Here is a 72089-nt window from a genome sequence, read left to right as displayed (position 1 = left end):
TTTTAAATGGTTGAAAACTGTTCCTAAGATGTTTTTCTGAAGGGAGGAGGGTCGGGTTTGGGTCCCCTGCGACCTTTTTCCAGAAAGAGAAGAACTGGGAAGAACGGTAGCCACAGTTAAGGTCTGGGGCAGAATCGCTGACTTCAGACAACTTTCTGAAAATTGTGGGCCCCAAAGGATCGGTCGGCCGGTGGTCCAGTCGAGGTATGGTTGGTGTCTCTGCAGTCAAGGCAAGCTTAGGATTACCGGACTCTCAAATATAGGTAAAATTAGAGATGTGCAATCGTTTATCACGAATTAGGCAATTGCAATGAAATTGCCTAATTCGTCGTGGTTCGGGGGCCCCGAAACCCAAAAAGGATTTTCACCGAACTTCGGGGAAAATTCGTTTTTCAGGTTTGTATGGGGAGAGGGGCACATTTTATTTTTTTAATTAAAAACCACCCCAAACATTAAAATTAACTATAATACAACCACCCTCCCCCATCCCGATCCCTCCAGAAGACTTACTAACATCCCTGGGGGTCCAGCGGAGTCCCGGGTTCCATTTGTCCCTCCATGCCCAGTGTGCCACTGCCAGCCATGCTCAAAATGGTGCCGAATAGCCTCTGAACTACTATGTCACAGGGGCTACCGGAGCCATTGGTCAGCCCCTGTCACAGGGCCATCCGCCATCTTGTGCTCATACCATGTGACAGGGGCTGACCAATGGCGCCGGTAGCCCATGTGACATAGTATGGGCAAAGGCTATCGGCGCCATTTTGATTCCTGGCATCTGACGGCACGAGTGCAGGAGATCGCTCCCGGACCCCCGCTGGACCCCCAGGGACTTTTGGCCAGCTTGGGGGGGGCCCTTGTGACCCCCCCCCCAAATGCTTGCCAATAATCCCTGGGGTCCAGCGGGGGTCCGGGAGCGATTTCGTTGTCGGCTGCCAGGAATCAAAATGGTGCCGATAGCCTTTGCCCATACTATGTCACAGGGGCTACCGGCGCCATTGGTCAGACCCTGTCACATAGTATGAGCACAAGATGGCACCGATGGCCATGTGACAGGGGCTGACCAATGGCGCCAGTAGCCCTTGTGACATAGTAGTTCAGAGGCTATTCGGCACCATTTTGAGCACGGCTTGCAGTGGCACACCGGGCACGGAGGAACAAATGGAACCTGGGACCCCGCTGGACCCCCAGGGATGTTAGTAAGTCTTGGGGAGGGATCGGGATGGTGGGGGGGGGGGTTGTATGTAATGTATTAAAATGAATTTAAATGCTTGGGGTGGGGTTTTTTTTAGTTTCCTTTTCCCGCTTCGTTTTTTGGGCCGGTTTCGGGTTTCCTCATTTCGTTTTTCAAAAAACTAAACGAGAAAACCCGAATTTTACCACGAAGTATCCGAGTCAAAAAACGACCCGGTGGAAAAAAACGAAGCACATCTCTAGGTAAAATGTAAAAGGAAATGCGCTCCTTGTGATCCGATCCAATCTTCATGGTAAGCGGTGTCGTGATCTGAGTCACCAAACCTGGATGAGGGTCTCCATGAACCGAGGATAGTGTTACTGGAGAAGTCAACGGACCTGTAGGAATTAAGTACTGATCAACGAGATCCTGTTGGATAATGTTTGCACCAGCACCGGAGTCCACCAGCACTTGAGTGGAAAAAGTGGTGGCGGAGAGTTCCAAAGAGACAGGTAGTTGGAATAAGGACGTTGTCGGTGTAGTAAGGCCGAGAGTTGCTTTCACAGGAATTCCCTGAGGTGAAGTTCGTTCTTTCCTCTTGGGGCACAGGGACAAGAAGTGTGTGGAGTTCCCACAATACAGACACAGGCCGCCCTGAAGACAACGGGATCTCTCAGCGGCCATGAGATGGCCATAGACAATTTGCATCGGCTCCTCTGTGGCTAAGTTGGTTTCATCAGTCGAGAAGAGTAATTCCTTGGCATGACTCCGTTGGGAGGAACCCTTCTCTCTAGCCCATTCTTGAAGCCGACAATCAATCCTCCCAGTGAAGTCGATAAGCCCTTCCAGGGAGGTAGGCAGCTCACAGGCTGCTAGTTCATCTTTTATTCGTGGCGCAAGCCCTTGCCAAAAGATGGCGTGCAAACTGGCCCCTTGCCAGTTTAACTCGGATGCCAGGATTTGGAATTCTATGGCATAATCATTCAGGGAACAGTACCCTTGACGGAGGTGGAGAAGGTCAGCACCCATAGTAGGAAGTCTCCCTGGTTCCTCGAAGACTTGTTTAATGGCGAGTAGGAACTGTGGAACATTTGCCAATAGAGGACTGGTGCGCTCCCACAGGGGGGAGGCCCATGCCAGGGCCTTGCCATCCAATAGGGAAAGAATGAACTTTGTCTTGATGTGATCATCAGGAAAATTCCCGGCTGAAGGGTGAAGTGCATTTGGCATTGGTTGAGAAAACCCCAACATTATTTAGGGTTTCCCGAGTAGCAAGGCAGTGCTGGTAAAGGAATGACCGGCCGGACAGGGCCAAGGAGCCGGGAGTACAGGATCCGCTGATGTAGGTAAAGGAACGTTAAGCAGGTAGAAAAAGTCTTGTGAGGTAGCAAGTCGGTTCATGTCCGTTACCTCCTGTTCTAGAGTTGACTGGAGCTTCTGGATGGTCCTGGGATAAGACTCCAGTTGACTTTGAAGATGCTCCACGGAAAAGGCCAAGGCCAAAATTTTGGACGCCAAACCAAAAATGGCCTGTAACGGGGCAGACTCCGCTGAGTCCATGGCCTTAGCAATCTCTTGCCCCAGGAGGTGGACCCTTGGCCTAGTGCAGGATTGGTGAAGGACAACCAATCCAAGGCAGGGAAAAGTTGCTAAGGCGACTCCTGAGTGTCAGGAGCCGCCTTATATACTTCTCTAGGGCTGATGTCATCCAAAGGGGCTGACAGTCCTGGCACGCCCCTGCCCCGTTAAGAGGGGGGTAGGGGGTGCGCACGTGCACACACGCCTAAGTCTTTGCACTATGGTAGTCTTCGGTGGCATCTTCGCCGCGAAACACAGGCTCACAGGAGAAGGCATGGCCGGAAGCACCTAGAGGCTTGCCTGAACGCCTCCCCCGTCCTGCCCTGGAGCAAGGTCAGCTCCGGAATGACGCGGGAGGGCAGGTAAGATGGGCCAGTCACGAGTCCTGTGACCGGCCGTCGCAACAGCTTTGTAAGCTGCAACCCACTTGAAATGGAATTGTGCCATAATGGTCATTGTGACCATGATTTAAAAAACATAGGGTTAGATTTTAAAAAGGTGCGCACGCTACCTGGTGCGCACATGTACACCGATTTTATAACTTGCGTGCGCAGGTGCACGCAAGTTATAAAATCTGGGGTCGGTGCACACAAGGGGGTAGATTTTTTAAAAAAGCGCGTTCGCGTACTTTTGTTTGCGCACCAGGCGCAAACAAAAGTACGCTGGATTTTATAAGATACGCGCGGATCTTCTAAAATCCTGGATCGGCGCGCGCAAGGCTGCTGATTTTGGGCAGCCGGCGTGCGCTGAGTCGCTCAGCCTGTCACCGTTCCCTCCGAGGCCGCTCCGAAATCGGAGCGGCCTCGGAGGGAACTTTCTTTCGCCCTCCCCTCACCTTCCCCTCCCTTCCCCTACCTAACCCACCCCCCCGGCCCTATCTAACTCCCCCCCTACCTTTATCCACGGATTTACGCCTCCCAGAGGGAGGCGTAAATCCACGCGTGCCAGCGGGCTGCTGGAGTGCCGAGACTTGACCCGGGGGCGGTTCCGGAGGGTGTGGCCATGCCCCCGAAACGTCCCGGTCCGAAACCTCGCCCCAGCCCCGCCCCCGAAATGCCACATCATCCGGTCCCACCCCCGACACGCCCCCTTTGAAAAACCCCGGGACCTACGCGCGTCCTGGGGCTCTGCCGCGCCGGCGGCCTATGGAAAATAGGTGCACCGGCGTGCAAGGCCCTGCTCGCGTAAATCCGGGCGGATTTACGTGAGCAGGGCTTTTAAAATCCGCCCCAAGGGGTGCACAATTGTGCACCTTGCGTGCCCCGAGCCGCACTGCCTTTTCCCCGTTCCTTCCCAGGCCGCTCCTAAATTGGAGTGGCCTGGAAGGGAATTTCCCTTCCCTCTAACCTGACCTTCCCACCCTTTTCTCTAATCTTTCCTCCCCATAGCCCTACTCTAATCTCCCCCCAAATTTTTATTTTACCTTTGCACCTGCCGGCATGCGATCCTCCAACACAGTGGCAATGGCCGCTCTGTCAGAGGCCTCTGGCCCCACCCCCACCCTGCCCCTGGACCGGACCGCCCCTGCCTTGCCCCCAGATTGCCCCTTTTGTAAAGCCCTGGGACTTACATGCATCCCGGTAATTTATGCGTGTCACCGGGCCTTTTTAAAATAGGCCCGGCGTGCGTAACCTTTTTAAAATCTGGCCTATACTGTTTAAACAAGCTTATGAACCCCTCATTAATTTATTTTAATCTAATTTTATTGTTTTTTTGTTTTATTGTATAATATTTTCTGAGATTGTTTTATTGTGCGAAACATATATTATGAATGCTCCTCTTAGTATCTGCACTGAATGACCTATGGAAGCATCAGAATAGAAGCTGTTTTAAATAAATATTTAAATTTAGATAACGTACAATATTCTTGGGCCCCAAATGATGAATAATACAGTACAATAACTTGGCCAGCAATGCAAATTGTGTAAGTTTCACACAATTTAGTTAGACTTCCATATTGGTGTAAAAAAAAAGAATTTACAAGCAAGTCTAGCAAACTTGATTTACTAAGGTTTTTCTTCCATTCTGTTTCTATGGGAAAAATACTTTGTAAATGAGGCCCTTAATAAGAAGCATGCAAATTGTCATTTCCTGATGAAAAGATTTATTTATTTAAAGGCAGATTTTAAATGCCCGGCGCTCGGAAATCCCAGCCCTAGCGTGCTTGGCTGCACCTCACGGGCGCCAGGCAAATCTTCCAAGAGGCCCAGCCTCGCATATAAAGGCCGGAACACACTCAAGTGCTGGAGCTTTTGGAAGGGGAGGGCTGGAGGGCGTGTTTTGGGCAGGGAGGGGCAGGCCGAGACAGCACCATTGTTCACTGTCCTGGAGCCTCGCATGCTGGCTGGCTGCCAGAGTGCGCAACTTACTTCAGCTCGGGAGATGAAGTAAGTTGTGCCCAAAAGGTACAAAAAAAAAATTTAATTTATGGGTTGTGGAGGAGAGGGGAAGAAGAAGGGAGATTAGGGTAGGGGATATGAATGTTCCCTACCAGTCCACTCCTTAATTGGAGCAGGAGACCGCCAGTGTACTCAACCGGAAAGCGTTGACACCCGGTAGGGTGGGTGTCCTAAGTGAATGAAAACATGGCTTACCCTTGAATCATTCGAATTCCATGCGTGACGGCAGCCAAGGGTGGGATGCTGAGTCCACCTGTCTACACTAAGGAAAACAAAATTATCAGGTAAGTAATTTCTCCATTTCCTAGCATGTAGCAGATGGACTCAGGACCAATGGGATGTATAAAAGCTACTCCCGAACCAGGTGGGAGGCTGCCCGTGACCCACTTAGTACTGCCCTTGCAAATGCCGTGTCCTCCTGAGCCTGAACATCTAAGCGGTAGAATCTGGAAAAGGTGTGGATGGAGGACCATGTCACTGCCCTGAAGATCTCGGCGGGTGACAGCATTCTGGTTTCTGCCCAGGATACTGCCTGGGCTCTGGTAGAATGGGCCTTGACCTGAAGAGGCGGTGGCTTGCCTGCTTCTACGTAGGCCGCCTTGATGACTTTCTTGATCCAGCGGGCTATTGTTGCCCGCGAGGCCGCTTCCCCTTGTCTCTTCCCCCTGTGAAGGATGAAAAGATGGTCCGTTTTTCGTACGGGTTCTGACATTTTCAGGTAACTGGATAGGAGTCTGCCAATGTTGAAGTGGCGTAGACTCTGAGCTTCTTCCAAATTCTTCAAGTCATCCGGCAATGGTAGCGAGATAGTTTGGTTAACATGGAAGTGTGACACCACTTTGGGAAGGAACGAAGGGACCGTGAGTAGCTGGATGGATCCCGGGGTGAGCCGGAGGAACGGTTCACGGCAGGACAGTGCTTGTAGTTCTGAGATGCGGCGGGCTGAACAAACCGCCAGCAGAAATGCTGTCTTTAATGTTAACAGGTGGAGGGACAGACCTTGGAGGGGCCTGAAGGAGGTTCCTGCTAGGAAATCCAGGACCAGGTTGAGATTCCAAAGAGGTACCGGCCACTTTAGTGGTGGGCATATGTGTTTGACTCCTTTCAGGAAACGTGACACGTCCGGGTGAGAGGCTATGCTGTCGCCCTCGCTCTTGGAGCCGTATCATGACAATGCGACCACCTGTATCTTGATGGAATTGAGGTACAGCCCCTTCTCTAGCCCGTTCTGTAAGAATTCCAGGATCACGGGAACTTTAATTGAGCATGGTTTGATGTCATGTTCTTCGCACCAGGCTTCAAATGCTCTCCAAATCCTTATGTACGTTACGGATGTGGAGAAATTGCATGCTCGGAGTAGGGTGTCGATTACAGCCCCCGAGTATCCGCTCTTTCTCAGGTGAGCCCTCTCAATGGCCAGGCCGTAAGAGAGAATTGAGCTGGATCCTCATGAAGGATCGGTCCTTGTTGAAGCAGGCCTCTGTGTGGAGGCAGTGGTAGGGGCTTCCCTGCCAGTAGTCTTCTCATGTCTGCGTACCACGGTCTTCTTGGCTTGTCCAGGGCGACTAGAAGTACTAGTCCCCTGTGTAGCTGTATCTTGTGAATGATTGCGCCCAGTAGGAGCCACGGCGGGAAGACGTATAATAGGGTCCCCTGTGGCCAGATCTGTACCAGGGTATCGATCCCCTGGGACTGATGATCCCGCCTGCGGCTGAAGTACCTGGGTACTTGGGCGTTGGACTGGTTTGCCAGAAGGTCCATGTCCGGTGTCCCCCACCGGTTCACTATCAGTTGGAACGCTGCGGACGACAGCTTCCATTCTCCTGGGTCTAGACTTTCCCTGCTGAGGTAGTCCGCCGCAATGTTGTCTTTCCCGGCGATGTGGATGGCCGAGATCTCCTGGAGTTTACTTCGGCCCACACCATTAGGGGGTCTATTTCCAGAGACACCTGCTGGCTTCTGGTTCCCCGCTGCTGGTTGATGTAGGCTACCTTTGTTGCGTTGTCTGACATTACTCTGACCGCTTTGTCTCAAAGTCTGTGAGCAAATCATAGACAGGCTAGTCTGACTGCCTGCGCTTCTAGGCAGTTGATGTTCCATCCCGACTCTTCTGCGTTCCACTGCCTTTGGGTGGTTAACTCCTTGCAGTGTGCTTCCCAACCTCGTAGGCTGGCATCTGTGGTGAGCAGGGTCCAGGTTGTGGAAGATAGCCTTGTTCCCCGGCTCAGGTGGCTGACCTGCAGCCCCCACCTTAGCTGGGTCCGGACTCTGCTCGGGAGAGATAGATGTACGGCGTAGTTCTGAGACAGTGGATTCCATCGTGATAGAAGTGAGTGCTGCAGGGGTCTCATATGAGTTCGCGCCCATGGCACAACTTGCATGGAATTACATGCAAGTCCTCAGTCTGATGGCATCCACACTGGATGCCATCAGACTGAGGACTTGCATGTAATTCCATGCTGTGGGACAAGGGTCGCTCAGCAGGATTTGTAACCGGTCCCACAGTTTTGATTTCCTTGTGGGAGTCAGGCTGACCATGTCTTCTTTGGAGTCGAATCAGACTCCTAGGTATTCTAGAGACTGCAAGGGTTGTAGTCAACTTTTGTTTGTGTTTACCACCCAACCTAGGCTCTCCAGTAGAGTTTTGACTCTGTTGGTTGCTTGGCGGCTTTCCTCTGGGGATTTTGCCCTGATCAGCCAGTCATCTAGATAAGGATGTACAAGGACTCCTTCCTTCCTCAGTGTTGCCGCCACCACCACTATGATGTTGGTGAATGTTCAGGGAGCTGTGGCTAACCCGAAGGGTAGTGCCCGGAACTGGTAGTGACAGTCCAGGATTTTGAAGCGTAGGTAACGCTGGTGTTCCTGATGAATTAGGATGTGTAGGTAGGCCTCTGAAAGATCCAGGGATGTGAGAAACTCTCCCAGTTGTATTGCCCTTATTACGGAGCATAGGATTTCCATGCGGAAGCGGGGAATCCTCAGGTGGCAGTTGACCAACTTGAGGTCCAGGATGGGCCTGAACATTCCCTCTTTCTTGGGGACGATAAAATAAATGGAATAATGCCCAGTATTTATTTCTTGTGGAGGCACTGGGGTTATGGCCTCGAGGGCCAGTAGTCTGGTCAGTGTAGCTTCCACTGCCGCCCTCTTGGAGAGGTCATGGCAGGGGGACTCCACGAACTTGTCCGGAGGGGTTCACAGGAAATCCAGGTAGTACCCCTCCTGAATGATGGCTAGGATCCACTTGTCCGAAGTTATCTCAACCCATTTGTGGTGGAATAGGGCTAGTCTTCCCCCTATGGCTTCTTCCCTTGGACGGGTCAGCTGAATCTCATTGTGGGGTATGGCTGGGGCCTGTACCCGAGCTGGTTCCCCTCTTGTTGTGCTTGTTCCGAAAGGACTGGTTCCTGCCCGCTGGGCATGGTGCTTGATAGTTGCTTCTGTATGGATTGAAGCGCTGTGAACTTCTGCCCCTGGAGGACCGGGGAAAGGGTCGCTGGTTTCTCTTAATCCTGTCCTCCGGTAGGCGCGGCAATGGAGACTCGCCCCATTTATTGGCCAGTTTCCCTAGCTCGCTGCCGAACAGGAGGGATCCTTTGAAGGGCATCCTTGTGAGGCAAGTCTTGGAAGATGCGTCGGCCAACCAGCTTTGGAGCCAGAGTTGTCTTCTGGCCGCCACCGCAGATGACATTCCTCTGGCTGCTGTGTGCACCAGATCGGAAGCAGTATCCACAAGGAATGATACTGCTGATTCCATGGCCTCTCCCGGGGTGTTGCTCCTGGTCTGAGATAAGCAGGCACATGTCACTACGGTGCAGCAGGTCGCTATTTGTAGGGACATAGCGGCTACATCAAAAGACTGTTTAAGGATGGATTCCAGACGCTGGTCATGGGCATCTTTGAGCGCTGCTACTCCCTCCACTGGGATAGTAGTGCACTTCGAGACCGCGCAGACCATGGCATCCACTCTTGGGCATGTCAGAAGGTCTTTGGCCACCGGGTCCAGGGGGTACATGGCACCATGGCTCATCCCCCTTTGAATGTGGACTCTGGGGCACTCCATTCCAGGTCAATTAGCTGCTGGATGGCTTGTAACAGAGGGAAATGGCAGGAGGTCTGTCGGAGGCCCTCTAGCAGGGGATTCGGCATAGGCTCCCCCGAAGCACTTGCGCCTGGGATAGCGAGCTCCTTCAGGCTGTTGGTGACCAGGTCAGGGAGCTCGTCCTTGGTGAAGAAGTATCTCATGGTTCGGTGAGGCTCTGACCCCGGGGGGAGTTCCCCCTTTTCTAAGGGCTCTGCTTCCTCTTCAGAGTTGTCCTTGTCCCCATAGGTGGGGCTTCTGTACGGTGGAAACCTTTGTCTAGGCCTCGAGGGGCCTGGTGCATAAAGGTCTTCTGGTGGTGGATGTGGCTGATCAGCTGGAAGTTCCATTTGCATGTGAACAAAGGTGTGTAGCCCTTTGAAGAACTCCACCCATGAGATAGACGCTGGATCCAAGCTAAGGGGCGTTGAGTCCCTGGGGATCCCCATCTGTGGGGGTGTCCCGCTGGGATTTACTAGTTCCAGGGTACCCACTGAGGAGCTTTTACTCGGCTCTGGGTGGGACTGTCCCTGGGCTGAATCTCCCAGGGCCTCCTCGCACTGAGCGCACAGGGTGTTGGCCTCCTCGCTTTGTGCGGCTCTGATATGGCATGCTGGGCAGAGGCTTTGAGCCTTTATCTCCGTTTCCGGTGGTGTCATGGCTATCGGCGCGTAAACTCTTATGTGCTCCGGTGCATCTAAGATGTGCGTGTGGGTTGTGCACGCAGTTGTGCGCCCAAGTCGTGGTTATGCGCTTAGCCCGGTAGGTGTGCAACGCACGTATATCTTATGCGCACGGCCCTTATGCGTGTAACTTTGTGTGCACAAGGGTTATGTGTGTGTAACTTTATGAGCACATGTAATTTGTGCACCTAGCTAGACTTGTGCGCTCGGTTGATGAACAGAGCGGCGAATTGGGCCAAGATGGCGACGGCGACCACGCGGGCAATATGGTGACCATCCCGGAGGGTATCCACGTGGGTAGACCCTTGGAACTTACCGGGCATGGCCCTGCTAGGGCGGATCAACCCAACGGCACTGGTCCCGGCCGGCGACCTGTGCGACTCCTCGAACTTCGGAGACCAGAGTTAACGCTGAAGATTTCTACCTTACTTTGTCTTCAGCGCTTCCTGGTTTTGTTCCGGGTGGTCTCCAGTTGCAGGGGGAGAGGGCAAATACCTTCACCGCCGCACTCGAGGGTGCACCAGCTGCCTCTCAGCCACGCCCTGGATCGGGGGCTAGGTCCTCGCCGCGATTCGGCTGCCGGACTGAGGCTCACCTCTGAGGGTCTACGGAAATCACCTCAGGAAATCTCAACTGGAAGAGGGACCCGAGGGTATCACCGCAGGAGAGCGGGGCTCATCTTCAGAGGTAGGATTTTCTTCAAAATTTGGGTTTTCTCCGTTGATTTGGTTCTAACACTGTGAGAGCATGCAGATAGTCCCTATCTGCTATGGAGATGGAAAATACTGAAGAGCTGCACTTCCTGCAGGGGTGTATGTACTAGGGGCTGATGTCAGATTGAAATCTGATCCGTCTCTAACTGCTATCAGGAGTACACTATACCCATTGGTCCTGAGTCCATCTGCTACACGCTAGGAAAGCGTGCGCGTATTTTTTTTTAACCTTTATTTATCAAATTTTCAAATATATCAGGACAACAAAGGCACTTACAAGGCCATGAATCATTAATCCTCGCCCCCTCCCCCCCAACTCCCTCCCTCCCCCCTGAGCGCTGTCCAGTATGGTCCAGAAACAGAATGTGCTCAGCAATAGAGCAGTAGAACAGTAGATATGAACTATGGCATGACAGAATACCCAAGTGATTCAATAGACTAGATAGGCAGTGATCCTTGTTTGTCACTGGTATGTGAAGTCCGTAACATGCTGCATCCGAAAAAAAAAATCTACCCCTTATTTATTTATTTTTCACACACATATTCTGCAGCTTCCATGGTTTCTGTCCAGAAACAAGATAGTGATGACCAGAAATGCATGTTTAATATAATAATTTCATAACATACCTTAAAAGTATAACCTTTGATTCTCTTCCATCTTTCATACATTGTCTTTTCCATATCTCCTCTTTAGTTAACTTTGATTTTCCAACCTGCCCAATTTTTCTCTACTGTATTGCAGAAAACTTTAGCTTTCATGTCACTTTGTCACCAAATGTTTTCAGAAAATGGTGGCAGAAAGCTAAGCAAAGGTCAGATTGAAGTTTTTGTGATTTGGTTCCCTGGAGGAGCTGTTTGCTGGCACCAAAACATTGTCAATGTCCAGTCTGTATTTGAAAGCAGTCATATCTGTGGAATGAGTGGAAGTGAGATAAGTACAAAATATTTTTATATTGATTTTTTCAAAATATAACACATTTGATTGAAATAAAAATATGGATAAGAATATAAGGCCATAAGGCTTGCCAAAGTGGGTCAGAGCAATGCTCCATCAAGCCCTATATCCTGTTTCCAACAGTGGCCAAGCCAGGTCACAAGTACCTGGCAGGATTCCAAGAGGTAGATAGAATCCAAGCTGCTTATCCCAAGAATAAGCAGTGGATTTCTACAAATTTATCTTAATAATTGTTAATGGGCTTTTCCTCCAGGAACTTGTCCAAACATTTTTTAAACCCTGTTATACTAATATCTTTCACAACATCCTCTGGCAATGAATTCCAGAGCTTAATTATGCATTGAATAAAAAAAATATGTTCCCTTATTAGTTTTAAATACATTACTCAGTAACTTCACTATGTATCCCCTGGTCGTTGTACTTTTTGAAAGAGTAAACAACTGATTAATGTTTACTCGTTCCATTCCACTCATTATCTTATAGACCTCTATCATATCTCCCCTCAGCCATCTCTTCACGAAGCTGAAGAGTCCTAACCTCTTTAACCTTTCTTCATAGTTGAATTGTCCATTCTCTTTATCATCTTGGTTGCCCTTCTCTTTACCTTTTCTAATTCTGCTATATATTTTTTGACATGTGGTGACCAGAAATGAACACAATACTCAAGATGAGGTCATATCATGGAGGGATAAAGAGGCATTATGATATTCTCTTTTTTATTCTCCATTACTTTCCTTATAATCCCTTGCATTCTATCTGCTTTTTTTCCTTCTGCTGCTGCAGCACTCTGAGCAGAAGATTTCAATGCATTTTCAACAATGACACCTAGATCACTTTCCTGAGTGGTGACTTCTAATGTGGAACCTTGCATTTTGTTGCTATAATTTGGGTTACTCTTCCCTAAAGGCATCACTTTGCACTTGTGTACATTAAATTTAATTTGCCATTTGCATGCCCAGTCTCCCAGCTTTGCAATGCCCTCTTGCAATTTCTCACAATCCTCTTGTGATTTGACAACTTTGAATAATTTTGTGCCATTGGTAAATCTGATCTCCTCACATGTTGTTCCCATTTCCATGTCATTTATAAATATATTGAAAATCATTGGTCTCAGAATAAATCCAAGGGCACTCCACTATTCACCTTTTTCCATTGGGAAAATCTCCCATTTACCCTACTCTCTGTTTTCTATCTTTTAATGTTGGCCACTTACCCCATGACTTTCTAATTTCTTAAGAAGTCTCTCATGAGGGACTTTATCAAATACTTTCTGGAAATCCAGATACGCTATATCAACTGTCCAGGGCTGGTGGAAGTTCTAGGCAAACTAGGAGGTAGCCTGGGGCACCAGGGTCGCAGGGTCAGCAGCTGTGGCAGCAAGAGAGAGGTGACAGCCACTGCTGCGGCAGCAGTAGTAACAGCTCATCAGCTGCCAGCAGGATATTTCAGTGAGGATGCTGAAATATCCTGTCGGCTGCTGCTGAGCTGCCACTACTGCCACTGTGGCAGCAGCTGTCTCTTTTCTCTCTTGCTGCCGACTAACGAGTGTCCCGTCTATCCTCACCTGATCCGACTACCGGCTGGAGTCAAATTAGTTTGACTCCAGCCGGTAGGGGGTTGGGTAATGGGGGGGGGGGGGGGGGGAGGGGGAAACAGCATGACAGGGGAAGAATGGGTGCAAGGCAGAAGGTTCACCTAGGGTTCCTAATACTCTTGCACCGGCCCTGCAACTGTCTCACCTTAATCCACATGTTTATTTACGCCTTCAAAAAGATGTAGCAAATTTGTGAGGCAAGACTTCCCTTGGCTAAATCGATGTTAACTTTGTCCCATTAAACTATGCTTATCTATATATTCAGCAATTTTGTTCTTTATGATAAGTTTCTACCATTTTGCCTAGCACAGACATTAGACTCACTGGTCTGTAATTTCCTGCTTCATCTCTTGATCCCTTTTTAAAAATCGGTGTTACAGTGGCAATCCTCCAATCTTCAAGTACCATTGATGACGTTATCGATAGTCTACAAATTTCCAATAGCAGGTCTGCAATTTCATTTCTCAGTTCTTTCAGCACTCTGGGATGTATACCATCTACTCCAGTTGATTTGCTACTCTGTAGTTTGTCAATACCGGCAGCCGACGGCCCGAGTGCAGGAGATTGCTTCAGGACCCCTGCTGGACCTCCAGGGACTTTTGGCAAGTCTTGGGGGGGGGGTCAGGAGGGTGGGGGTTTATTCGTTAGTGATACGTTGTATTTGTGGGGGTTCGCCATACGTTTCGTGACCCCCATGAATACAATGAATATGGCATATACGTTGCGGATTGCCAATACATTGCAAACGAATGCACACCCCTACTACACTATGGAGGTATTGCTGACACTCTTTCTTGCTACTTTACCCCTTATACTACTCCTTGGAAATCCTGCTTCCATTCTGCATTGCTGGCATTCATGCCCTGATATTACACCTTGAGAGTCTTGCTGTCACTCTTCCTGGATGTTATACCACAGACTCTGCACCATGGGATGTTCTTGCCACTGTAGAGATGGCTTCTTTGCACCTATCATGGTTTTTTGGGGTCTTCATGCCACTCTTTGTGCTACTTTGCCTGGGTTTTTCTTTCACCTTTGCTGCTTTATTCTTCCTTAATGGTGTCTTAGAATGTTCATTCCACTCTTGGTGCCATTTTACCTCTCTTTTACTGCCTTTGGGGGGGTCCATGCCATTTTTAATACTGATCTCTTATGAATCATTGGTGTATCTTTTCTTGCTGCTTTACTCCTCTGATGGTGCCTTGGAGAATTCCTGCCACTATTGATCTCCTTTTGCCCCTTTAAGATGCCTTTGGCTATTTATACCACTTGTAGTGCCACTTTGTCAGTCGTGTTGCCTTGGAATTCTCTTCCCCATTCTGATGATTTCTACCCACAGGTTTCATTAGAATTGATAGGAAAACCACAATTTTGTAACTGAAAATAGGCTGCATTGTTTCCCCCATTGGCTTTAATGGGAAGTGATAAAACAAATGGAAAAGATAAAGGATTTTTTTTTCTTTTGAAATGAACCAAACAAATTGAGGTGACCTATGAAACAAATGAACAAATTAAAATGAAAATGTTCCCTCTCTACATCCCTAGCAAACACCACAACCCACAGCCCCCCTGTCCTTGAGAGGTTCCTGGAGTCTTTTTTATATTTATTTATTTATTTATTTATTTTTGGTTTTTATATACCGGAAGTTCCTGTATACAATACATATCACTCCGGTTCACAGGTAACAAGATAACTATCGCCGGGATGGCGGTTTACATGGAACATATCAAACGATTAATCTATTATAGAGTAAAATACAACTATATAAAATAAAATAAAATATATACATAGTTATGACCCTAGACTATTCTAACTCACCCCCCATTTTAGATATTTATACAAAATTGTAAAACTTTTATGTTTTTGATAACAAAAAATACTTTTGGTATGTCTACTTTTTCTTTGCATTAAAAATACCATTTCATCCCAGATTCTAGCCCCTTTCAAGACAGCCTGCTGAACTCACTCTTAAACCCACACACTGGCCTGAATATAGATAGGCATGTAATTATTTCTTCTAACCTCTATTCTCAACGTATTTACCCTTAAAGCTGCCTCAGTTTAGTTACATTTTATTTGGGTCACCATTCTAGACCTAGCTTCATTGAATATATTTGGCACAACACTAGAGAGTTTTAAGTCATCTCTTAAGTATGACATTCTTCAAGTGCTAGAGATGTGAGTGTGGCTAAGCCACAAATAATGGTATAACCTATTGAGGGATACAATTTGTTTAATTCACCATTGCAAACATTATACAATTGGTACACAAGAGCAGACATTTAGTGGCCCTTTCATCAACAGGATAGATTCCAGCAGAGAAGAACATAAGAACATATAAATGAATAGGTATGAGTTCTTTTCAACAAAAACTGTCTGCATCAAGTTCTAATTATTCATATATTTTTGGCAGAAATATTAAACAAATGCTTCAGTTTGGTGTTTACTAAAGAAGGCTCTAGAGAAGGACCGTCACTGGTTAAGAAGAAAATGGAGGGGGGAGGAATAGATAAAATTTAGTTTACAGAAGAGTATGTATGGGAAGAACTAGGAAATTTATGGGAAGAGCTAGAAAAACTAAAAGTGGAGAAAGCCATGGGGCCTGATGAGGTTCATCCCAGGATGCTGAGGGAGCTCAGAGATGTGATGGTGGGTCAGCTGCATGACCTGTTCAATAGATCCCTGGAAACAGCAGTGGTGCTGCTGAGTGATTAGAGAAGAGTTGTGGTGGTCCTGCTTCACAAGAGTGGAAGCAGAGAGGAGGCTGGAAACTACAGGCTGGTTAGCCTCACTTTGGTGGTGAGAAAAGTAATAGATAATTTGGATATGCTGCTGAAGGAAAGAATAATGAACTATCCACAGTAGGAAGAATTTCTGGATAAGAGGCAGCATGGATTCACCAGAGGAAGGTCCTGTCAACAAATCTGATTGACTTTTTTGATTGGGTAACTAAGGAATTGGATTAAGGAAAAGTGCTCAATGTCTTCTATTTGGATTTCAGCTAGCTGTTCATATCCAAGAACAACAGTGAACCATTGAAGCATTGACTTCATCTGTGGAGAGACTATGGTCTCAACTTGAGGATTCTCTTAAGGCCAACTCAAGGGGCTGGGCTCCACCCACGCCCTCCATTATGGGGTAGATTTTAAGAAAGTGCGCCTTCGAGTACTTTTGTTGGCGCACCAGGCGCAAACAAAAGTATGCATGATTTTAGTAGATACGCGCGTATCAGCTAAAATCCAGGATCGGCGCGCGCAAGGCTGCCGATGTCGTGTAGCCAGCGCGCGCCGAGCCGTGCAGCCTGCTGCCGTTCCCTCCGAGGCCGCTCCGAAATCGGAGCGGCCTCGGAGGGAACTCGCTTTCGCCCTCCCCTCACCTTCCCCTCCCTTCCTCTATCTAACCCACCCCCCCCCCGGCCCTATCTAGACCCCCCCTACCTTTGTCGGGGGATTTACGCCTCCCGGAGGGAGAAGTAAATCCCCGCGCGCCAGCGGGCCGCTAGCGCGCCGAGACGCGACCTGGGGGCGGTTCCGGAGGGCGCGGCCACGCCCCCGGACCACCCCGGGCCGAAACCACGCCCCCGGGCCCGCCCCCGAAACGCCGCGTCCCGCCCCCAAAACGCTGCGCCGATCCGACACGCCCCCGACATGCTCCCGACACGCCCCCTCGAAAAACCCCGGGACTTACGCGAGTCCCGGGGCTTTGCGCGCGCCGGTAGGCCTATGGAACATAGGCGCACCGGCGCGCAAGGCCCTGCTCGCGTAAATCCACCCGGATTTACGCGAGCAGGGCTTTTAAAATCCGCCCCTATCTGTTTACTAGTTATCTTATCTGTATGTGTCTTGATTTAATGCCAAGACAGGATATTCTGATTTCATCCCAGTTCTCTGAGAATAGACTGATTTTATTTTCTGCAAAGCTGGTCACTTTTTAACAGGTAATGGGTGTCTTGATTTTAAATGTATGGACATTGACTGGGACCCCCAGGGTATTGATTGGGGACTATGTGACATCTCTATAACCTTAATTTACCCCATTCATTCAAGGGTGTCCCAGATATGGTTTTGGGCCCTATCACTTCAGTTGGTGAGCTGGGCTTAAGCAAACATAATCCGAGATTGTGCTGGAAGTTTAAAGTCTCTGTTACTTTTCTTTATCAAATAACCACTGACCCAAAAACACAATAATAAAGCAATTCCCTCCTTAATCCTCATACCTGCTGCACGCACACAGTCTAGTACTAGCTTGCACACTATGGTCTTAGTTCTAGGGAAACCAGGCCCTTCTGTCACTTCCTACCATAGTCTGCAGCTAGAATTGGTACTTCCCTTTTCACTATGGCTGCAACTACATCCACCCACAGCAGTACTACTCACATAAAGCTCCTGACCTGCACATTCTGTGAGTTTGTGGAGGTCCATCAGCTCAGGCTCATCTTCAGGGCAGCTCAATAACTCCGCCTCCATCTCTTCTCCTGTTTCAAATAGAACTCTTTCTTGTTCCTTCCCCAGCCCTTCTTCTGACAAGCTCTCAACCTTCTCCCACCACTCCTGGGCTCTCTCTTCTCCTCAATGAGGTAAAGCATGAGTATTTCCTCCACCTCTAGAACCTCTGTGTCTTATGGGAATTGAAGCCTGACTCTTACTCTGGCTTATTTTAATTCCTGGATCTCCTACCCAGGTTTTCCTTACAGCCTGCCTTCTTTTATTGCCCAGAGGAATATAATACCTATCACAATGTAAATTCTGGTCTGTGATAGTTAGAGTCTTTGAGATAGGGAACAGGTTAAGACTGATTCTCTCCTTGAGCCTGATATGTTTGCTCAAAAGAGGTGGTCTCTATACTCTCCCCTTCTCAGCAATCCACAATTTGTGGAATGTACTGAACAAGAAATAACATTTTTTTTAGAAATAATGAAACCCCAGAAATGGCAAAGAACATAATTTGGGACACAACAAAACAGTTATAAGGGGGATTTGAATCTCAAGGGTTCCTCAATAAATCAAAGAAAGGGGAGGAAATTCATTTAAGAGAAGATGTGAGGATGTTAGATGGATTAAATAGGAAGCACCCTTCCAGTGCAGTGAAAGGAAGACTACTACATGCTGAAAAACAACTTCTCCATCTCCTGAAAAGAGGGATTGGGTATAGTGTCAGTAGTACCAAACAGAAATATTGTACTACGCAAAATAAAGCGGATCAATTTTTGGCCCAACAACTAAAAATGAAACTACCATATAATTAAACAGCTCACATAATCAGTCAGTTATCACAAACAATAAATAAAAGTGAGATATTTGCCTTTTACTGTGAAAATTTGTATTACTCAGAGATAACTTATCAATGAAGTTGCATTGAAGATTTTCTGGAAGGGATTCCCCTGATATCCTTAGGTAAAGCTGATATAAATGTCTTAGAGGCTAATGCAACAGCCCCCCCAGCCCCCCCCCCCCTTTTTTTTACTGGAGTGTCACCTTTGGTGATTGCAGGGATGGTCAAAGTGTACCTGCAGCCCTGAGATTGGGTTATTTCCACAGGGAATAGCAAGTGCTATGGGGACCAAGGGGAATCACACATCAATTAAACAGCTGTCCACACTCAAGTTCTGTTCCAAAACAGAGAAAAGGAATTTATTTAAAACCCAAACAGTACTAGCAGTCAAGGGAACAAAAGGAATAAAATTTAGCATACACCCCAGAAAAGAATCACAGAAGAAAAAAAAGTAGCTTCTTAGTTCACAGTGATCAATTTTCAACTGTTGTGCGGCTCTGCTAGTTAGTAGAGATGTGCATCGGGTGCCCGATTGTTTCCACTTTCAGGTTCGTGTGGCTGTGGGAAAATCTCGTATTCCCGTGGATTGGGATTTTTTTTTTTTCGTGAAAAATTGTTTTCCAGCATAGTGCTCACTCCCGTTAGTGCACACTAACAAAAACTAACTTTTTTTGTTCGTGACGCTAACTCCCATTAGTGTGCACTAAGCCAAAAAACGATGTTTTTACGAAAATTCGGGGAAAGTGCAATCGTTTTATCGGTTTCCCAATCCATGACGATTTAGGAAATATCGTACGCATTTCCTAATAGTCAAAAAAACAATTGCACATCCCTACTAGTTAGACAGAAAACTTATATGGTTAACTAGTGTCTATATTCAGCGATGCAGTAGCACCGCTGTATATACCCAGCTATCTTAAAGTTAGCGAAATAAGTTTATCCAGATAACCTTAGGACAGCTCTGTGACCCAACCAGAGTTAGCCAGATTGATAAACCATGTATCTCTGAATATCATAGTTAGCTGGATAAATTATCCAGCTAACTTGTTCCTCCTCATTTTAGTGTTAGGATTCTGTTAGAACAGTTGGTACGTGAACCCTGGGCCAAAGTGAGAGGTGGTATCGTCCACCGGGAGGAGCCCCGTGAGCCTCACTGTCAGTAGGCTAGGTCTCAACTGAGGTCAGACACAGAAGCAATATAGAGTCTTTATTAAAGAGATAGAAACAGACCCAGAGACACAGGGTCAGTGGAATGGGAAATACCCAGAGGGAGTATCTCCATAGCATTGGTAGTGGTCCATGGAGCGGGTACACCAGAGAGATCTCCTGTAGAGATGGTAGTGGCCCACTAAGCGGTATACACTGAAAAGATCTTTAGTAGAGATGGTAATGGCTCACGGAACGGAGTACACCAAAGAATGTCCTTGGTTAAGATGGTAATGACCCACAGAGTGGGGTATGCTGGTGGGGTCCTCAGGAGAGATGACAGCAGTCTGCAGAGCGAGGTGCACAGACGAGGCCCTTGGTAGAGATGGTAGTGGCCCGCAGAGTGGGGTACACCGGTGAGGGTAGAGCTGGTAGCAGTCTACAAGGCGGGGTGCACCAGTGAGGTCCTTGATAGAGTGGTAAGGGCCTGCAGAGCGGTAACCTCCAACGGAGTTCTCCGTAGAGAAGGTAATAGTCCACAGCATGGGGTACACCAGGGAGGCACTTGGTAGAGCAGAAAGTGATCCGCAAGGTGGAGTACTCGTGAAAGAGCAGTGTAGGTTCCAGGGAAGCCCCGGGGAATGGGGCAGGCAGGGTTCCAGGCATCAGGCCCTCCGAGGAGCAGATAGCCAGGACGAGAGAGAGGCCCCCAAGGAGCGGGCACTTGAAATGTCCATGCCGGAAGCAGGAACTGGAACACAGAGTCCTCAGGAGGTGAGGTAGAATTAGCAAGGATGAGTCTCTTTGCCAAGTCGTCCTTAGGCAGGGCCAGCTGGTTTAAAAAATCCAAAGGGACTGACGTCATTCCCTGCCCAACTTTGCCAGATTCAGCAGTGCCACTTAGCTGGATAAGTAGTACTTATCTGTCTAAGTGCCATTTTGAATATCACCCTCACAGAGTTCAAAGTTATTACTCACTTCTGAAGTCACTTGAGTACTGTCCCAAAGAAGGCTCTTTCCTTTCAGGTCCCCATTAAAGCTTCTTCTTCCTCCAAGTCCCAATGAAGAGTGGGAAACTTCCCCAGGCTGAATGATGATCCTTTGCTCTGAGGGTCCTTGTCCTCCTGTTTGGCTCTCCAGTCTATACTGAAGAGAGCTCCCTATTGTTCCTCAAGAAAATTCACAAGTTCTACATTTCAGCCCTTAGCTCCCTAAGCAGAATGCAGACATTCTTAGCTTCTCTTAGGTTCCAGACAACACTCTTAGGGCCAGATCTTAAAAAAAAAAATGCGCGGGCGTAGATTTGTTCGCGCAACCCGGCGCGAACAAATCTACGCCCGATTTTATAACATGCGCATGCAGCTGTGCACATGTTATAAAATCCGGGGTCGGCTCGCGCAAGGGGGTGCACGCTGAGTCCAAGGGGAGCCCCAATGGCTTTCCCCGTTCCCTCCAAGACCTTGAAGGGAACTTTTTTTGCAATTCCCCCCCACCTTCCCCACCCTTCCCCTATCTAGCCCACCCCCAGCCCTAACTAAATCCCCATCTACCTTTTGTTTCCGAAGTTACGCTTGCCCGAAGAAGGTGTAACTTGCGCGCACCGGCTCGCCATCCCCCGGCATAGGCCGCTATGCCGGAGGATTCGGGACTGCCCCCGGACCCCCCTGAACTGCCCCCGAATCACCACCATGCCATGGCCACGCCCCCAAACCACCGCCCCATCCCGGCCCCACCTCCACACCGTCCATTTTTGAAAGCCCTGGGACATATGCATGTCCCGGGGCTTGCACGCGCCGCCGAGCCTATGCAAAATAGGTTTGTCGCGCGCAGGGGCTGATTTTCTCGGGTTACGAGCGTATCTTACATGCGTAGCCTTTGAAAATCTGCCCCTTAATGTCTTGTGACAAGCACTTTACCACACTACCAACCCATCCCCTTTGAGGGAAGGCACCTACTATCTATCACTCCTAAACTTTTCTTGAACCTCCTGTTGCTGTAATATTCATCATTTTACCCTTTGCTCCTTTCTAGTGAACCCGAGGCAAGGAACACACTAATATATGTAGTCAAGAAGGGAATGGGTGATTAAGACATTAAGTTTAGGGAAGATTCCAGGGGAATATGGCTTTAGTTTTGGTTTTTATAAAAGGTATTCAATTATTCTGGCTCCTAAATTAGCAGATATTTTTAAGAAGGTACTATCGGTAGGTCGTCTACTTAGCATAGTGATGTTGGTTAACATCATAGTTAATCCTGGAGAGGGTAAAGATACAAAAAACTGCTCTTCTTATAGACCAATATCTCTGTTGAATAATGACATGAAAATTTTGGTGACGGATTTAGCAAATATTCTTGAAGATTTATTACCCTAGCTGGCCTATAGAGATCAGACAGGCTTTATTGTGGAAAGGCAGGGGTCTGACGATGTAGGAAGAACTATTAATCTTATTTACATGACTAAAACAGTACTATCAGAAGCAGTCTTGTTGGCCTTAGATGCTGAAAAAGTGTTCAACTATGTGGAATGGAATTATTTATTTCATGTTCTAGAGAGATTTGGATTTAGTAATAACATCCAACAATGATTTAGGAGCATGTATTGTGAACCTAAGGTACACATCAGGGTTAATGGACAGATCTTGGAAACTTTTAACTTAAGCAGATGAACAAGATATGGATACCCTCTATTCCCAATGCTTTTTGCTCTGGCTATTGAGCTATAGCAGCTAAATAAGTATTGAAAATAATATCAAAGGGGTAATTACTAAAGGAGTATATGAGCACAAAATTGCTCTATTCACAGATAGCATTTTATTATATGTCAATGATATTCTTCTCTTATTGCAAGCCATAATGTAGATTAATGAGACAGTCAGTAATTTATCTGGATATAAGGTTAATGTGGTCAAAACCGAGATTTGGAGGTAAAAGTTAGTGAGATAAGTCCAAATGAATCAAAAGATTCTCATTTAAGTGAGCCTGAGATACTAGAAGTATTGGGATTTATACTCCATGCAATTTAGAGGGACTTTACTTATTGAATTTGTCTTCTTTATTGGGGAAAATTAGATAGGACTAAATAGTATGGGCCTCATACTATATTTCATGGCTAGGTAGGGAAGCCACTATAAAGATGAATATTCTGCTGAGAGCTTTATTTCTATTAGAAATGTTGCCTATCAGGATTCCAAAAGTTTTCTTTATATTTTTGAAATCAGCAGTATCTTAATTTGTATGGCTAGATAAAAGACCCAGGGACTCCCCAAATGTTATGACACTCAAGAGAATTTGGGGGGCTACGCCTTCCAAATTTTCAATTATATCGAATTACAATACATCTTAATTAAGAACATTATTGCTTGGTATACAGAAATCAAAGATAAGCATTGGATAAAAATGGAGAACTGGACTGAAAGTATAAGCTTATAATTATTAGGGGTGTGCATTCGTTTTGAACTTAAATGTAAAACGCAACTTATTTTTTTTTTTTAACTTAAAAAAGTGATGAGGCGAAAACGATCGGATTTCCAACTTATTCAACATAGCTATGTTGAATACATTGGAAATCGCGATTGTTGATCCTAAATAAAAATTTAAACCCCTCACCCTCCTTAATCCCCCCCCCAAGACTTACCAAAATTCCCTGGTGGTCGAGCGGGGAGTCAGAACGCCATTTCTGAACTCCTTTGCGAGGAGCACGTGACGTCGGAGTCATGTCGGAGTGACGCAGCGTCACGTGATTCCCCCCGCGTTCGCTCCGGGACCCTCGTTGCACCCAAAAGGAACTTTTGGCCAGCTTGGGGGGGCCTCCTGACCCCCCCAAGCTGGCCAAAAGTTCCTTTTGGGTGCAACGAGGGTCCCGGAGCGAACGCGGGGGGAATCACGTGATGCCACGTCACTGACGCCGCGTCACTCCAACGCGGCATCACGTGATTCCCCCCGCGTTCGCTCCGGGACCCTCGTTTGACCCAAAAGGAACTTTTGGCCAGCTTGGGGGGGCCTCCTGACCCCCCCAAGCTGGCCAAAAGTTCCTTTTGGGTGCAACGAGGGTCCCGGAGTGAACGCGGGGGGAATCACGTGACGCCGCATCACTGACGCTGCGTCACTCCGACGCAGCGTCACGTGATTCCCCCCGCGTTCGCTCCGGGACCCTCGTTTGACCGAAAAGGAACTTTTGACTCCGACATGACGCCGACGTGACGTGCTCCTCGCAAAGGAGTTCAGAAATGGCGTCCTGACTCCCCGCTCGACCACCAGGGAGTTTTGGTAAGTCTTGGGGGGGGGGATTAAGGAGGGTGAGGGGTTTAAATTTTTATTTGCACATATGGACATAGACTCAACTTATGGAATTCTCCATATGTCCATATTGACCGCAAATGACCCCCCCTTTCGACTTATGGACTTATGAACTTAAACTTTTGGTCTGCACATCCCTAATAATTATATCTATTTCCTTGGGTATCAATAAAAGGCCATGAGAGTAGACAGGACTAACATCCCTTTTAGGGCACATTTTAGATACATGGAACATGCTGATGAGTAGAAAAGAGACATCATCAATACCCGCTCCATTGTCACCATTATGGAAAACTCTGACTTCCCAGGGTATTTCTCAAAGCTGAACTTTTCTCTGGCAAAAATTTGGGATTGTTAGAGCAGGGCAGATGTTTGAAAAGAGTGAAATCTTAAGATATAAAAGTAACATGATGGATGGTGGACTTAGAATGTCAGTTTTTCTATATCTACAGGTGAAGGGCTAGATTGTTATATCTTTGATTAAAGAAGCATGTAGCAGAGACTTTGAGCATTTAATTTCTGATTTTTTTTAAGGATAAGAGTCTCATTTCAAAAAGCTGTTGTGTGCTGGTAACATTTTCAGATGACCCACTTAAGAGGGTAAAAACACGTTGTGAAAAGTTAACAAGTAAAATCTCAGATAAATGTTTGACACACATTTTCATAGACTAAAACAAGAGAAGTCAATTTGTGTCAGCACAATAGAGAATGAATATAATGTTTTATATCATTGGTATTACACACAGAACAAAATAAAAAGATGACCCTTCTGAGCCACAAAGATGTTGGCAGGAATGTGGTGATCAATGGACATTTTTCATGGTGGTCTTGACTTAAGTTACAGACTTATTGGTCTGAAATCCTCTCTTGAACTATCACTTCATAGATGTTTAATTACCATTGGACTCCCTCATTGCTCTCCTGGGGTTACCAGCTGGGTTTTTCCTACCCATCAGTTGCTCATTGAAAATTATCACCTTTCAAATTTGAGATTTCTATCAAAATGTACCACGGATACGGAAGCCCTTTCATTCCAAAGTGGACTCTATGTTTATCTGTATAATAGACCCAAACTAGTAGCAAGTTGTGTATTTATAGGGTCACAATTGACCGAAACATTTAGATGATGCTATTTACACTGATGCTCTTGCCTTCAATATATCTGCCCATCATTTCTAGATTGTTGCTTGTTAAGTCTTAAACTCATTCTCAGATCCAGGCATTGTTCTCAATGGAATATGTAATCCTTACTAATGCTTAAATCGATTAAGTCTTATGTAATTACAATATGGCTGTTATTACAATGAATATTAAAGTTTACACATTTTTGAAAAAAATCATTTATTTTATTTATTTATTTATTTAATGTCTTTTTTATACCGATAACCGTTCACACATCGTATCGGTTTACAGTTAAACAGGAACCATTGGGCAGAACCCTTACATATAACATTGCAAACAGGTTAACTTTTGGGCAGGGCCCTTACATAAAATTGAGAACAGCAAAATCACTATATACATATCACCAAAACTATATACAAAAGATAAGTACATAAATAGCCGAGTCAAAGTACAAAATCGATAGGCATACAACGTAATCCGAGAAATAAATCATAAGTCGCGTATCAGATTCTAGGAGAATCACTTATTTAATCAGTAAGGATTTATGTAATGGGAGGTGATGTGTGGTAAGCTTGCTGGAAGAGCCATGTTTTCAGTTTTTTTTTGAAAGTGGGTGTGTATGATTCCAGGCGTATATCAGGAGGCAGGGAGTTCCATATAGAGGGGCCGGCTAGGGAGAAAGCTCTGTTTATAGTGGACGATAATTTGAAAGATTTGATAGGTTGTGCACGTAGGGTTCCTTGGAGGGCAGTACGTGTGGGTCTATTCGAGGTGCGGGGGAGGAGTGGGGGGTTAATCCAATTCAGGTTAGAGTTCAACAGACTTTTGTGGATGATGGAACAGGCTTTATAGAGAATTCGAGAGTGTATAGGGAGCCAATGAAGTTCGATGAGTGTAGGGGTGATGTGATCTCTTTTTTTCGTGTTTGATAGTATCCTGGCGGCAGCGTTTTGTAGTAGTTGTAGGGGTTTGATATGGGTAGCGGGGATGCCTAGAAAAAGTGCATTACAATAGTCTACCTTAGATAAAATGATAGACTGTAGTACAGTGCGGAAATCAGAAAAGTGTAGCAGTGGTTTGAGTTTTTTTATGGTTTGGAGCTTAAAGAAGCATTCCTTAATGATAGATTTAATGAAAGGTTTGAATGTAAGATGGTTATCAATGAAAACACCAAGGTTGCGAACTTGTGATGGGAAAGTTGTGGAAGAGTATGCAGGTGGGATGTCTGGGAGCGTTGGCCTGTTAGATATAATTAAAAGTTCAGTCTTGCTGGGGTTTAGCGCTAGTTGCATGTCATTTAGTAATTTGTTGATGGCTGAGAGACAGGATTCCCAGTTGCGAAGGGCAGTAAGGAGAGAGTCAGAGAATGGGAAAATAAGTTGCACATCGTCCGCATAAATAAAATGCTTGATGTGGAGGTTAGTGAGGAGGGTGGTAAGGGGGAGCATGTATATATTAAAGAGGGTGGAGGAGAGTGAAGAACCTTGGGGCACACCTTGGGGAAGACTGATGGGGTCAGATTCATTGTTATCAACTAATACTGTGAAAAGGCGATCCTGGAGATACGATCGTATCCAGGAAAGGGCATTGCCAGTGATCCCGATGCTCCTGAGGATGTTAAGGAGGACATCATGATTGACTGTGTCGAATGCCGCTGAGATGTCAAGCATGGCAATCAGATAAGAAGAACCTGAATCTGTACCTCTGATGAGGGTATCATGTAGAGAGAGTAGCAGGGTTTCAGTACTTAATTGCTTTCTGAAACCGTGTTGTGTGGATGGGAGAATCTTGTTTTGCTCCAGGTGATCTGAGAGCCGTGAGTTGACAATTTTTTCAAGAACTTTAGCTAGGAGGGGTAAGTTAGAGACAGGTCTGTAATTAGATAAAGTGTCAGGGTCAAGATTAGGTTTTTTGAGTAGTGGTTTCACTACTGCTTGTTTAAGAACATTGGGGACTGTGCCATGCTCTAGGGAACAGTTAAGGATATTTGAGAGGGGTTTGGCAATCACCTCGGGGATAGCTAGCAGGAGTTTAGTGGGGATAGTTTCGGAAGGATGAGATGATGGTTTTAATTTTTTAAGGATGTTTTGTACTTCGAGAGAGGATGAAGAGTCAAAAGACGAGAGGGAGACTGGAGAGTTGATGGTGGGCAGATAAATATTGACGTTATTATGTGAGAATTGTGCAGTGATGGAGGAGACCTTGTTTTTGAAAAATTGAGCTAATTCATTGCAGCGGTTTTTAGAGGGATAGGCTGATAGTTGCGTGGGGGCAGGAGAAGTGAGGTCCGCCACCATGGTGAAAAGGGCCTTAGGGTTGTATTGCATACCATGTATTTTTTTAGCATAGTAACTACGTTTAGCCTGGAGGATGGAGTTTCTATATTCGTGCATTCGCTGGTAGTATAGAGTTTTGGTTGCAGGGGATTGATATTTGCGCCATGACCTCTCAGCTGTTCTGAGTTGGATTTTCAGATTCCTAAGATCAGGCGTATACCAGGGTTTTCTGTTTCTACGGTTTGGGTTAATAGTTTTCGTTATAAGAGGGCAATGTTTGTCAGCCATGTCGAGGGTGAGATTGATCCAGGTAGAGAAGGCATTGTCTGGGGATGAGGCGTCAATTTGGTTGTCTATGTCAGCGCATGCTTGTGAGATGGTATCTATATCGCATGGTTTGCGAAATTTAAAAGAAAAGGGCTGCTGGGGGGTGATGGGGGACATTTGCGGGAGAGAGAGTTTAGTCTGAATCAGGGAGTGGTCAGACCAAGGTACTGTGTTGCATGTAGGGGGATTGTTTATGTTGATGGGGGAGTTGACAAAGATCAGATCAAGTGTGTGGCCTGCTTTATGTGTAGGAGCGTTCACGATTTGTTGGAAACCCATTGCTTCAAGAGAGGAAAGGAATGCTTCGCATGCTGGAGATTGCGGGGAGGTGTCCACGTGTAAGTTAAAATCCCCTAGGAGAATTGTGGGTATGTCAGGGGATAGAGAATTTGCAAAAAATTCGATAAGAGGAGATGAATCTTTCTCCAGTAGGCCTGGGGGCGTATAAATGAGACATAGTTGGAGCGACTTAGATTTGAAAAAGCCGATTTCGTACTGGTTTGGAATATCACAATTCTGGGGTAGTAGTTGAAACTCCTTTTTTACAGCCAAGAGTATGCCACCACCTCTTTTCTTTTTCCGAGGGATAGAGAAAACATCGTAGGTTTCTAAGGGTAGCTGGTTGATGAGGGGCGTGTCATGTTGTTTAAACCAGGTTTCCGTGACAGCACATATTTCTGGTTTAGAATCTGTGAGAATATCATGTAGTAGATGGGTTTTCTTTTGGAGTGATTGTGCGTTAAATAGAATAATGGAGATAAGAGATAAACTGATGGCTTGAGTGCGTGTGAGGGTGTATATTGGGATAAGCCTTCTTTTGCTGAGCTTAGTCTGGTGGTGTGGGGTCTGATAAGAGAAAGTAAAGGGAAAAAATGGGTTGTGTCCCAGGTGGCAGGATAGAGAACAGTTTCCACTTAAAGGAGGCATTGTTAACCTACAGTGTGTTAAAAGTGTAGAGTTTGGTGAGACAGTTGTAAGGCAGAAAGGTACCGAGAACTATTGTCATACAGTTTACAGATAAAGCACCATTCTAATAGTGTTTCCGGCGATAATGATTAATAAAGCCGGTTGTACAGTGGGTTAAACAATTCTGACAGAGATTATGTTATTTAAAGGTGTCTGGATAGCAAAGGATGTAAAACACTGATATTGATAACGTGCATATGCATTAAAACTAGCAAAGAGGCATATGAGTGGATTACTTCTAAAAGAGGTCCTGGTTAGGCACAGAAACAACGCATTAATCCCGCTAACGCATTGGTAAAGAGAGCGAGGATGGTACAGCGTGCTAAATAGCCTTCACAATATTAAGCAATAGACACATGAAGCACATAGAGTTAATTGTCGTTCAGAATCAGATTACCAGAGGCTCACTGACAGGTGCTATAACGTTTGCTAGCCTTACTGTTAGTAGTTTTAAATGATCGTACTGTTAAGCTTATCTAAGCTTAGGCTGTACCCGCTGGTTCAAGCAGGAACACTTTGATATTACTGCCGATACTTGTATGACTAACCGTTTGGGACTTACTCCGACCGCAGTATCTACGGCAGGTTATGACATACACAAGGGAGACGTCCTTCCGGTCTGTCGAACGGGACTGCTCGAAGGGGCGCTCAAAGGGGCAGGCCCCTTTGTCGCGCTCCTTCGGCGCGTGACGCTAGGCGCGTGACGCTTGACCAGGTTAGATTTTTATAGATGACTCAAAACATGCACAAATTTTTATAGATGACTCAAAACATGCACAAATTGTGTATTGTGTGCAAAAAATTATTTTATGCATATAAAACATTATTTTTGTGCTCATAAATCCTGTTTGAGAGACTCCCCTAACACCCATGTTAAAATTTGTGATCAGCCTGTGCTAAGTAGACATGTGAATCGGAACCGGTATCGGTTCGGATTCCGGTTCCAATTCACATCGTGAAATTTTTATCTTGCAGTCCGATCGGGTTTTTTTTATCGGCTGCGCCCGAGCATCCTCCTGCGCTTGGGCTGTCGGCTGCCAGTAAACAAAATGGCGCCAATGGCCCTTTGCCCTTAGCATGTGACAGGGTATCAGTGCCATTGGCCGGTCCCTGTCACATGGTAGGAGCAATGGACGGCCGGCGCCATCTTTAAAAATGGCGTGGGCCATCCAGTGCACCTACCATGTGCCAGGGGCCGACCAATGGCACCGATAGCCCCTGTCACATGGTAAGAGCAAAAGGCCATCGGTGCCTTTTGATTAGTGGCAGCCGACAGCCCGAGCGCAGGAGAATGCTCCCGGGACACCCGCTGGACCACCAGGTATTTAAAAAAAATTTGGGGGGGGGGTCCAGAGGGTGGGGGGATACTAACAAACTCATTTTAAAGGGTCAGGTTGTGTTTTTAGGTTGTGTCCTTTCTTCCCGCCCCCCCCCCCCCTAACAATAAGAAAACCCACTAAATTAATCGTGGGGTTTCCTATTGCTATCGGGGACCCCCCGATATCTGACGATATTGAAAATATTGGACAATATTTTCAATCGTCAGATAAACGATTCACATCCCTAGTGCTAAGCAAATATTTTAAATTGTGTTTGTGTTCACATTTTTGTGTACATGTATATCTACGGATATATCAGCATTCCATTTGCTTACTGCATCAGGAGTAAAATTTATTTTTTTGCACCTGAGAGCTAGATTCATCAATGTTCTGTCAACATTCTGTGAGTTTCCTCACTCCGAAGGACATCAAATCTTCACAAGAGTGTACTGTTCTGTTTGTCCATCTCACTCTGCATGTCAAAGTGTCCCCTAACCTCTAACACTACTACCTAAACTGTACCTCGAGTTACTAGGTGGGCCTCCTATAGTAGCATAAATAGCTGCTTACTATGGTACCACCCCCAGAGGCTCTTTATCTCACACTCACTCACCCTTCCCCAGCCTAAAAATGCCCAAAACACAATTTATATTTATATTATGAACATATTGTACAGCTTAATGCCAATGAAAAAGGTGTAGTTATTTTTGGCATTAAAACTGTGAGATTTGGCTTCACAAAGCCAGCCCACTTTTCCAAAAATCCCGCGCCCCCCCCGCAACTTCTCCCTTTTTAAAAATTAGCATTACACTATGCGTTATGTTGCTTTTCACATGTGTTAAGGCATTTTTTGCATGCGTTAAGGCATTTTTTGCATGCAAAAATGCCTTGACGCAAGTGAAAAGGCCATAACGCGAGTTGGAAAACAACCTTCTGAGTTAAGAAACTGCACTTCTCTACAATACACTTCCCATAATGTCTTGCTTGTCGTAAGCTACATGAAAAATGGCTGTCTCTTTATAGTGCTGTAAATTAGAAATTAAAGATAGTAATAGTCTTTTCCTTTCACTGATGTTCAAAAACAATAGGAGTTCAAACAATGAGCTAGTTCTTAGAATCTGCCATTTTGATTCTTTTAAAAATGTCTTAATTGAATATAAATGTCGATGTATATTGTTTTATATCTTCTTCTGGTGTTGACGTTGCCAAGTATATATTGGTAAATGTTAAATAGTTTCTGCAGTCTTATACATCTTCATTTTCTGTTATGAGTTTTTAAAGCAACTGTATAGAATGTGAAGAAAATGAGAATTGAAAAAACATTTACCTATTTTCAGGGAAGAACAATTTAAATGAATATGGAGGTCAAAAGAAAATTATTAATTTTATGCTTCAGTTACTTTTACTATTCAAAAATAATACCAGTGGCTCAGCAGCCACATAGAAAATCATTGTGAATTTCCATTTTTTTTCTGCTTACAAATGTTTGACTTTTTCAACTTGTCTTTATTTTACATACAGATTAAAATGCGGTACTCTTGCTTTCACCAGCCCAAAATGTTATGTACACAAAACTTTATGATTTACAGCTTTCAGTCCAACTATGAGGGTGATATTTTATAAATGTGCATATGCTGGCAGATATACAGCAACAAGAGCATGCACAGTGAAGTCTAGGATTTCAATAGTTTGCAGCATCTCAGCTGTACTTCATTGCATTTAGAAATGTTACAAAACAGTTTATCTTAACAAACCTAGCTCCCTCATTTTAATCTGACAAGGGTTATCATTGGAACCCATTAGATCTAGTTTATGGACATCTAAACTAAATGCACTTTGACAATGATTGGTGCTTTGGACCTGTGAACAGGATAGGTCAAATATTCTCACAGATTTAATCATAAAAGATGATTCATGATCTTGCTAACAAACTTCTGTTTAGCCTTTGATGGATTATACCATTTCACAGTGTAGGAGTGACCTGAAGTTCAAAAAGTGCTTTTGAGGTAAGATAAAATAAAATATTATTCATTAAATTGAATTTTCCTTTAAAGCAGGCCTTCGAAGATAATATTTATTATTGAAAAAAATAGACCTTTGTTCTGGTTTTGTAATGCTTTCTTGCATTTTATAATTAATTTGTTCACAATATAACTTAGAAATCATTTCTTTCCTCTTATTTCTAGCAAAATTAGTTTTTAGGACAAAATTATATAGCAACAGTCACCTTTGAATAATCGGGATGTGCCAAGTCAAAAATTTTGTTTTGGTTGGTTCATTCATTTTGTAGGATACAGTTATTTGTTATGTTTGTATTAAGTGAAAAAAATTGAGTTTGTTAATTTTATTCATTCATTTGTTTACCATTATAGTTAATGGGGGATTCAATACAGGCTATTTTGAGCATCCAAATAGGGATTTTCTAATAATTTCCAAAGAAACTGTTTGGTATAAATCATCAGAAGGATGAAGGTATGGCAATGCAATAAGACTATGTTGACATGTCACCAAAAGTGGGATGATGAGCCTAAGAACCCACAATGAGGCAAAACAGTACTAGCAGTGGCAGGGGTGCTCCAAGGCACCATCAGAGGAACAAAACAGCAGCAAAAGTGCCCATGGCTTTCCAAAACTGCAAACGTGTGGCAAGGGACAAAAACAGCAGTGGCATAAATCCTCTAATGCTGCACAAGAAGGGCAAAGTTGCCCTATGTGTGATATGAAGAACTTAAGGCATCATGAAGGAGGTCAAAGCACCAAAAGAGGCAGAAAACCCTCTAAAGCTTTAATAGAGAGTGAAAGCAAGTAAAAGAGTGATATGAAGATATCCAAAGTATCATAAGAAGTGCAAAGGAGCCACCTAGAGTGGCAAGAACTCCCCAAGGCTCCAAATGAGGGGCAAAGGGCACCAATTCATTGAAACATTAATAAAATGATTAAAACATAAAGTTCTAAGCAGGAAAAAGCCAGAGAAAATCCATGGATGAGACCTGATGTCATTTCTTTATGCTATCATTGGGTAAAGCAGCAGGCTGTTCCAACTTGGAGTTGGTCTTCACTGGAGGTTAAGATAAGAACATAAGAACATAAGAAATTGCCATATTGCTCAGACCGAGGGTCCATCAAGCCTAGCATTCTGTTTCCAACAGTGGCCAATCCAGGTTACAAGTACTTGGCAAGTACCCAAACATTAAATAGATCCCATGCTACTAATGCTAGTAATAGCAGTAGCTATTACCTAAGTCAACTTTATTAATAACAGTTTATGGTCTTCTCCTCCAGGAATATTTCCAACCCTTTTTTAGACCTAGCCTCACTAACTGCCCTAACCATATTCTCTGCCAACAAATTCCAGAGCTTAATTATGCATTAAGCTGATGCTACTGACTAGAGGTAACAAATATTCTTTAGCTGTTTAATATCCTGTGATTCAGGGAGTCCAAGATGATTATTCTTCTGAATCAGTTTTTACAAATACAGCCTCTATTATATCAGAAGCAGTAATCAAGCAGGAGTGCAGTCCTGGTTCTGGGTACTGTACTTATGCAGCCTTTGTCTTTTGCTGTGGTATAATCCATCAAAGGTTAAATACTGGAAGAGACCAATAATCACAAGCAATGTAAGGGAACAGAGTTTAAGAAAATGTCAAAGAGGGCACGAAACAGTTAAAGATAACTGGGGGTAAGGCCTGTAAAAAGCTTCGGATGGCCAGGGTAAGACCAAGAATCAGAAGGGGATTTAAAAAGCACCAAGAATGTTGGAGCAGTGAAGGAAGTAGAGGTGTACATTGAAATGATATTAAGTCGGAGGCCTCAGAAATAAAAAAAAAATTAAAATGTGCCCGCGGCCCGTGGATCGGAAGACGGATGCTCAATTATGCCAGTGCCCATTTTCTGAATCCGTGGCTGTCAGTGGGCTCGAGAACCAATGCTGGAAAAATTGAGCGTCGGCTGTCAAACCCGCTGACAGCCGCTGCTTCTGTCAAAAAGGAGGCGCTAGGGATGCATGTAGCTACTAAAATCTGGCCCTAAGGTTCTGACATTTGACCAGGGCCTAGACCAAGACCCCTTTGTTGGGCCTTGACCTAGGTCCAACAGGCAACATTTTTTTAATAAGATTTCAAAAAAAACAAGATTCCAAAATAATTTAACTCATTTCATTTTGAAAACTTTGTGAAACAAAATAGATAATTTTCTTTTCTCCTGAATGCCTATCCCTATTTGTAACATTAAAGGATAGATTTTAAAAAAGTCTCATGCATAAAATCTGGCCTTTACAAGTTTGGCCGGGCCTTGTGCACACCAAGTCTATTTTCATAAAGGCCCAGCCATGCATGTAAAGGCTGGTACACACATAAATGCAGGACTTCCTGAAAGGGGAATTTCTGGGTGGGTAGGGGTAGGCCAAGCTGAAGTAAGTTGTGCATGCTGGGAGCCAGGTCTTCGGGACAGCAAAAAATGTCACTGTCCCGGCTTGCCCCCAGCCCACCCCTCTCAACCCAGAAAATGCCCCCCGGTCTGCCCCTTTCAGGAAGGCCCGCACTTATGCATGTACTGGCCTTTACGTGCATGACCAGGCCTTTTTGAAAATAGGCTTGGCTCGTGGAAGGCGCAGCCATGAGTGTAAAGGCTGAATTTTACACATGCAGCCTTTTTTAAAATTTACCCTGTTTTGTGCAGTGTGCACTATTTCCAGTTAGTACATACAAAATCTAAACAGTGCATACTAATTGTGATAATGTCCACTGAAAGGAATAGTGTACACAAAAACAAAACTTAAAAAATAAAATATTGTCAAATTTTTAATCATTATGTTATGTCATTGTCATTACCTATTTCCTTAAATAAAAAAAGCACCTCCCTAGGAGAAAGCATCATAAGGTACTAAGACTGGATTGAAGTAGTCATAGTAGCAGTAGAACAGGTGATTAAAAATTGAAATGGTAAGAGCAGAATAATGCAGAAATAAATGTAGCTCAAAAACCCCAAAGTGCACCTCGAGGGCTGTGGCAGAAAGAAGAAGTATTATATCAAAAGCTTGAATAATGACGGAGGGCAAACCAATGGATGGCCAGGGTAAGACCAAGTGTTGGCAAGTACCATAGGGGGAGGGGATTTGCATAGAATCACCAAGACATTTGGAGTAGGAGATACCTTTCCCAGTCAGATGTATGACACTCTGATCTTACCAGTAGCATATACTTCTGTAAAACTGTAAAGACTGAGTGGTACCTGGAGTGACATGAAGGGCATGAGGAGTGGTATATTGAACTGTAAATCAATTGAGGCCAGGTCAAGAGTCAGCAAGTACTATAAGAGAAGGTTATTCAAAAAGAATCTCAGACTCGGGAGTGGGGTATGCCTGTTTTAGTAGGAGGAATGTGGTTGATCTGTCAAACTGTAGAGATCAAACTATGGACATGCTATATACACATGGCTGGTATAGTGAAATTGTGAATGACTTATTAAAACAGTTATGGCTTTACCTGTTACTTTTATAACTGTGGTGACTGTAGTGCTAATATATATATTCCTATGGCCTGAAGTACAGTGAATCACTAATATTACAAAGTCATCAAAATCCCCAAGGCCTGGATTATGAGGAATTATAAACAGCACAAAAGGTATCTAAATCCCCAAGGCATAATGTAGTGTCCATTGCAAACAACACAAAATTGTCTAAATTCCAAGGAATGTACTGCAGTCCATCACAAACAAAATATTGGTATCTGAACTCAGACACATGAAATATGGTCCATCACAAATAAAGTTGTCTAATTTCCCAAAGAATGAGTACAGTACATCAAAAATAGTGCAAAAGTGTTATAATACCTGAAGCATAGAGTGTGGTTAATCACAAACAACTCAAAGACCTTGTCAGGCCTTGAAAGCAAGATAGACAACCAGAAAAGAGGTGGGATGGAAGAAAAATGTGTACATTTTCTTTTTACAATTTTTTTTCTAGAGAAAATAAAAACAGTACAACCAATAAGAAAACAGGACTGGAGAATTATGCTGGGATTGAAAAGAGTTAGAAGACAAGAAGAACCAGAAAAGAGGTGGAGTTTAAGGAGAAACTTGTATTTTTTTCTTTTCTCAAACGTGTGTATCTGGGCATAAAACACCCCTGTATAACCAACAAAGAAACAGAGTGGGAGAACTTGGTGGAGATTGTAGAGAGGTACAACAAAATTAAGAACCAAAAAAAGAGATAGGGTAGGGGTAGAAATTTTTTTTTCAACTTTCTTTTTACTGTTCACATAGACTAGCTACGAGCATCTTCTTCATAAATGTGAGATGCTGGGACTGGAGGGCAAGACTTCTTTTGACCTGTATATCACAATATGTGACAAGCTTGTATGTACTGTTTTCTGTTAGAGGTTTAGGTCTTTCTACCACCTGCTGTTGCAGCAAAGATTCCACAAATTGCAACACCTCACTTCCATTTCCTCTTGCTTATGGAAACCCTCAATTTCTTCCTCCAGAATATTTAATAAAGGGGGCACTTATGAACCTCATATCCTTCATGGCATCCTTGAAGGGCTTTAGGGTTTCTGTTGCTGCTTTATCACTTACCAATAATGGTAGCCCAAGGGCCCTATACACCTATCTCTCTTTCCAGAGATAGATCATTTAGGCATGTTTGCTGCTCCACTAACTAATTCAGTATGATATAGGTAGAATTCCAGCTGGTGCCAACATCTTGAATCAGATTCTTGTGAGTCCTCCTGAATTCTTCCTGCTTCTCACAGAGAAGCTGTCATCACTTCATGCTTCAATGGAAAAGCCTTGGTATTTTCATGCTTCTCTCTATCAAGACTCATGGTTCTTAGGCCCCAGCCTCAGTGCATCCCTGACTGCCAGGTAAAGCAAATTTTAAAACAATGGATACAATGAAATCTCACATATTTTATTTTTTATATTACTCATTCATTCTTTTCTAATTATGGAATATGACCGGCACCGTTATGATGTAACTTTGGTGCCAGTCTCAGGGCCATTGTTAAATAGACATTTTAGGGCAGGAGTGAACGGAGATTGCTCTTTTCCCTTTCTTCTATAAAGACCCCATGGAGGGTTAAGTGGAGGCTGTGGAGGAGCACAGCCATTTTTGGGGAGGTAGAGGCTTTTGGAGGGATCCAGGGAGGCTCCACCTAGACTTAGCTCAGCCAAGATGAATAGGCCTGAGCCATAGAATGATTGCAGAGGTAAGGAGGTTGGAGGAGCCCAGGATGGCACAGGCCATCCATTGCTCCTACCATGTGACAGGGGCTGACCAATGGCACTGATAGCCCCTGTCACATGGTAAGGGCAAAGGGCCATCGGTACCATTTTGATTAGTGCAGCCAATGTCCCAAGAGGGGGAGATCACTCCCGGGACCCCGCTGGACCACCAGGGACCTTCAATAAGTCTTGGGGGGAGAGGGTGTTAGGGCAAGCCTTGGGGGGTCAGAAGGGCGCTGGGTTGCAATTAATTAAATTTGAAGGGTTGGGGTGGTGGTGGTGGTGGGGGAGGGGGTTATGTGCCTTTTCTCCCCCCCCCCAAAAAAAAATAAGAAAACCACACAAATTTTTATGAGTTTTCTTATCATTTCATCGCCTCCGATCCATGACAAAATAGGAAATATCATCTCTATTTCCTATTTCATCACAAACGAATGCACATCCCTACCAGAAACCCACTGTAGAATCTGGTCTTCTTGGTTATTGACTGAGACCACAGTATTACCCTGAAGAGTTTTTAATCCACCTAAAGTAAGATATGATCCATGTGCTTGAAAACATATTTGAAATTTTTCATGTTCTCATCCATTGTTGATTTGTCCAAAGTATATTTCAGAGTAAAAATGAGAAGTAAAGATACATTTGGATTAAGTCATACAGTTTGTTCTTGCAGTTGCATCATATGTAATTGATGCAAAATACTGTAGCCCGCATGCTACTTGGGGCTAAGGAAAAGCCTTCACCAACTTTTAGTTCAACATAAAATATTTTTAAGGCTTTGGTTTAATATACAAACTATTTATAAAAAAAAACATGACTTATCTTCTTGATCAACTAATTATATATGTTCCTGGTAGAATATTGGGTTCCAGTCAAGACCTTCTCTTAAAAAAGCTGTCTGTAGTGGATATTGCATTAGCAGAAATTTGGAAAAGATCCCTTTCTTTTAGCTTTGGGCCTAACAATTTGGAACACAATGCTTAAAAATCTTAGACCAATGAAGACTATCTGCTGTTTTGGAAACACTGTAAGTCATGGTTATATTCTGCAGCCTTTTCTGCCTAAGGCTTTTTTCCTTCTTAAACTACTTAAGGGTATATATTCTAAACAACAATAAGGATATAATGCATGGAAAAAAGCATTTTTCAGGCAAAACATGCTGTTTATCACATAATATACCCTTATCATGACAATTTCATAATGTTTTGAATAAAAACCTCTCCCATATTAAAATGAACTGCTTTGCATGCATAAAATGATCAAATGCATACAAATTAAATAAAACAGTTTGCCAAAAATAATGCAAGCCATGTTATTTGCCAAGATGTTAGCTACAACTCAGGAGTTGTAGCTAACTTTTCAGCGGGAGCATCGACATGTTAACATATGTCCCAATGCTCCCTGCATAAAACTTTAATGCCAGTCAAGGCCCTAAAGCAACCCCCCATGTAGAAAAATGGCCTCAAGGGTTGCCCTATCATGTGTTACCATTAAGCAACCTGCTGCACCAGTTCCTTCCGTTGGGGCCGCGGGCCGTGTTCTTCGGTGGCATTTCTCAGCTACAGCACAGGTTGACGCACACCGCATCATGACTCCTCCCAATGCGGTACGTCATCACTTTCCCTGGAAGTCCCCATGTAGCGTGAGAACTGGGACTATTTAAACACCACTCTTCAGCACAGCATAACCTCGGCTACAGGCTTGCTTGTACTAGTGCTCTTTCAGATTTTCGCACTTCTTCATTGAACTGGATTGTGCTTTGGACCTTCTCTTGCTTGCTACCTGCCTCCTTGACCCAGATTGTGCCCTGGACTCTCTATTTCTTGTTACCTGCCTCTTTGACCCGGATTGTGCCTTGGACCCTCTACTGCTTGCTACCTGCCTCATTGACCCGGATTGTGCAGTGGACCTTCTATTGCTTGCTGCCTGCCTCTTTGACCTGGATTGTGCCTTGGACATTCTATTGCTTGCTGTCGACCTCTTGGACCCGGATTATGGCCTGGACTTTCTCTTATCGATGGCCAACCTAGGGGTACCGGATTATGCCCTTAATGCATAACTTGCTTAGTCCAAGAGCAAGTCAAGGTAAGACTGATACTGTTACGATTCAATGAATCGGTGAATCCTTGGGCTGAAATGACAAGATTTAAAGGCTTACCACGGTTTCTCGTCGGCGGGAGATGGACTTCAGGACTGGCAGCTGGGGTTACCAGCAGGGCATTGGGATAGACAGTGCAGAGTCAATGCAAGCAGCAATGAGACAAAGTCCAGTATCCAAGCAAGGTCAAAGGCAGGCAGCAAGCAAGGCAAAGTCCAGTATCCAAACAGGGTCAAAGGCAGGCAAGCAAGGCAGACGATACACCAGGAAGAACCTATTGCAAGGCACTGGAGCAACATCAGAAGCCTCCTTAAGTAGTCCAGAACAGGAAGTGGTTCAAGTTGACTTCCTGCCACGGTTCATTTAAGAAGGGGGAGGAGCTGAGCACCCGTGTTTGGCTGGGATTGAAGCTGGCCTTGCAGGAGTTGTGCTGACAGCTCCCTGCCAGCTCTGACATTGAAGAAGGCAGCATTGAGAGCGATGAGGGAAGCTGATACTACCGCCTGTGGCTGTCTGAGGAGGCCATGGGGAGTTGAAATAGCCGTGATGCAGGGACCGGGTTGCCTGCTCCTGGCTGTGGCCATCGCAGCTGGTAAGTGCAGTCGGCGGTGGGGGTCAGCTCCCGCCGATTATAACAGTACCCCCTCCTTTAAGACCCCTTCCAGGAGGTCTAGGTTTATCCGGATGATTGATTTGAAAATCCACAAGGAGTGTCTTGCCCAGTATATTCTTCATGGGCTCCCACGAATCTTCCTCTGGGCCCTACCCTTCCCAAGCTATGAGATATTACCAATGTCTCTTATGAAGGCAGACATTCAGGATCTCTCTGACTTGGTACATCTCCTCCTCCTCTGTGGAGATTTCCTGGGGAATGGACGGTTTTCATGCAGGCCAAAACAGTATCACTGGTTTCAAAAGCGAAACATGGAAAATATTATGGATCTTAAATGATGGAGGAAGACGTAGTTGATAGGTGACAGGAGTGTCCTGTCTCAGGATTGGAAAAGGACCCATGTAGCGAGAGGCAAGCCTCATGGAAGGCACACGTAAACGTAGGTTGCGAGTGCTAAGCCAAAACTTTTCTCCAACCTTAAGTTGGGGTGCTGGCCGCCGATACTTATTTGTAGTTTTCTTTGTTCTCTGGGCAGCTTTGCTGATCATGGTTTTGATCTGGGTCCATAGCGCATGGAGATCCTGTGCTGTCATCTGAGCAGCTGGGGATAATGGTATTGGAAGGGGAGGGAGTGGTTGTCTCCCATAGACACAGAGAAAGGAGGAGGATCCCGTAGCTGCATTGACATGACTGTTATGGGAGAATTCTGCCCGTGAGAGAAGGTCGGCCCAATCAGCCTGTCATTCATTCACAAAAGCTCTTAAAAAAGTTTTTAAGGTGCGGTTAGTTCGTTTGGTTTGTCCATTGGCCTGGGGATGGTAGGCTGTAGTAAAATCCAGTTTAACCCCAAATTTGCTGCACAATGACCGTCTATATTTGGCCGTGAACTGGGTTCCATGATCGGACACAATATGGCGAGATAGTCCATGTAATCGAAAAATGTGTTTTGTAAACAATTTGGCCAGTTCTGGAGCAGAAGGTAGTGCTGGGAGAGCGATAAAATGGGCCATTTTAGAAAAACGGTCAATGACCACCCAAATTACTCAATTATCATTGGAAGCAGATAGTTCCACCACAAAATCTGTGGCTATATGAGACCAAGGCTCCTTGGGTGACGGCAGGGACTGTAACAAGCCCCAAGGACGTCCAACTGGAGTTTTCTGCTGGGCACAAGTTGGGCATGAGTCTACATAGGCTTTCACATCCTGGTACATCTGTGGCCACCAATAATATCTTCTAATTAGTGAAAAAGTTTGAGCTCGGCCTGGATGTCCTGCTACTTTAGAATCATGGCTCCATTTCAACAAGCATTGTTGTAACCGGGTCGGAACGACTGTTTTCCCTGGGGGAACTACATGGGTAGTGGCCATCAGAATTTGTGATGGGTGAATAATGAACCTCGATGGGTCTGGAAGATCTTCAGCCTTGGAAGCATGAGAGAGAGCATCTGCGCTGACATTTTTGGCGGCTGGCCTGTATTTCACCAGGAAATCGAAACAATTAAAAAATAAGGACCAGTGCGCTTGACGGGGGTTTAATCGTTGGGCTTGGCGGAGATTTTCTAAATTCTTATGGTTGGTATAGACCATAATTTTGTGTTGAGCTCCTTCCAACCATTGCCGCCAAGCTTCAAAAGCTAGTTTTATGGCCAGGAGCTCCTTATCTCCGATTCCATATCCTTTTTCAGCAGAGGAAAATTTACGAGAAAAATAGGAGCAGAGGTGAAAAACCCCATTAGTGGAAACTTGACCCAAGACAGCTCCAATGGCAGTGGAAGGGGCATCTACGTCCATGACAAAAGGATGTGCAGGATCTGGGTGGTAGAGGCAGGTTTCAGAAAAGAAGGCCTTCTTAAGCCTGGAAAGAGCATCCAATGCCTCCACAGACCATTCTCTGGTATTGGCTCCTTTGCGAGTTAGTGCAGTTAATGGAGCAATCAATTGAGAGTAATGAGGAATGAAGTGTCTATAAACATTGGTAAAACCCAAAAACTGTTGTAGGGAGCATAGACCGGAAGGTTGGGGCCATTCCCGGATGCAGGTCACTTTTTCCGGATCCATTTGGAACCCGGTATTGGAGGTAATGTATCCTAAAAAAGGCAAGGACTATGCTTCAAAAATGCATTTTTCCAATTTTACATAAAGCTTGTGGGCTCGCAAGCATTGTAATACTTGTTGGACATCACAGCAGTGAGATTGCAGATCTCGGGAGAATATCAACACATTGTCCAGATAGACTACCACTTTATTATATAATAGATCCTGAAAAATTTCATTCATCATGGACTGGAAGACTGCAGGTGTGTTACACAATTCGAAAGGCATTACTAAATATTCAAAATGTCCATCCTGAGTATTAAACACATTTGTCGCCTGGCCTGATACGGACTAAGTTATACGCCCCTCGTAGATCAAATTGTGTTAACACCTGGGCGCCCTGTAACTGGTCCAGTAATTCAGGAATGAGAGGCAATGGGTAGCGATCTTTCCTGGTTATGGCATTTAATCCTTGATGCTCTATCCAAGGTCATAGTGTACCATCTTTTTTGGCCATGAAGAAAAAACCAGCTCCAGCTGTTGAAGTAGATGGACAAATGAATCCCCGGTCTAAATTTTCCTGAATGTATTGGGCCAGGCCTGAGTCTCCGGAAGAGATAGCGGATACACCCTTCCACGAGGAGGTATGGTCCTAGGAAGCAGATTGATGGCATAATCAAAGTGTCTATGTTCAGGAAGGATTTCAGCATTTTATTTTGAAAATACATCAGCGAAACTGGCATATTGTGAAGGGAGATCTCCTGAGGTGGTAGCAAGACACATAGTGAGAGGACGTGTCACTGGAAGAACTCCACTTGGTTAACTGAAGTGTTTCCCAGTTGATTGCAGGGGAATGTTTTTGGAGGCAAGACATCCCCAAATTGACCAATGTCAATAACATGAAGAAAAATCTCTTCCATATGTAGTATCCCAGTACGTAGACAGAGTGGAAGAGTTGTCTGAAGGATTTGTCCAGGAAGTGGGTCTCTGGATATTGAAGAAAGTATCAATGGTGAATCTCGTGGCATGGTAGGTAGACCAAGGTGTTCGACCAGATTACTCATGATGAAATTTCCCCCTGCCCTGGAATCCAGAAGGGCTAATGTCGACAATTCTTGCTGGTTTTGGATTATCGTTACCGGAAGGATGAGCTGGGGAGCAGAGCCGGTACCACCTAGAACCATCTCCCCTGTTGGTTCTAGGCTCTGGAGTTTACCCCTTTCTTGGGACAATTGGCCAAGAAATGTCCTTTGCCAGCACAGTATAAACATAAACCTTGAGTTCGGTGATGCCATCTTTCTTCTGTCATTAAAGGACTCCTCCCTAGCTGCATTGGTTCTTCTGGCTGATGATTCATAGCCATAGGTTGAGAACCAGTCAGAGGCCGAGAGAAGGAGGGTGCAACAGTGATTGTTCTATGTTGTCCATGCAATTCCCTGGCCCGTTGCTGAAGGCATCAATCTATTTTGCCCGCTAGATCAATCAGATCATCCAGAGAGTCAGGGAGATCTCGAGCAGCTAACTCATCTTTGATGCGGGTGGCCAGTCATTCCAAAAAAATACTTCGTAAATTGTCCTCTTGCCAATTCAACTCAGTAGCCATTGTCCGAAATTCAATGGCATAATCCGATAACATACGAGTACCTTGGCGTAAATGAACAATGTCTGACCCGGTGGCTGCCAGATGCCCAGGATCATCAAAGGTGCATTTAAAAACTTGGAGAAAATGTTGAAGGTCCTGGAGAATAGGATCTCCTCTTTCCATAACGGAGATTCCCAGGCCAGAGCCTTGCCGTCTAACAAGGACAGAATAAAGGTGGGTTTAACTATATCTGAAGGAAACTGTGTGGGTTGCAGTGAAAAGTGCATTGAGCATTGGTTAAGAAAACCTCGGCATTGTCCTGGATCACCTGCATACTGGGGAGGGGGCTGGTACCCGCACAGGAGAGGTATTGTGTGTCGGAATGGCAGGTGGTCCACTGGAAGGCCCAGAAGCGTCTAGCCGAGAGTTCAGACGTTGCAGAGATGCCGCCAGGGAGTACAGGCATTGTTGCTGCTGCTGTATCTTTAATGCTAGGCCTGGAATAACCTACAGACCGGAGAGGTCCATCAGGTTCATGGCCTTGCAATCTGTTATATCGGTGAACCCTTGGGCCGCAATGACAAGGTATAAAGGCTTATCACGTTTCCTCATCGGTGGGAGATGGACCTCTGGACTGGCAGCCGGGGTTACCATCAGGACAGTGGAATAGACAGTCTGGAGTCGAGGCAGGCAGCAATGAGATGAAGTGCAGTATCCAAGCAGGGTCAAAGGCAGGCAGCAGGCAAGGCAAAATCCAGTATCCAAGCAGGGTCAAAGGCAGGCAGCAGGCAAGGCAACATCCAGTATCCAAATAGGGTCAAAGGCAGGCAAGCGAGGCAGACGATACACCAGGCAGGACCTTTTGCAAGGCACTGGAGCAACCTCAGAAGCCTCCTTAAGTAGTCAAGAACAGGAAGTGGTTCAAGTAGACTTCCTGCCATTGTTCCTTTAAGAAGGGGGAGGAGCTGAGCGCCCGTGTTTGGCTGGGATTGAAGTTGGCCTGGCAGGAGCCGTTCTGACAGCTCCCTTCCGACTCTGATGTTGAAGAAAGCAGCGCAGGGAGTGACGAGGGAAGCTGATACTGCTGCCACCTGTGGCTGTCCGAGGAGGCTGTGGAGAGTTGAAATAGCCATGATGCAGGGACTGGGTTGCCTGCTCCTGGCTGTTGGCCATCGCAGCCAGTAAGTTCCGTCGGCGGTGGGGGTCGTCCCCCGCCGATCGTAACAGTTACACTATCTTGGGTCCACTAAAATGACTGTAGCATCATGTGATGGGGCAACAGTCAATCAGCACCATTTTGCAAGATGACAGTGACCAGCTTGGAGTCTAGACAATATTCTGGGCTCCACTGGACTGCGAGAAACCACACCACAAGTCTTAGGTTTGTCAGGCTAACTTAAAAGTTGGCTGTAGAAATTCTTTAAAATATCAACCTCTTTGTGTCTGTCAAACATGACAGTTTAGTAGCTGCTGACTTCTGGTTGTTCTTTGTATATACTATGGTTCAAGGTTTATATATTATATACCCACTGTTTCTGTGTATGCCCTCTTTGCCTGTATGTGATATAATTTCAATTCTGTGATTTAGTTGTGATTCAATGATGTAAGTAATGAAAAAGGACCTGCCATTCATATAGGGGATCATGTCTTTCCTGATACAGCTACATAACTGTTCTATCTTTATCCCTAGAGGGACTGATTCTTCTAATCCAAGTTTTACACCAGTGGATTAATATATATAATTAATGGAGTATATGCTAGAGTGTAAATGATGAACCTTTTTAATACATTTCTTATTCTCTTCTAACTTTTTCATGCACATTGGTTTGCTTAATGAAAGCAATATGTTGAGAAAAAAAGCTAATTTGCTTTTTCCATTTTCAGTAGCAGTATATCATGCAATTTCTCTGACTAGACAATACGTTGTATCAGAGGAGGAGCGATCCTACCCTGCTTTCTAAGGAAGCAATGGTAAAGAACATTATATCTCAGCTCCGGGGAATACTGACCATAGAAGGCACATAATCTCACCTAACTCCTCCAAGAAATGTATTTTGAAAAATTATTTTCCTGCTAAACTTTTTCATATTAACCTTGTCTCTTTTTTGGAAAGTTTTATGGTATGTCACATTGTTAAATTATTGTAATATTTTGTTGATAGGGATGCTGATTACTGTGTTTAAGAAGTTCCAATGTATTTAAAATATTGTAGCTAGGTTAATTTTCAGTAGAAATTAAAGTGCTGCTCCACTGCTAATTTACCTCCATGGCTTATGGATTTATAGAGAATAAAGTTCAAATTACTAACAGTGTTTTTTTTGTTTTTGTGGAGAAATGGCCCAAAGTATTTGTATAAGTTGAAATGGTATGTTCCAAGTCACGAATTGCAGTGTTTGCAGGGTTTCTAAATTGTCAATTACAGCAAGATATGGATTTAAATTGCAGTATTATTATAAAACAACTGATACCAGCTTAGCTCCACAACTATGATATATGTTACCAATTGCATTGTGGCCCGATCTGAACTTTCAAAAAATTCCAGAAACATGTTAAGAAGACCTTCCTATTCCTGAGTGCATGAGTGGGTGGGGTTGCAGGGATAAAGGGTTTAGCAGTAAAGAGGGTAATTATGTTTGTTCTTTGTTCTTTGTTTTTATATTTTTTTGGATTTTCTATTGTTAAATTGCTCTGATAGTTTTGCTTATGCTGTGGAATATAAACTTTTAAAAAATTAAAAAATTAAATATGTAATAAGAATGCAAAAATATGTATACATGTGTATAGTGTAGATACATGTAATATATTTATAGTATTTGAGAGAGAATTTAAGAATTATTTTTATTTATTCTTTATTTATTGTATTTATATACTGCCATTCTGTGGCCAATGTCAACTGCTTACATAATAAAAACAGATAAAAGTAAGTAAGAACAAATAGATTAAATCATAGAATTCATAGTAATAATTAGAACTCAATGATAGGAAGGGATATGTGTGATGAATTAGAGGATTAGAATTCTTATGTAGTAGATAAGGTCTGCCACAGCACTTTGAAAAGAAGAGTGCTGCATTCTGTAGAGGATAAAGCAGTACTGTATTTTTTAAAGTGAGAAAGGCTGTCAAAATGGTAATTTGTTTCTAGCATCTCTGTTCTGGTAAAAATATCCAGAGGTATAGCCGAGTTAGTCTGTATAGCAAAAATGATGAGGCAGGTTGTACTTTATAGACTACCCATTAATTGAAAAATGATCTTTCAAGGACAGAATGGACACTGTCCTGAGAAGCACATGCCTCAATAAATTGGTTACTCTATAAAGTGCTACCTGCTTCTTGTCATTTTATCTCTGTTCTGAAACTTTGGCTTATTCCATGTTAATTTAATATAAAATAACTAGCTGACACATGTGGTAATTACCCATAGGTCCCTATGAATTGCCTTCTCCTCAGCCCCAGCATAACCAGACCTCCCACTCCAAGCTCCAGGAGCAGCACAGCTTGCCTTCCCCTCCCTCAGCCCCAGCCCAGGCTAACTCTTCTACTACTACTACTACTACTACTACTACTAGTACTGCTTAACATTTTCATAGTGATACACGACATACACAGTGCTGTACAAACACACACAAAAAAAAACAGTCCATGCTCAATAGAACTTACACTTTACTAAGATAAACATTTAAGACAATAGATGGGGTATTTCATAAAGAAGACAATGGTTAAAAAAGAAAGAAAGAAGGAAAGAAAAGAAAGTTAATGATGCTAAAACAGACAACCAGGCCTAACATTTAAAAGCTACTTCAAAAGGTTGGGTCTTTAGATGAGATTTAAACATGGCAAGAAAGAGAGCATGATGCACCAGTTCAGGAAGACTATTCTAAGCACATGGCACAGCCATATGGAAAGCACAGAGTTGGGAATTGGCAGTAGAGAAGGGCATTGATAGAAGTGACTTGTCCAATGAGCAGGATGCACGAGATCAAGTGTAGAGAGAGGCGAGAGGTAGTGAGGTGCTGCAGAGTGGAAGCATTTGAAGGCGAGAAAGAGGAACTTGAACTGTAAATGGGAGTGGATAGGGAGTGGATGCAATGACTTCAGAAGAGGGATTATGTGAGTGTAGTGACTTTGGAGAAAGATATGTCTTGCAGCTGAATTTAGGACAGATTGAAGTGGAGAAAGATGGCTTGCTGGGAGACCTGTGAGGAGCAGGTTGCAATAGTCTAAGTGGGAAGAGATGAGAAAGTGGATAAGGGTTCTGGTAGTGTGTTCAGAAAGAAATGGATGAAGTTTGACAATGTTATAGATAAAGAAATGGCATGGTATTGCAGAGTTTTATATATGCATAGATAAGGAGAAGAGTCAAAGATGATTCCTAGGTTATGAGCTGATGGGATAGGGAGGATGAACGTTTTATCCACAGAAATAGAAGGGAGAAGAACTTGGGGGAAAATATAAGGAGTTCTGTCTTGGCCACGTTGAGTTTAAGGTGGCAGTGGAACATCTTGGCAGCAATTTTAGACAAGTAGGTTGAGATCAGGACTGGATTTCTGGTGAATTTTCTGGTGAAGAAAGAAATATCTGGGAGTCATCAGCATAAAAATGATATTAAAATCTATGAGATAACATCAGAGTACCAAGGGAATTGGTATGTAGTGGGAAGAGGGCCCACAACAGAACCCTGAGGCACACCATTTTATTTTTTTTTTAATTTATAACTTTTATATACCGAGGTTCCTGTATGGGATACAGATCACCCCGGTTTACAAAAACTGCAACTTCGCACAAAGGCTGTATGTTGCGGTCTCCGCCGCTTCCCCTTCGCTAGGACTGAACGGTGCCTACCTCCACCGCTGGAAACGTCGCGTTCCGTGTGGCTGGGACCCCGGCGGCGCTGCCTGCTCCACGTGACGGCCGCCATTGCTTGCCCGTCTCTCCGCTGCCTCGCGCACGCGTGAGGACGCCCACTTTGTGCACACAGCTCCCGGAAGTCTGGCCCCGCCTGCGCTGATGACGTCACGCCCTAAGGCCGATATAACCGGCGCCCAGACTCCTTCTCTTTGCCTTGCAACGAGGTTCACTACTGCCTAGTAGTTCTGAGTTGCGCATCATCTGTTCGTTGTTCCTGCCTTTGACCCTTGGACTGCTTTTGACTCGCTTCAGCCTGCCGCCTGCCTCTGACCTTGGTTCGTTCCCGACTTCGCTTCTGTCTGCTGCCTGCCTCCGACCTCGGCTTGCTCCTGACCTTGTTCCAGCCTACAGCCTGCTTCAGTTCCAACCTGCTACAGACTGCTTCAGTTCCAGCCGGCTACAGACTCCGTTCCAGCCTACAGCCTGCTTCAGTTCCAACCTGCTACAGACTCCGTTCCCGTCTATAGCCTGCTCCAGTTCCAGCTTACTACAGACTCTGGTTAGCTACAGCCCCCACTGCCGCCCGCTATCCTGCCATCAGCTGGCCCTCGGCCTGTACAGCCGATTCTCGGACTACCAAATACCTTTGGACTTCCTTTGCTACAGCTCCGGCCTAAGGCCATCCCTGCCACTGGACATTCAGCCTATTTCCTAAGTCCCAAGGTTCCAGGACCCTACGGGCTCCTCCTGGGGGATTCCTGGTTCCCGGGTGAACACCGCCAGCCTGTGGCTCCGCCTCCCGGCCTACCCTGTCATCCTAGGTGGGCCGGCCCAAGGGTCCACTACCTCGCCTGCAGTGTAAGACTGCAACACTGTACATAAAACAAGTGAATACAAGAACTGGTACAAAGGAACTCAAACTGAATATTCTATAATAAGAATCAGCCCAGGTGACCGCAACAGAGAAATTAATGGGAGAGTATATACACTCAAAAATAAAACAGATGTCATAAGTGGGTAAAAGTTACATATGTTGAGCTGTAGTATGAGAAAATACACTGGGTGAATGTACATTGGGAACTGGACAAGTCTGTTATTAAACCATGGCCAAAGTTAAGTGTCAGGGAAAGCTTGGATGAAGAGACAAGTTTTTAGTTTTCTTTTGAACGCCAAGGGGCATAGTTCTAGTCGTAGGTCCGGGGGGAGCGCATTCCATTGATGGGGACCTGCTGTGAAAAGGGCACACTTCCTTAGTGATGTTTTCGCTGGGGGGGGGGCATATAGTGTGCCTTTGTATGCACTTCTGATGAGTCTGGATGAAGTGTGCAGTCTCAGTTGGGTGCTTAATATGAGGGGAGAGAGGTTGTGAGTTGCTTTGTGTATAATTGTGAGAACTTTGAAAAGGATCCTGTATTTGATAGGCAGCCAGTGTAGGGTACGGAGGATGGGGGTGATGTGTTCTCTTTTACTGGAGTTGGTGAGAATTCTGGCGGCGGCATTCTGTACCATCTGTAAAGGTTTGATGGTGTTGGTGGGGAGTCCGAGCAGGAGGGAGTTACAGTAATCGATCTTGGTTAGAATGATGGATTGAAGCACCAGGCGAAAGTCGTTGAAGTGCAGGAGTGGTTTTAGCTTTCTGAGGACTTGCAGTTTGTAAAAGCACTCCTTTGTGATGGTGTTTATAAATTTTTTTAGGTTTAGCTGGTTGTCCAGCCAGGCTCCTAGATCCTTGACATACGGTGCTAGGTTGAGGTTTAGAATAGTAGGTTGAGAAGAGCTTGGTGGGTTGGGAAGGGCGTGATTGTCGTCTTGAGAGATGATGAGCATCTCCGTTTTGTTGGAATTGAGAACAAGGTTGAGGCTGGTGAGTAGGTGCTTAATTGACTGAAGGCAATCATTCCAGTGGGTCATGGTTTTATGAAGGGATTCTGTGATCGGGATGAGAATTTGTACATCGTCCGCAAAGAGGTAATGAGTTAGCTTTAGATTTGTGAGTAACTGGCAGAGCGGGAGCAGGTAAATGTTGAAGAGAGTGGGTGAGAGGGAGGATCCTTGGGGTACTCCCTGGTCAGAGAGGACAGGATGAGATTCTTTATTATTTATCCTGACTTTAAAGAACTTATTGCATAAGAAGGACTTAAACCACTTGAGTGCAGATCCTTTGATGCCTATGTTTGCTAGTCATTCTAAAAGTATTGAGTGTTTTACCATGTCGAAAGCTGCGGACAGGTCTAAGAGAACAAGATGGTAGGATTATCTTTTCTCTAGGTTTAAGAGGATGGTGTCCGTGAGTGATAAGAGGAGGGATTCAGTGTTTAGAGATTTGCAGAAGCCATACTGAGTCAGGGCAAGTATGTTATTTTCTTCAAGGTATTCCGAGAGTAGCTTGTTAACTATTTTCTCCATCAGTTTGGCAATAAGAGGTAAGTTGGCTATGGGGTGGAAGTTGGCTGGATCCTTTGGTGACAAATTTGGTATTTTTAGTAGAGGTTTAAGAGGTTTAGTAGAGGTTTAAGAGGTTTAGTTTAGTAGAGGTTTAGTAGAGGTTTAAGAGGTATAATTGGTTTGGTACCATGCCTTGAGTTAACGAGATATTTATAATTTCTGCGATTGGTTTGGAAATGGTACTCAGGATGGAGAGAGAAGGTTCGTTGGTAGTGGGTCCGACGGGTGGGAGGAGAGTTTGAGTTTCTTGAGGGTATTTTCTATCTCAAGAGAAGAAGTGGGCTCGAAGGATTCAAGACTTGTGGTTTGTTGTGGCAGGATCACAAGTGAGGGAATGGGCGGGAGATTGAGAGTTGTGAGAGGGTCAGTCAGGTTGGAGATTTTTTTCTTGAAATAATTGGCCAGCTCACTGGCTGTGTTGAGTGCTTGGTTGTCTGGGATGATAGGAGGGGAAGGTTTGGTAAGTGTTGAAACATAGGAAAATAGTGCCTTCAAATCAAAGATGAAGTTGTGGATTTTTTTTGCATAAAAATCTTTCTTTGTTCTGAGGATGGCGTTCCTGTAGGTGTTGAGGAGGGATTTGTAGATGGCTTGGGTCATGGTGGATGGGTTTTTCCTCCAGCTTTGTTCTTTACTTCTTAGTTCTTGTTTAAGGGACTTCAGTTCTGGGGTGAACCATGGTTTCCTGTTGTCTGGAGAGGTTGTAGAATTTTGGAGGTGGTCAGGCAGATTTGGTCGGCAATTTTATTGGCGATATTGATCCATGAGGTGGTAGCTGCGATTGCATCTGATAGGTCAAGATGAGTTAATTCCTTGGAGAGCGGCTCGCTGAGTAGGTCTGGAGAGCAGGGTTTCCTGAATTGGATAGTGGTTTTCAGGAAGGCTTGAGGTGGGTGCTCTTTAATCTCAAGAGCCATGGATATGATCCGGTAGTCTGACCAAGGGACTGGGGAGCAAGTGGGATTGGTGTAGATGGAGATGCTATCATTAATGAAAATAAGGTCCAGGGTGTGGCCAGCTTTATGCGTGGGGCTGTTAATGATTTGTGTGAATCCCATGTAACTGAGCGAGGCAAGAACAGTTTCACAATTGTGGGATAGTGGGGAGGTGTCAACGTGCATGTTAAAGTCTCCCAAAATTATGGCTGGTTTGTCGGCATTGATATGTTTGTCTATGAGCTCTATTGTAGGCGAAGTGTCTGATTCTAGGCTTCCTGGGGGGGGGGGGGGAGGGGGGCGTAGATGAGGCCAATTTGTAGATGCTCAGATTTGAAGAAGGAGAATTCAAGCTTTGTTGTTGTGTTTATCTGTTGTAAGGTTAGACCTAAACCTTTTTTTTGCAGCTAAGAGGAGCCCTCTTCCTCTTTTTTTGGGTCTGGGTACTGAGAAGAGGTCGTAAGATTGCATGGGAAGCTGATTCATTAGTACTGTATCGGTGGGTTTGAACCATGTTTCCGTGATTGCACAAATGTCTGAGTTAACTTCAACCAGATAGTCATTAAGAATGTGGGTTTTTTTGGAGAGCGACTGTGCGTTAAATAGAGTTAGTGTAAAGAGTGAGAGACTGAGAAATTGAGTAATAGGAGAAATCATTATAGGAATTAGCCTTTGTTGTCGTGTGATGGGAGGAGATGCAGGATTCATATGAATTCTGAATTTATTCCTGATAATGGGGATAGTGAACGAGTGCATCTTTATAAGCAGTTAAGGGTGAAAGTGAAAAATGGGAGTATCAACTGGTTGAGTCCTTTGAGTGACTGACCGCTGAGTGTGTCCACTGTGTGAGGCCGCTGATGGTCCGTCTGATGACTGAGTCCGCTAGAAGAGTGAGCCCATTGAACGAACCTCAGGGTGTCTATCTGTAGGGTGAGTCAGCTGGTTAGTTGAGAGGGGAGAAAGGAAGAGTGATATGGGTTGAACTTGGTCTGTGGGTGTTGTAAGGTGTTAGCGGATCAGCTGAGTTAAGAGCTTTGCGCGGACTTGTGGAAAGGTGCGCATGAAGGGGCCCACAAAGGGGCAGGCCCCTTTGTCATGCTCCTTCGGCGCAGACGCCCGGCGTGCGACCCCTGGAGGACGGCAGCACTTTAAATCCCCAGCTCGTGATGTCACCGGAGCGCCTTGCTCCGGGTTGGCTGGAGAGCAGGGGATGACGAGGAGGAGCATGAGAAGCCCGAAGATCGGCTGGCTGCGGAAGAGAAGCAAGATCCGGTCCGCCTCATGGTCGGCAGGGGAGCCCGTAGGGGGTAAGAGCGGATTTGAGAGGCCTTACCCCGACGGGCTTTCAGCGCCGACTGCGCAGGCCCAAACCCCGCTGCTCACTTCTTCGGACTGCGGACCTGATCGCAACAGAGAAAAAAATAGTGGAATGATAGTGGAATGGTAGTAGAGGAGGAGTAATCAAAGGAAATGTTAAAAGTGTGATGGGAGAGGTAAGAAGAGTACCAAAACAGGAAAGAGTCCCGAAATCTAAGTGAGGACAGTAGAGATGTGAATCGTGTGATCGATCATCTTAACGATCGATTTCGGCTTGGGGGGGGAGGGAATCGGATCGTCGCAGTTTTGTTTTTTTAAATATCGTGTAAATCGTAAATCGAGGGAGGGCGGGAAAACCGGCACACTAAAACAACCCTAAAACCCACCCCAACCCTTTAAAATAAATCCCCCACCCTTCCGAACCCCCCCAAAATGTCTTAAATTACCTGGGGTCTAGTGGGGGGGTCCCGGTGTGATGTTTCACTCTCGGGCCACGGGTGCGTTTATAGAAATGGTGCCAGAATTCAGTGAGGGCTTTTTAAGGAGTGGTATGATTGCACATGTTTGAAGGCAGTAGGACCAGAAGCAGTAGAGAGTGATAGATTGAGGATGTGACAGATGGAAGCACAAGAAAGGAAGAGAGGAGGAAGGGAAAAGGAAAATAATGATAAGATTGGAGGGGTTATAGCTCAATATGGGACAAAGGAGTGGAAATTGCCTTGAGGGGTGCTAGGATTGATATCCCCTGCTGAAAGTAAAAGGAGGAGCTGGAGAATATGGAGAAGAAGGGCAGATGTTTGCCAACAGTGATAACGATGAGATGGAATCAGGGATAGTGGAAATGGCAGGATGAAGGGAAGAAAACTTTGAGTAGTGGACAATGCAGATGACAGAAGTGCAGATGAGATAGAGAATGTATGGATGGGGAAGGTGAACTTGCTAGTAGTTGTGATTTGCAACAGGGAATAATATTAGGGAGTATTAGCATCAGGAAGAGAAAATATATTGGAGACATGGGGAATAAGAAGATGCCTGCAATCACTTCAGAACCTGAGTGTGGTGTTCTAAATGGAAAATATAAATTACACTTGGTGAATCTAATTTAGTTTCATTATATGATTATTATATGTGTTAGATATTAAAGAAAGGAAGACCTAGGGGTGGGTGGGTGTGGAGAGGGTGGGAGGGAGGGAATAATGTCAAAGAGGCAGGAGGAGTAAAAGATAAAACAAGGGCTGGATTGCCTCTTTTATTATCACATTCTTTAAAGGAGAGAATACACAGCTGCACTCCCAAAATTCTCTCCAGACCAAACCCAGCAGCAGCACAGCTACCCAGAGAAACCTATTTATTGCCATCCCCATTCAGCCTAAGCATAGACTGTCCAGTCCCAGAAGCCTGCCCTCTCCCCTTCAGTTACAGCACAATCTGCCCCTGCCCCTGCAGACCCAGCCCAACCAAAACTTGCCCTACTCCCAGCAGCCCCAGCATAGCTAGACTTCCCCCAGATCACCTCCCACACCCTGTTCCAGCAGAGCCTGCCCTCAGCCAGCCTAAGCCTCAGCTACTCTAGTCTCCAGAGATTGGAATTATTCTGTGAGGGCAGGATCTCTTGCACGAGATGCACACATGCAAATTCTATAAAGACTGGATAGCCTCCCTCTCACTGCTGGACTGCTGCCTGTATTTTAATTTTGTTCAGTTGTTAGCAATTCAAAATTTCTAAGGACATAAGGGTGTTCAAACTAATCAAAAGTACTATGTGTTTATTTTATATTTGTCTGTCACTGATCCTCCAAAGACTACAATTAATCTACTTATAACTATCTGGTTGCACTCCTTATTGACACTTGTTTTGAACTAATTTCCTGTTATTATTACAAATAAATACATCTGTTGTTGAAAATTTATAGGAAGTAGTGTGCCTTCCAATCCTTGGCTGCTGGAAAGAGGGCAGGGAATGTGGAAAGTGGGTCTGTGAAAGTGGAAGTACAGATAGCCATGTCATCTGCTGTTAGAAGTAGTATGTAAATGAGTGGTCCTGTACTCTGCTGCAGGAAAGAGTGAAGGATCTCTAGAAGCCGAAATCTAGAAGCCTAATGGTCTTATCTGCTGGAAGAAGTATTCAAAAGAACATTCCAGATCTCTATTGCTAGAAAAGGACTGGAGCTATGGAAGCTTAAACCTAAGAGGCTCACGGTGTCCTCTACTGGGAGAAGTATATAAAAGAACTTTCCAGTTTTCTGCTAGAAAACGTGTAGGAGCTATGGAAGCTGAAACCTTGATGACTTACAATGCCCACTGTGGGTGAATTATGTAGATAAGCCTTCAGATGTTTTTCTGCATTAAAGAGGGCAGAAACTGTGGAAGTGATGAGGCGAAAACGATCGGATTTCCAACTTATTCAACATAGCTATGTTGAATACGTTGGAAATCGCGATTGTTGATCCTAAATAAAAATTGAAACCCCTCACCCTCCTTAATCCCCCCCCCCAAGACTTACCAAAACTCCCTGGTAGTCCAGCAGGGAGTCAGGACGCCATTTCTGAACTCCTTTGCGAGGAGCACGTGACGTCGGCGTCACGTCGGAGTGACGCGGCGTCACGTGATTCCCCGCGCGTTCGCTCCGGGACCCTCGTTGCACCCAAAAGGAACTTTTGGCCAGCTTGGGGGGGTCAAAAAGTTCCTTTTGGGTGCAACGAGGGTCCCGGAGCGAACGCGCGGGTAATCACGTGACGCCGTGTCACTCCGATGTGACGCCGACGTCACGTGCTCCTCGCAAAGGAGTTCAGAAATGGCGTCCTGACTCCCCGCTGGACCTCCAGGGAGTTTTGGTAAGTCTTGGGGGGGGGGATTAAGGAGGGTGAGGGGTTTCAATTTTTATTTGCACGTATGGACATAGACTCAACTTATGGAATTCTCCATATGTCCATATTGACCGAAATTGACCCCCCCTTTCGACTTATGGACTTATGAACATAAACTTTTGCTCTGCACATCCCTAATATTTGGTTGTTCGTGCCATTCCTCTTACTGCACTGCTCTGTATCTTTGATTTGTGGTTTTACTACCAGTATGCCTACTACTCCAAGCCTTATTTATTGCCTTTTGCTGTTTCTGCCTCTGCTCCTATTATCTTCAAAGTTCTTTTTTCAGCTCCCTTACAGTACTTACTGCTGGTCTTGCCATGCCAATCTGATGCTTTACCCACTTATTGTACTTCTCATGGTCCCTTTGGCTCTTAATACTGATGTTGTTGATACCCTTTGCCCCTCCTTTTGGAGTCTTTGGGTGTTTTTGCCGCTGTTGGTGCTGCTTTGCTCCTCTCACTGAGCCTTGGGGTTGATGCTTTTTGGGGGCTTCTTTGCCTATTATGTACCTTGGTCTATTCAGGCTCTTTCTTCTTCTGTTTGAATAGAAAACGCCAATATTTGACTGCAAATTAGGATGCATTGCTTCCTTCATTGATTTTAATGGGAAAAGAATGAATGAATGAATGAATGAATGAATGAATGAATGGGGCCATTTTTTTTTCATTTGGGATGAAAGAAATGAATCATGAGGCAGATTAACCACTATAATTAACCAAACCAAAATCTCTTCCCAAGCACATCCCAACTGCATAATGTGGCATCTACCACTGACTGACAGACTGGGATCGAATATTTAAAAAATATATAATGGGGATGCTTCCATCATATAAGATGGAAGCAAAATCCCTTACCTCCACCTTTCCTAGACCTCTTTTATGTTTCTCCACTGTCTATTTTTTTGCTCTATGATAGGGCTTTAAATGACACTTGGAATGTTTTGTTTTTTTTTTACCTATTGTCCCAGTAGATGGCTGGCACCTATGTAAACACTGCATGTGCTTTTTTTTTCTTTTTAATTCATCTCTCTTCCTTCACTGCATGTTCCCTCCATGGTGCTGAGGCCGGCTGCTGTTAAGATTAGAGATGTGAATCGTATCCTCGATCGTCTTAACGATCGATTTCGGCTGGGAGGGGGAGGGAATCGTATTGTTGCCGTTTGTGTGTGTAAAGTATCGTGATAATCGTTAAAATCGTGAGCCGGCACACTAAAACCCCCTAAAACCCACCCCCGACCCTTTAAATTAAATCCCCCCCCCAATGCCTTAAATTACCTGGTGGTCCAGCGGCACACTAAAACCCCCTAAAACCCACCCCGACCCTTCAAATTAAATCCCCCCACCCTCCCGAACCCCCCCCCCCAAATGCATTAAATTACCTGGGAGTCCTCCGTAGCGGCGGTCCGTGGCTAAATCGGGGGAAGGGGGAGAGCGTGAAAACCGGCACACTAAATCGTGAGGTCTTCAGCCGGCGCCATTTTTCAAAATGGCCGCCGCAAAATGGCGGCGGCCATAGACGAAAATGATTCGAAGCAAGAGGTCGTTCCAGACCCCCGCTGGACTCTTGGCAAGTCTTGTGGGGGTCAGGAGGCCCCCCCAAGCTGGCCAAAAGTTCCTGGGGGTCCAGCGGGGGTCAAGGAGCAATTTCTTGCCGCGAATCGTTTTCCGTACAGAAAATGGCGCCGGCTGGAGATCGACTGCAGGAGGTCGTTCAGCGAGGTCCGGAACCCTTGCGAGAGGTCCGGACCTCACTGAACGACCTCCTGCAGTCGATCTCCTGCCGGCGCCATTTTCCGTACGGAAAACGATTCGCGGCAAGAAATCGCTTCCTGAACCCCGCTGCACTCCCAGAAACTTTTGGCCAGCTTGGGGGGGCCTCCTGACCCCCACAAGACTTGCCAAAATTCCAGCGGGGGTCCGGAACGACCTCCTGCGTCGAATCATTTTTGTCTATGGCCGCCGCCATTTTGCGGCGGCCATTTTGCAAAATGGCGCCGGCTGAAGACAAAAGGATTCAATTGAGGGGGCCGTTCCGGACCGCCGCCTTTCTGGACTACCGCTGGATCCCCAGGTAATTTAAAGCATTTGGGGGGGGGGTTTGGGAGGGTGGGGGATTTAATTTAAAGGGTCGGGGTGGGTTTTAGGTGGTTGGCTCACGATTTTAACGATTTTTCACGATAGTTTACACACCCAAACGGCAACAATACGATTCCCTCCCCCTCCCAGCCGAAATCGATCGTTAAGACGATCGAGGACACGATTCACATCTCTAGTAGTTTATCCAGTTACCTACCTCACCCCAATCCTTTGATAAGCAAAGACTTCTGGGTTCCTATCTCCCAACCCATCTGTATAGAAAAGGTCTTTCTGACACCTTACCCCTCCATGGTACAAATTAAGCCCTCCTAGTCTGCTTTCTCTGACCCCTTCTAGAAACAAAATCAATTCCAACATACCTGTCTCTGGCCTGCATAGAAAGGTCAGAATGCTGATGGTGCCATTTTGGATTTGGCAACACTGGCAGCAGAAGGAAACCTGTTCCCTCCTCTGGCAAGATTTCCACAGACTATTTTGAGGATTGAGAAGGGTTGGTATCCCGAAGGTTCCTTTGGGCATTTGTATCCCACTGTGTGTTGTATATGTGTGTGTGTGTGTGTGTGTGTGTGTGTGAGATGGGGTGTAGCTGAGAGGTCCTTTTTGTGTTATGGGGTGGGTGCTAAAGGTCTTAATGGCCTTTGCTATATACCAAGTTTGGTGGTGTTATTCAAGAGGGGGGAGGGTAGTGGGAAGTATGGTGTGCATTAATGCGGGCCTAAGGCCTGCATTATTAACTGAGACCATGAATATTTTTTTTGTTTATTTGCTTACATATTACTGTTACCATTGGGGAACTAGCAGTAAACCCTAATGCACATGTTAACACACTTAGGGGTAGATTTTAAAACAATGCGCGTTTGTGTACTTTTGTTGGCGCACCAGTCGCAAACAAAAGTACGCTGGATTTTAGCAGATACGCGCATAGCCGCGCGTATCTGCTAAAATCCAGGATCAGCGCACGCTGCCGATTTTGGGCAGCCGGCGCGCGCCGAGCCGCGCAGCCTGCCTCCGTTCCCTCCGAGGCCGCTCCAAAATCGGAACGGCCTCGGAGGGAACCCTCTTTCGCCCTCCCCTCACCTTCCCCTCCCTTCCTCTACCTAACCCACCCCCCGGCCCTATCTAAACCCCCCCTACCTTTGTCGACGGATTTACGCCTCCCAGAGGGAGGCGTAGGGAGGCATAAATCCACACGCGCCAGCGTGTCTCGGCACACCAGCGGGTCGCTGGCACGCCGAGACGTGACCCGGGGGCGGTTCCGGAGGGCGCGGCCATGCCCCCGGACCGCCCCGGGCCAAAATCACGCCCCCGGGCCCGCCCCCGAAACGCCGCGTCCCGCCCCCAAAATGCCGGGTCGATCGGCCCCGCCCCCGACACGCCCCCGGCAAAAAACCCCGGGACTTACGCGAGTCCCGGGGCTCTGCGCGCGCCGGCAGGCCTATGGAAAATAGGCGCACCGGCGCGCAAGGCCCTGCTCGCATAAATCCAGGCGGATTTACGCGAGCAGGGCTTTTAAAATCCGCCCCTCAGTACACTGGCGTTAATACTATCACCTATTGATAGATAAACTCCAAAGTAAGAAAACAATAAATGAAGCCTCTAAAAAATTAAATTTAGGATTATTAAATTCTTTGCCATAGTAATAAAACCAAATAAACATTAAAACACTGACAAAATGAGATTGTATTAAAATACTAAGTAAAAGAGTTATTTGGTACATTTGAGTTGAAATGTATTTGACTTTTGCTGATTTTATCAGATTTTGAGCTTGAAGACAATGTTACTGTGCCTGGTATTGTGTTTCAGTGTTTACAGTGAATTGCAGAGTTACTTAGCTCTCAACCCCTTTGCCACTGTAGCATACTATTCTTTTATAATTTGATTAAAAATGTTAACCCTGACCTAACTGTTATATGTGAGTTACTCGTGATGTATTTCCTTGAACTACTGAAGTATTCAGAACTGTTTCTCAAGCAAATTTAATTCTCTTTCTTGGTGAGTTAAGAGCACTTCTAATCCATTCTAGCAAGGTTGCAGTTAAAGTATTAAACTGAAGGTCTTGAGGACGCTATCTAAATGAATATCACATTTAATTCTTGAGAAATAGCTGAAATCTCTTGTACATCAGTAAATATTAATAAAAATACTTTAGGCATTAGATAGTAAAATTAAATTTCATAAAGCATTTGAATACAGGAATGCAGTATATACACACAGACAATGAGAGATAAAGACCGAATAAACCAACTTCATTCATGGAGTGTACATGGGAAAAAATGTTGGTTCAATTTGTTATTTTTAGTTCAATTTCCTGTTTCATTTGTGCCATTTGTTTCAGTTAAAATTAATGGGAGAATCAATGCTTCCTGTTTTTGACTCTAACTTTGGGGTTTTCCATCCAAGTTTGTTGAAACCCACTGGCAGGTATCAGTGACAGAGGTAACAGCATCCCAAGACACTGGAATAGTAAATTTTAAACAGGCATCCTGGTGTACATGTGTGCTCATTCATCAGTCCATGCCCAGGGATGGAGCCATTTTATAACATACTTGTGTATATGCATGCATGTTGTAAAACAGCCTGAATGAGCATAGTTTTAAGAGGTTGTGTGCCTATGCACTCAGATGCCGCTTCTACCACATAAGTGGGGGGGATTTTAAAAGACACACACGCCAATGCCATTTCCTGTCTTACCAGTTCATTCCCAGTCACCCAAACCCTTCTAGTTTTATAGCCTTCCTTCTCCCCTGTTAACTCTGACCATTAAAACCCCACTAATGTGTTTATGTTATTTTTTTTTGCTTAATGGCTTACGTACCATCCATAACAAAAGTAAAGTTATGCAGCAGGGGACCCTGGTGCGCACCTGTGCACATAAGTATTTGCCCACAAATCTCAAGGGGAAATCCAGGAATGGCCATGGCTTGTCCAGACCACCGTCACACCCCGCCCTTTTTTCAGAAATTTTCATTTGTACGCATAGTGGGAGAAATGTGCATACACGGGCGGCTTTTAAAAACCACTTGGCATGCATTGACCCAATTTGTGCATGAATCTCCCAGTTCTTGCACACCGGGCTTTTAAAATTTGCCTTGTAGAGTGGCAGAAAATCCTACAGCACCAAAAGAGGGGCAATTGCATATTTTGCAAGTTCCAAGGCAACATGGCTTTACCACATGAAGGTCCTATTAAATGACTGATTGATATTTTTGATTGGGTTACTGGAAAATTGGATCAAGGAAGAACACTCATTGTAGTATACTTGGATTTCAACAAACCTTTTGATACAGTCCCACACAGAAAGATCATGTGTAAAATGAGAAGCCTAGGAGTGGATTCCAAAATGGTGGAATGGATTATTGATTAATCAAGCCTACTCTGAAGAGAGATGACCTTAAGGGTCAATTCTGGGACCTGTTCTGTTCAACATCTTTGTGAGTGATATTATGGAGAGGTTTTGAGGATGTCACTAAGATCTGCAACAGAGTGGACTCCCCTGAAGTAGTAGATTGAATGAGAAGTGATCTAAGGAAACTCATAGACTGGTTGAAGTTTTGGCAGCTTGATACAATGCAAAACAATTGTAGACTTGTGCATTTGGCGTGCAAATATCCATAGGAGCTGTATGTGATGGAGACTTGGGAGAGATGGATACTGATTTGTGTGGACCAGGTGAGAGATCTTGGGTTGATAAGGTATGAAGTTCTGAAGGCAGCAAATCAATGTGACAGGTTGTGGCTAAGGCCAGAGGGATGCTGAGCTACACAGAGAGAGGCAAAATTAGTAGAAAAAAAAGAGGTGATATTGCTCCTGTACAGGTCTCTGGTGAGACCTCAACTGGGGTATTATATTTGGTTCTGGAAAACATATTTAAAAAATGATAGAGACAGGATGGAAGCATTTCAGAGAAAGACAACCAAAGTGGTGTGGGGTCTACCCTGAAAGATTTATGAGATAAGACTAGAGGACCTAAATATGTATACCTTGCAGGAGCTGAGAGATAGGGAAAATATGATACAATCTTTTAAATACCTTAAAAGGTGCAAATGATGAACATGAATTAAACCTTAGAAGATGTATGTTATGAATAGTGGTATGAACAGTCCAAGGCATGTTGAGAGGAGAAAAGCGGCTTGAATAGTGGAATGAATAACCCAAAGCATTAAAAGAGGAACAGATGGCACCAATAACATAGAAACATAGAAACATAGAAATGACGGCAGAAGAAGACCAAATGGCCCATCCAGTCTGCCCAGCAAGCTTCACACATTTTTTCTCTCATACTTATCTGTTTCTCTTAGCTCTTGGTTCTATTTCCCTTCCACCCCCACCTTTAAATAAGAATGGGATTAGCATCCCAAGGCACCATAAGGTGGGCAAAACAACATGAAGAATGGCATAGAGTCTTCAAGGCACAGAGTAAGAGGTAAGGCAATAAGAAAAGTTGAATCAATATAATATCCAAAGGCTAAGACAGAAAGAAGAGTGGCAACAATGTAATAGGATGTAGAAGCAATTGAATGGCAGGCCAGTGAATCAGGCCTGGCAGCAGCATCAAGACTGAAAACATTAGCGCACACTACCTAGTTTTCTAATTTCGGAGTTAGTGCACCCTAATAGGACATAGGGCACACTAACTGATTGTTAGTGCACAGTAACAACAAATTTTGTTAGGGAAGGAGAGGGTTATTCCTTCTTCTATTTTTTTTTCTATTTTCTTTATGTTTTCAGTGCCAAAACACCATGGTGGAACTAAGAAAGCAGCAGGGCAGTGGGACAGATTCATTCCTCGCTCTCCTGGAGCCTCGTGCGCTGGCCGTACTAATTAATTGTTAGTGAGTACTAACTAAAATTTGTGTGCACTAACAAAAAATGTTACCAATTAGTTAAACAGTGTCAATTGGGGAGTAGTTTCTTTAGCTAGAGGTATGGTTCTGCATTGCCATTGGCTGTCTTCTTATTGTCTCTTTAGAAGGAGACAGCCAATGGGAATGCAGAACCATACTTCTAGCTAACAAACTGTCCCCCCAATTGACACTTTTTAACTTATCAGTAAAATTTGTTGTTACTGTGCACTAACAATCAGTTAGTGTGCCCTACGTCCTATTAGGGTGCACTAACTCCGAAATTAGAAATCTAGGTAGTGTGCGCTAATGGGACTTAATGCGCATTAACATAAAGTTAGTGTGCACTAAGCTCTGTTAGTGCACACTAATTCTGAAATTAGAAAACTGGTTAGTGTGCACTAATGGTACTTAGTTCCCTTTAGTGCACATTAACTCTGAAATGAGGGAAACACGAAATAACTACTTCCCAACCATTATAAAAATTAAATTTGACAGTAAACGCCCTGAACTGAAAATGGCACCAAAAAAAATGTAACTCCTGGACCCAAGGTGGAGTAAACTCTCATTTCTGGTGGCCAAAGTTATTCTATTGCTGTGCCCAAAATGGTAGATGCAGTTAAACACTGCCACTGTGAGTTAACACCTGCTCTGAATTAGGATTTCTTATGTTATGTGTATTAAATGATACAAAGTGCACATCTTATGCAAAACAGTACATTTGTATTTCTTAGCATTTATACTTATGTCTTCTTCTTTGTTTCTACAGCTCTCACCCAGGAAGCTCCAGGTCCCAGATGTGAAGCCTCATTTAACCCCTTCCTTTGTAACATTACAGCCCACCTGCTTTTAGTGGCTGAGGTGTAGCACTTTATGGGGTAGATTTTAAAAAAGTGCACCTTCGCGTACTTTTCTTGGCGCACCAGGCGCAAACAAAAGTACGCTGGATTTTAGTAGATACGCGCAAGGCTGCTGATTTTGTGTAGCCGGCATGCGCCGAGCCAGGCAGCCTGCCGCCGTTCCCTCCAAGGCCGCTCCGAAATCAGAGCGGCCTCAGAGGGAACTCGCTTTCGCCCTCCCCTCACCTTCCCCTCCCTTCCTCTATCTTACCCACCCCCCCGGCCCTATCTAATCCCCCCCCCTACCTTTGTCGGGGGATTTATGCCTCCCGGAGGGAGAAGTAAATCCCCCGCGCGCCAGTGGGCCGCTAGCGCGCCGAGACGCGACCTGGGGGCGGTTCCAGAGGGCACGGCCATGCCCCCGGACCGCCCCAGGCCGAAACCACGCCCCCAGGCCCGCCCCCAAAACGCCGCGTCCCGCCCCAAAAACGCCGCACCGATCGGCCCCGCCCCCGACACGCCCCCGACATGCCCCCCTCGAAAAACCCCGGGACTTACGCGAGTCCTGGGGCTCTGCGCGTGCCGGCAGGCCTATGGAACATAGGCGCACCGGCGCGCAAGGCCCTGCTCGCGTAAATCCGGGCGGATTTACGCGAGCAGGGCTTTTAAAATCCGCTCCTATGGTTCCAATGTTTCCATTTGGGCATCACTAGATGTTTTCACATAGGGGGCAGCTAGGAAGAAAGCTCTCCTTTCTGTCAGGGCACCTTACCAGGACCAAAAGGAATTTGTATCTATCCGAACAGTTCCTCAGAGGTAAAGGGGAAAGGCAGAGTTTTAATATAAGTAGTGAAATAAATTAATTGAAATTTATTATATCTAATTTATTAAATGATAACAGATAAGTTCTTGCACATAAATATGTGTATTATTCTATTCTAGACAAAATGCATTCATGAACCAAGCAACTATTCAACTTTCTTGTCAGATAAGTACAAATTATTTAAATACATTCTTATCTTGTGCAATTAAATTGTCTCTGATGTATATTTCAAGAACGGATCCTTTCTGTTTATTACATGTGTTTCAGGTTTCCGGATCAACAAAGGTGAACTTTGGAATACTCTGGGTATTTTTTTTTCTTGTTTTCATTCTTTGTCTATATGTTATATCTGTTATGCATGTATCTACCTCCTCTTTGTTTTACTTTACTGTCAGTCTTTCTCTTTCTTACCTGTCTCTTTACTTTCCTCTGTTTTGGCTGGTGTTATTGGTACCACAAGTGTTGATGTGTGCACCTACTTATCTCTCTCATGGTGATCTCTTTCTTTTTTCCTCTTCCTAATACCTATCTATTAAACAACTCAAAAAGAGAGTCTATCCCTGCACTGACCAATTTTCAGCAGCCTATTAAGTGTGGGGCAGATTTTAAAATCTGCGCACGCGGGGTACATTTGTGCGTGCTACCCGACACGCACAAATTTTATAAAAAAAATATTTTTATAAAAAAAATTTTTATAAAAAAAAAACCCAAGGTAAATTGGTCAAGGTAAATAACTAGTGCAGTTGGGCAGTATTATTATTTAAGTGACTGGACCCATTAGAAAGTTTGTGTATGTCAGTATACACTCGACTACCTTGTTCCCTAAACAAGTTATATTTTTTCTCGATGGCATACACTCTCAGTCATCCTTCTTGCATCACTAAGCTGCCAAAAAGTCTCTCTGCATTGCAGCCTTTGTAATACCATTAACTTTTCTAACCTGACTTTTTCTTTCCTTGATGCAGTGTATCTTAGCTCACATTCACACAGCTCATTCACACTTAATTTATGTTTTCACAGTTCTTTCCCTTTTCCAAAAGTGTTTTGTCACTTTTGAGGCCTTCTGAGTATAGCACTTTGATAGCACCTCTGCCCCCAACAAATTGTGCCTCTGATAGGTTGAGATTCTTAACTGTCCTTTCCTTTTCTGGTTTCCCTGGATTCATGTGCTGTGATATCATTGGATTCTCTTTTTCTGTATCTAGGCTCAATGTTTCTTCATTTTCCTTTGGATAGGCTATCCAAGGTACTGGGTTACCTAAATATCAATTTTAGAATTTTTCTATTATTTAATTTTGGTCCGGGGTATCTGCTCACCCATCACTAGCGAAGCTTTAACTATCTATCCCTTGGATATGGCTTCAGAATTTTCTTGGTTGCTGTAGCGGGCCTTGCTTCTTATGGGATGTTGTGGCTGGTCCACTAATTTCAGGGATGGTCAGACACTACCATTAGCTTCAACATATTAGTTTCATTTTTCCTAAAAACATTCAAATATTTTCTTTCCATTAACAAATGATATCTCCTGCAATAATAAAATGTATACATGTTGTTTCAATCTTGAAAGTCATTTTACAGCAACTTGTATACTTTTCTTACTTTTATTTAAATTCCTCAATTCCATTTGTTTAAATTCTTCCTGGGTTGGAGTCTCTAGGGTCTCTCCAGATGCTCATAATTAAAATTCCCTGGTTTCTAGGGGTTTTTAAATTCCAAATAGGCATTTTTACAAAACAGGACTGGCAGCAAATTTCATGTATTGCAAACTGGCTAAAAGACAGGAAACAGAGAGTAGGATTAAATGGATAATTTTGTCAGTGGAAGGGAGTGGACAGTGGAGTGCCTCAGGGATCTGTATTCGGACCCTTACTTTTCAATATATTTATAAATGATCTGGAAAGAAATACGACGAGTGAGATAATCAAATTTGCAGATGACACAAAATTGTTCAGAGTAGTTAAATCACAAGCAGATTGTGATAAATTTCAGGAAGACCTTGTGAGACTGGAAAATTGGGCATCCAAATGGCAGATTAAATTTAATGTGGATAAGTGCAAGGTGATGCATATAGGGAAAAATAACCCATGCTATAATTACACAATGTTGGGTTCCATATTAGGTGCTACAACCCAAGAAAGAGATCTAGGTGTCATAGTGGATAACACATTGAAATTGTCGGTTCAGTGTGCTGCGGCAGTCAAAAAAGCAAACAGAATGTTGGGAATTATTAGATAGGGAATGGTGAATAAAACGGAAAATGTCATAATGCCTCTGTATCGCTGCATGGTGAGACCGCACTTGAATACTGTGTACAATTCTGGTCGCCGCATCTCAAAAAAGATATAATTGCGATGGAGAAGGTACAGAGAAGGGCTACCAAAATGATAAGGGGAATGGCTAAGGGGTTAAAGGATAAGGGGAATGGATAAGGGGAATGGATAAGGGGAATGATAAGAGGAAAGACTAAAGAGGTTAGGACTTTTCAGCTTGGAGAAGAGACGACTGAGGGGGGATATGATAGAGGTGTTTAAAATCATGAGAGGTCTAGAACGGGTAGATGTGAATCGGTTATTTACTCTTTCAGATAGTAGAAAGACTAGGGGGCACTCCATGAAGTTAGCATGGGGCACATTTAAAACTAATCGGAGAAAGTTCTTTTTTACTCAACGCACAATTAAACTCTGGAATTTGTTGCCAGAGGATGTGGTTAGTGCAGTTAGTATAACTGTGTTTAAAAAAGGATTGGATAAGTTCTTGGAGGAGAAGTCCATTACCTGCTATTAAGTTCACTTAGAGAATAGCCACTGCCATTAGCAATGGTAACATGGAATAGACTTAGTTTTTGGGTACTTGCCAGGTTCTTGTGGCCTGGATTGGCCACTGTTGGAAGCAGGATGCTGGGCTTGATGGACCCTTGGTCTGACCCAGTATGGCATTTTCTTATGTTCTTAAATCACCCTAGGGGTCAGGAGGTGGGGTTTGTCAGGTGACTAGGGTCTTCTTACCTGGCCGCCACCTTTAGTTTTTCCAAATTTTATTTCATTTTCTTAATTTTTGTTAAAATTGGGCTCCCCTCCAGTTGCGTGTATCCTGCTGACATCATCACTGATGTCACCGTCAGTCATGCCATCCTTGCTGCAATATTAGGGCTTTCCTAAGGCCCTGACACTGAGCTCTTAATTTCTAAAATTAAAATTGTGGCAGCAGTAGTGACAGGAAGATCGGTGACTTACTCGTTCTCAGCAAGAGTGCAGGAACATAAGAACATAAGAAAATGCCATACTGGGTCAGACCAAGGGTCCATCAAGCCCAGCATCCTGTTTCCAACAGTGGCCAATCCAGGCCATAAGAACCTGGCAAGTACCCAAAAACTAAGTCTATTCCATGTAACCATTGCTAATGGCAGTGGCTATTCTCTAAGTGAACTTAATAGCAGGTAATGGACTTCTCCTCCAAGAACTTATCCAATCCTTTTTTAAACACAGCTATACTAACTGCATGAACCACATTCTCTGGCAACAAATTCCAGAGTTTAATTGTGCGTTGAGTAAAAAAGAACTTTCTCCGATTAGTTTTAAATGTGCCCCATGCTAACTTCATGGAGTGTCCCCTAGTCCTTCTACTATCCGAAAGAGTAAATAACCGATTCACATCTACCCGTTCTAGACCTCTCATGATTTTTAAACACCTCTATCATATCCCCCCTCAGTCGTCTCTTCTCCAAGCTGAAAAGTCCTAACCTCTTTAGTCTTTCCTCATAGGGGAGTTGTTCCATTCCCCTTATCATTTTGGTAGCCCTTCTCTGTACCTTCTCCATCGCAATTATATCTTTTTTGAGATGCGGCGACCAGAATTGTACACAGTATTCAAGGTGCGGTCTCACCATGGAGCGATACAGAGGCATTATGACATTTTCCGTTTTATTCATCATTCCTTTTCTAATAATTCCCAACATTCTGTTTGCTTTTTTGACTGCCGCAGCACACTGAACTGAAGATTTCAATGTGTTATCCACTATGACACCTAGATCTCTTTCTTGGGTTGTAGCACCTAATATGGAACCCAACATCGTGTAATTATAGCATGGGTTATTTTTCCCTATATGCATCACCTTGCACTTATCCACATTAAATTTAATCTGCCATTTGGATGCCCAATTTTCCAGTCTCACAAGGTCTTCCTGCAATTTATCACAATCTGCTTGTGATTTAACTACTCTGCACAATTTTGTGTCATCTGCAAATTTGATTATCTCACTCGTCGTATTTCTTTCCAGATCATTTATAAATATATTGAACAGTAAGGGTCCCAATACAGATCCCTGAGGCACTCCACTGTCCACTCCCTTCCACTGAGAAAATTGCCCATTTAATCCTACTCTCTGTTTCCTGTCTTTTAGCCAGTTTGCAATCCACGAAAGGACATCGCCACCTATCCCATGACTTTTTACTTTTCCTAGAAGCCTCTCATGAGGAACTTTGTCAAACGCCTTCTGAAAATCCAAGTATACTATATCTACCGGTTCACCTTTATCCACATGTTTATTAACTCCTTCAAAAAAGTGAAGCAGATTTGTGAGGCAAGACTTGCCCTGGGTAAAGCCATGCTGACTTTGTTCCATTAAACCATGTCTTTCTATATGTTCTGTGATTTTGATGTTTAGAACACTTTCCACTATTTTTCCTGGCACTGAAGTCAGGCTAACCGGTTTGTAGTTTCCCAGATCGCCCCTGGAGCCCTTTTTAAATATTGGGGTTACATTTGCTATCCTCCAGTCTTCAGGTACAATGGATGATTTTAATGATAAGTTACAAATTTTTACTAATAGGTCAGAAATTTCATTTTTTAGTTCCTTCAGAACTCTGGGGTGTATACCATCCGGTCCAGGTGATTTACTACTCTTCAGTTTGTCAATCAGGCCTACCACATCTTCTAGGTTCACCGTGATTTGATTCAGTCCATCTGAATCATTACCCATGAAAACATTCTCCATTACGGGTACCTCCCCAACATCCTCTTCAGTAAACACCGAAGCAAAGAAATCATTTAATCTTTCCGCGATGGCCTTATCTTCTCTAAGTGCCCCTTTAACCCCTCGATCATCTAACGGTCCAACTGTCTCCCTCACAGGCTTTCTGCTTCGGATATATTTAAAAAAGTTTTTACTGTGAGTTTTTGCCTCTACAGCCAACTTCTTTTCAAATTCTCTCTTAGCCTGTCTTATCAATGTCTTACATTTAACTTGCCAATGTTTATGCTTTATCCTATTTTCTTCTGTTGGATCCTTCTTCCAATTTTTGAATGAAGATCTTTTGGCTAAAATAGCTTCTTTCACCTCCCCTTTTAACCATGCCGGTAATCGTTTTGCCTTCTTTCCACCTTTCTTAATGTGTGGAATACATCTGGACTGTGCTTCTAGAATGGTATTTTTTAACAATGACCACGCCTCTTGGACATTTTTTCTTTTGTAGCTGCTCCTTTCAGTTTTTTTCTAACAATTTTTCTCATTTTATCAAAGTTTCCCTTTTGAAAGTTTAGCACGAGAGCCTTGGATTTGCACACTGTTCCTTTTCCAGTCATTAAATCAAATTTGATCATATTATGATCACTATTGCCAAGCGGCCCCACCACCGTTACCTCTCTCACCAAGTCCTGTGCTCCACTGAGAATTAGATCTAAAATTGTTCCCTCTCTCGTCGGTTCCTGAAACCAATTGCTCCATAAAGCTATCATTTATTCCATCCAGGAACGTTATCTCTCTAGCGTGACCCGATGATACATTTACCCAGTCTATATTGGGGTAATTGAAGTCTCCCATTATTACTGCACTACCAATTTGGTTAGCTTCCCTAATTTCTCTTAGCATTTCACTGTCCATCTCACCATCTTGACCAGGTGGACGGTAGTATACCCCTATCACTGTAGTCTTCCCTGATACACAAGGGATTTCTACCCATAAAGATTCAATTTTGTATTTAGTCTCATGCAGGATGTTTATCCTGTTGGACTCTATGCCATCCCGGACATAAAGAGCCACACCTCCTCCTGACTGCTCCTCTCTGTCATTGCGATATAATTTGTACCCCGGTATAGCATTGTCCCATTGGTTATCCTCTTTCCACCATGTCTCTGAGATGCCAATTAAGTCTATGTCATCATTTACTGCTATACATTCTAATTCTCCCATCTTACTTCTTAGACTTCTGGCATTAGCATACAAACATTTCAAAGTTTGTTTTTTGATTGTATTTTTATTCTGCTTTTTAATTTATAGGGATAAGTTAGAATTTTTTAGCTCAGGTGAGTTTTTAGTTACAGGCACTTGGACTACTTTTCTAATTATTGGAACCTCACTGTCGGGATGCCCTAATTCTAATGCATCATTAGTATCCTTTAAAGATACATCTCTCCGAACCATGCGCTGCTGAGCGACTGTCGGCTTTCCCCTTTGTTCTAGTTTAAAAGCTGCTCTATCTCCTTTTTAAAGGTTAGCGCCAGCAGTCTGGTTCCACCCTGGTTAAGGTGGAGCCCATCCCTTCGGTAGAGACTCCCCCTTCCCCAAAAGGTTCCCCAGTTCCTAACAAAACTGAATCCCTCTTCCTTGCACCATCATCTCATCCACGCATTGAGACTCCGGAGCTCTGCCTGCCTCTGGTGACCTGCGCGTGGAACAGGGAGCATTTCAGAGAATGCTACCCTGGAGGTTCTGGATTTAATCTTTCTACCTAAGAGCCTAAATTTGGCTTCCAGAACCTCCCTCCCACATTTTCCTATGTCGTTGGTGCCCACGTGTACCAAGACAGCCGGTTCCTCCCCAGCACTGTCTAAAATCCTATCTGCGGCGGCAGAAGAAAAGGCAGGCAGGATTCAGCAGTGGCAGAAGAATGGGCTGCCCGGCAGGATCAGGGCTGTCAGCGGTGGCAAGAGTGGCATCAGGCCCCAGCAGGCAGGAAGCAATGCAGTCTCTACAGGAGAGGAGTATGCCACCGGCAGTGATGGTGATTGCAAGTACCTTCACCTGCTGCCGGCTGGCCAATTTCTTCTGCACTCTCCTCATCTCAGCTCCAGGCCTCTCTCACCTCAGCGAGCAACAGCAGCAATGGCATGTGGCAGAAGAGGGCCCAGTCTGTAGTGGCAATTCAACACCACTGTCTTTTCTCCTTCTAAGTTCCCCTTGACAGTGAGCAGCAGCGGCAACTTCAGAGGCAGTGACGTGGGCCATTCCAGCAAGGTAACAACAACACTCCTCCATATCGGGCCCCTCCTCCTTTTGTTTATTTATTTATGAATTTGTTTATTTTTATTTCTATTTATGTCATTTATACAATGAAACAAAACAAGAAACAAACAAAACAATCAAACTTACTGCAATTCCCACAGGTCCAAACCTCATCCCATACCAAGCTATTATCCACCCTAGTATTCCTCGAGCCTTTACGAGCATCCTTCCTGCCAGCACTCTTGCGGCCTGCTCCAGCACTTTCTCTCTAAGTGACCCAGCAATCATCCATCCAGCAGTCATACATCCCAGCACCCATACCAGCACTCCTCGAGCTCATAATAGCATTCATCCTGCCAGTATTCACTCCGCCTGCTCCAGCACTTTTTCAATGTAATCTGTCAGA

Source organism: Rhinatrema bivittatum, chromosome 2 (assembly GCF_901001135.1).
Source record: "Rhinatrema bivittatum chromosome 2, aRhiBiv1.1, whole genome shotgun sequence".
In the NCBI taxonomy this organism is placed as follows: Eukaryota; Metazoa; Chordata; class Amphibia; order Gymnophiona; family Rhinatrematidae; genus Rhinatrema; species Rhinatrema bivittatum.
The sequence above is the reverse complement of the archived record's forward strand: the minus strand, read 5'-3'. Positions refer to the sequence as shown.